Below are 72,089 nucleotides of genomic sequence, written 5' to 3'. Positions count from 1 at the left end.
TGCTTTAATTTCTTGCTTTCCATTTTTTTTTCTTCACAAACTGAATAGGCCAAATATCTTCTCATGTGGTTCTTAGACCAAGTTTCCAAGGAAGGCAAGTCCCTGCCAAAATGCCACAGCTCACATCACACACACACACACACACACACACACACACACTCACACACACACTCACACACACACACACACACACTCACACACTACACACACACTCACACACACACACTCACACACACACACCACACACTCACACACACACTCACACACACACACACACTCACACACACACACACACTCACACACACACACACACACTCACACACACACTCACACACACACACACACACTCACACACACACACACACACTCACACACACACACACTCACACACACACTCACACACACACACACTCACACACACACTCACACACACACACACTCACACACACACTCACACACACACACACACACTCACACACACACACACTCACACACACACACACACTCACACACACACACACACTCACACACACACACTCACACACACACTCACACACACACTCACACACACACACACTCACACACACACACACACACACTCACACACACACACTCACACACACACACACACACACTCACACACACACACACACTCACACACACACACTCACACACACACTCACACACACACACATCACACCACACACACACACACACACACACCACACACACTCACACACACACTCACACACACACTCACACACACACTCACACACACACACACACACACACACACACACTCACACACACACACTCACACACACACTCACACACACACTCACACACACACACACACACTCACACACACACACACACTCACACACACACACTCACACACACACACTCACACACACACACTCACACACACACACACACACACACACTCACACACACACACACACTCACACACACACTCACACACACACACACACACTCACACACACACACTCACACACACACACACACACTCACACACACACACACACTCACACACACACACACACACTCACACACACACACTCACACACACACACACACACACTCACACACACACACACACTCACACACACACTCACACACACACTCACACACACACACACACACACACACTCACACACACACACACACACTCACACACACCACTCACACACACACTCACACTCACACTCACACACACACACACACACTCACACTTTTCTCCAAAGACAAAAAATGCCTTTCTGTCCACTTGCTCTGAGAGCCACTCCCACCTGCCTCTGTGTCTGTATCTGCACCCCACTCATCTTGCTCCTCTTGCTGCTTTATTTTTGGAGATTTACTCTTGTAGTGCATTCCAGGAGGTCTTGGGGTCTTTCCAAGGCCAGATTCTTTCCAAGGTCTTCCAAAGTCCAGATTCTAGGAGTCAACAGAAGTTTCCCTTTTGAGCCTCCCCAAGTGACCAGCAGCCCAGTGACACTGACGAGATTTCCTGTCCTTCTGGTGCATTTATCAGAATCCCTGTCAGTTTCATTCTGGAGCTCGGCAGGAGGTAGAAAAATTCTGGTGTGATGACCAGCTGTTAATCAGATCTCTCTGAACTCTTCTGGGCCTAACTGACCCCAGAACAGAGTCTGTATAGATTCGTGGTGAGAAATGCATACACATTTGTCATTCTCCCAGAGAATTTTTTCAGACCCTTTGAACAAGGAAACAATCATCTGTATCAAGATACACGGATCATGGGTACCTTTTTTTTTTTTTTTTTCATTTGTGGTCATTTTAGCCTTAATCAGAACTATAATAATATACAATTTTACAGCACCCTTCACCCAGGAATCTCATTGCACTTTATAAACAGAAACTAATTGGAGAGGGACTGCTGTGTATTTATTTAATAATACAGTTGTATCTTCTGTTTTAGCAAAATGTTCAGTTCTCTAATGTTTATTGTCAATGTAATTTCCTTCACGTAATACAAATTAATGAGGAGAGAAAAAGCAAATTTGTTTTTCATTAGTTACTAACCTAAGTATTTCCAAACTGATTAATCAGAGTTCTTCCAGCCCACCCTCCTGGCTCCGAACCACTCAACTGATCAAGCATTTTTCTTCCTAAGAATATCATTTTCAATTAAATGTTTGTTTTTATTTCTTAACCTATAGTAATTTTCCACTTGTTTATACATCTACATGTTTCACAGTTCTCTTTTTCTCTTCCTCCCTCTCCCACAAAAACCGTGTGCCCATGATACAAACACATATGTACCCTTTCTTTCTCATTTCCCCAGCAACTCCCTCTACCTTTTCCTCTAGTGTCTCAAAATTATTCCTTTCTTCCTTCCTTCCTTCCTTCCTTCCTTCCTTCCTTCCTTCCTTCCTTTCTTTCTTTCCTTCTTTCTGCTACTTTTGAATTTAACTTAGTGGCCTCAAGGGTGATATCTTTCAATTTGGAGTTATCTCCAAATACACACACAGGTAGATGATTGCTATCTGCTGCTGGGGATATTATTAACTGCTCATATGACTTTATCACAGATTTTTTTTTTGTCTGACAATTGCTTATAAAATTTATATTTTTCCTCCAGTTCTCCAACAGCTTTTATACCATCATTACACGTCTTCTCCTTTAGTGGGCCCATGGGCAAAACCCAATGATTAATTGTGAAATAGGCAGCTCTCCTGCAGAGAGACCTCTCCTTTCATAGCAACTTCCTGGAAGCGCTGTCTTCATGGGCACGTGACCTGTTAAGTTGTACAGGGTCTTGTGTTTAGAAGGGCCCCATTCTTGGTTTAAAGCTTTGTTGTCATGACCTTAAAAATTGTTAATAAATTTTTAGCAAGGGGAATTGTATTTTCATACACCACACCACAATTATGTACCAGGCACCACAATTATGCAATTAGTCCTGCTTCCTCAGCAGTATCTGCTTCTTTCTTCTATTCAGAGGTCCTGGGACCCCAATAAAAGTCAAAGGGGTCAGACTGGCCCCTTAGTGTGTATTATTATCACAGAAGAGGATGCAATAGGCTTCTTTCACCAGCAGGAACTTTCCACCATCCCTTTTACCTCTTCTGAGTCTCATAGAATAATCAGTGGCCGGCAAACTCATTAGTCAACAGAGCCAAATATCAACAGTACAACGATTGAAATATCTTTTGAGAGCCAAATTTTTTAAACTTAAACTATATAGGTAGGTACATTGTTATTAACTTAATTAGGGCACTCCTAAGGCTTAGGAAGAGCCACATTCAAGGGGCCAAAGAGCCGCATGTGGCTCGCGAGCCGCAGTTTGCTGACCACTGATCATCTGGTGATTTTTACTCCAATGCATTCTTTTCTCCAGTCTTAGATCTCAGTCTTTCTCCTCTTAGGACTCTTAATCTGAACTTTGTCTCATCCTCTCCATCTTCAGGCCACCCATCTTAGCCAGGTGATTGGGGGTGCTGGCACAACTCGGTGATCCAGTGGCAGAGGGACAGATCTTGGTATCAAAGAACTCCTGGATCTGAAATCTGAGTTCAGATATTTAGCACAGCCTGGAAAAGGCTTTCCTGAGAGTGGCTAAAATGCTGTCTAGAGGGGGAAAAAGAAACAAAACACTTTGAAGGAAAGGGATTAAAGGATGATAAAAGAATCCACAGGAATAAAAAAATAACTGGATCTAAGGAAGAGGTACATGTTGATCATGTATGAAGATATATGCAAACAAGTATGCAATGTTATGTGAAAGGAGACAGGGAAAGTCTCCCCATGAGTGTAAAACTGATTGAAATGTCAACTATCATCTGTTACTTAAGGTCCTACTGTCAAGTAAAAGCTGAGACTCTACTGGAAGATAAAGCTTCTCTCGGCCGATTTTTTGCTTTGAGTTGCGAGCTAAAATTCAGGTTACGAGCCAGCTTCAGATACCCCACCGCTAGTTGGGGCAGCGAACGTCACAGTGAACGCCACAACATCAGCCCAGCATCACGTGTCTCACTCGTTCACTTTAATGATTTGACATACGAGTAATTTGAGTTACGAGCTCCATCACGGAACAAATTAAACTCGTAAATCAAGGCCCCACTGTATTCTATTCCACCCAACTTATTCCATTAGCTGCTCATAGGATCAGGGTCTTTGTCTTTTTTTAGGCACTCCTATTGATCACTATATCCACGACTTGCTGTGTGTTTTCAAAATACTAGATCCTTCTTTTTAGCACTTGTGGGGTCTGCATGACGATGACATTCAATGCAGATTCAAGAAGATTTGAAGAGTAACAAGCATGGCACATACTGCTTGGCCTCAAATTCCCGTTTTGCTATTGCCAGCTCTGTAGCCTTGGACACATGTCAAAATGTCTCTCAGCCTCAGTTGCATCATCTGTAGACAGGTTGTTGTGAGGATCAGATGCGTTAATATACTTAAAGCACTTAGCATGCCTGGTGCTAAGCACTCAATGAATGTCAACTATTATTATTCTTGTTGACTTTCTTCTATATCTTGTGAGAAAACAGAACTGGACTCTGCAAACTGGGTGAAGAAGCCCTGTTTTATTTTGTTGTAGTTTTGTTGTTGTTGTTGTTGTTGTTGTTTTTGTCTTCAGAGCCACATTTCCTGCTTTAGGTGAGGGCTGTAGTTTTTCTGTGGTTCCATAGCATCCTCAATTCTTAAGGAAGGAACAAGGCTTGATACAAATGTACAGCTCGATGCTGCCTGCCCTTTCTTTCACCTTTCAGACAAACGTGGTATATTCTATGCTTATTTCCTAAGGAGATTTGCCAGGAAAAAATATTTCTGACCATTCACATCCAGAGCAGACTACAGAAATATGGCTGTGCTGTGTGGGTAATGTTATTTCCAGATATTGATAAAGCTGATGCAGTGGTGAGTAAGACAGCTAGATGAGGATGATATATCCAATGCATAAATAAAAACAAAACATATTACACTTGGGGAAAACCTCTCTGGGAAATCAGTGGGACAAGTGGTGAAAGTACTAACATAACTGATAGGACTACAGCACCTGTAGAAAGTTAGGTACCTTTCTCCCCACATCTCTGCAGCCCCTTAAAAAGAAATAACATAAAACCAATTATACAATTAAGTATTTAGAACATATTATTTAGTTTAACCTGCTAACACAACGATAGGCCTTGGCATTTTCCATTGCTTATAGTTTCTTTGTGGAAATAATTTACCCCATTAGGTGACAATTGTCCTTGATACTAAAATAACATTCAATCTCTCTTCTTTTTTCCAGATGCAAACCAGGGACATTTGTGACTTGCTTTCATAGTGTCTAATGCACTTAGGTTTTTAATTGATTATTTTTTTTTTAGAACAGACAGGCTTGCCATTGGAGAATTCTTTGAATTTTCAAACAAAGCCCAATGCCACAGAAACCCTGCAGAGTCCCAGAATAAAGCAACATTATATTCCAAAGAAAGCATTTGATTTCAGGAACAGCCGTGTTAACATTCATCAACAACATCCTTCACTGCCCCCAGTAGATGCACTTAAGTGGACTCCTGCTGGATGTTGCTGTCACGTTCTGCAAGCTTCCAGATTGTCATGTTCTGTGACCTTCTCTCTCCATACAAGTATCAGGTTCTCAGGCTGCACTTACTGACCAGGGTCAGAGAGTCCCTAAAGAAGTCACATCATAGAAGGCAAGAGCTCTATATGGAAGCCAAGAAGAAGAAAAAAAAATCTGTGTTCCAAACTGGTTTCCTTAACCCCTTCTATCTGAAGGTGATACATAAAAATATTTGTGAGATTTTGATAGCAGGATCATCTGAGTCATATTTTCCCCCAAACACTGCATTGTCAACAATTGAATTGCCAATTGCTTAATCTAAGCATTTTTAATGCTTTTTAATGGTAAAATAATAATAGTGATGATAATGATAATAATAATGGGTTAAAAGAATAGCTTCCTATCCTAACATTTCTTCAGATCACAGCTGGGTGACTCTCGTTTTTATGTTTTACAGCTGCCTGTGAGCAGGAATGGACAACAGAGATATAACATGCTAGAAATAGTTAACCCAATGCACTGTGACACTGATGTAACCTCAGATATGATACTATGAAACTATTTGCATTAACTCTTCTGGGTTGCTGGCAATCATGCTGTGACAAGTGTCATCTTCAGCAAGAAGATAACCTTAAGCATTCAATTTTGGCACAAACATCACAGAAATTCCAGAAAGCAACTGCTTCTACATAGATTTCCCTTGCATACAATGACCAAAGGTAAGGAGACTACAAAGGTGAACAAATTAACAAGATGTTTTGAAGCTAATACTCAGGAGTGCCTGTTCTGATTTCCATTTGTAAATATTTTCTTTTTTTTTTCTGCTTGTAATGAAATTTGAAGCTAGTAAGACTTTTGATTGGCTTTAGGAGTTGTTTTTGGGGGGGTAGGCACAGAATTTCCCTCAATCTAGTGTGACGATATGCCATTTACTCTTAGTTTATTCAGAATGTGTAATAAAATGTTTGGTGTAGGATTTTGCCGGGAGCCGGTTCATGCTTGCTGTTTCAAGGGACCTGGCATATATGGCATACTGTTCTTAATATGTTTGCTCACCTTCTTGGCACTATGTGTTTTAACCAAGGTCTCTGAGAAAGGTTGTTTCCCCAGGTAGGGATTTTCCCCTGAAGTTAGGGAGGGAATAAAACCTCTTAACTAAGTGCCAGGCGGGTAATTAATCACTTTAACTACGAACAATCGTGCTTAAGCTACATAATCTTTACTCCCTGGAATGAAGATAAGAAACGCCCTAACCTTTGTAATAGAGATTGATAGGATTGAATCAACTGGTATAAATACAGATGCAACAAGACAGCAAGACACAGAACTTAGAACACAGAGCTTAGAACACAGAACTTAGAAGACAAGACTGAGAAGACGGAACCTGCACAGAGCTGGAGACAGAAGAACTTCGCTGGAGAGAACATGGCAAAAGATCCTGGACTGAACCTGACTACAGAAATGGGCAAGAGAACCTGACTAGAACCTGGTGACTGAACCTGGCTAGAGAACCTGGACAGAACCTGGCTGGAGAACCTAGCGAGGGAACATGGCTACAGAACCTGGCTGGAGAACCTGGAGAACCTAGCAAGAGAACATGGACACAGAACCTGGCTGGAGATCCAGACCAGAACTTGGCTGGAGATCCTGGCTAGAGGTCCTGGCTAGGCTGCTGATCAACTGAATGCTGTCTCCGTGTCATTCCTTCTTCGCCGACTCCGTCTACGCCTTTGGGGACCCCTGGACCCGCTGGGACTGGACCCCAGCAGGATTTATGTCTACATTTGTACTATCCTATCAGTATTTCATTGGTGCTCAAAAATTAAAAGGGTTTGATCTCCCTCCCTGTGCAGAAGATGGGAATGGGGCCCTTTGAGTTTCAGTTAACAGAGTGTTGCTTATTTTCTACGGAGGTTTTCAAGGTCACAACAAATTTTCAGAATGTTTCCAAGGGGATTGTAGTCAGGGCCAAGGAGAACAGTTGGAGGCAACTCACTAAATCCAAACAAGTCTAAAAAAAAAAAAGCCAAGGTACAAAGTCAAATATTTCAGGATCCAAGAAGATTCAATGAGAGAAAAGATTTGAAGTAGAGGAAAGTAGGTGAGCCAAGTGAATTCTCTGATTTAGGATTCTGTTCTTCCATCTGGCTTTCTTTGGGTACTGAGGCCCTGGTCTGGATGTGTTGAAAGGGGCCAATTGCAAATGAATAACATGACATGTCTTCCATGTATGGCCTTGTTATTTTTACATGGAACCCCGACAGCTCAGAACACATTTCATTCGAAGATAGTTTTCACCCCATGAAAAGTCTAGAGTATAATAATATGGGCCAACAAAGACAGAAAAGGCACACAATTTCTATGACGAGCATATAATTCTTCAGTAGACCCCCAAGTCTTTACTTTATTCTCTTGCAGTTTAAATTTGACCTGTATTGCTGATTCCCTCCATTCACTGGGTGAGTGAACGATGTGTGAGTACAAAAGGATGCAGTTAAAACAGAAAGTTTTAGGGTAGAGATGAACATCTTCACTATGATTAGGCATGGGAGAGTTGATGCCTATGGACAAAGATAGATTTGGGTAAATTCATGAGGTTTGAGAGGACAGTTTACAAGATAACTGGGTGAAAAGATTGTTTAGTGTATTTGAGAGTGGTAGAAATTCACAAAAGGGAGCAAGGTAAGATCCAAGGGGATAAATTAGGTCTAGAGCCCGCAAAAGAGCAAGTTTGTGGTATCTTTCAGGACTACCTGCCAAAAGTCCACCTTTGCCTTCCCTAGGTATCGATTGAATCCACGAGCCTCAGTTTACACAGCGTTCAGCTAAAACGAGAAGACCTGGATTTTTCAAACTGGTAAGGTAACTTAATCCATGAGCATTGAGGTAAGTTTCTTAAACTATTTTAATCTCCAGAGTTACCTAGTATAAGAGGACCTACTACCTGGCTAACCTTTCTTGAGCGTTATTAGGTGGATCACTTGAGAAAGTCTGTGAAGGGATTCTGAAAATATGAAGTGGAACTTTCAACAACATGGAAGACTAAGAAGACAAGGATGCAAATTCAAGTGCCGGAAAAAATATTTCTCCACCAATTATTTAGTACATAGCTTAACTCAAATAATGAAAAGGAAATCCTAAGTAACAGGATTAAGAGGGAAACTAAAACCAGAGCAGTTAAGTAAGAGCTAATATCACTTGCCCAAGTGAGTTTCAGATAAAAAAATGTACCCAGAATCGGAGGTTGAGAACCAGAGATATGGCCTTGGATCTATATGAGGTTGGAGAACTGAAAAAGAACTCTGTGCACAAAGCCTGAAGTCTTAAAAAGCTGCGCTATTTGTCTAAAGAGATCTACAAAAAACTTTTTCTACCAGCTCAGAGAAGCAGAAATAATGCTCACTATTTGTCCAAGGCCTTGGGGAAAGAAGGATGAGTTGCTTAAGAGAAATTTAAAGCCACATCTGGGCTGTGCCAAATGTAGGTGTTCAGTCTGAATTTATCCTGCCAGGGTGCTATGGAAAACTTAAACCATGAAATTAGCATTAGAAGCTGATTTGGGGCTATTGAATGACTTCAAATCCCTAGTGAAAACACATCTGAAAGGACTTGAAGTCTTTTATTTTTTCTCCATATTTAGAGCAATCAGGATCTCCAGGGGGAAAATAGGCTTTGCAGAAGATGAGTTCACAAATTAAAAAATTACAAGCCACACGAGGAAATGAATCACCATGAAGGAGAGTCAAGACATAAAAACAAATGAAAACTAGCTACCCAAGTCTTGAACATAATAAATTTGAGACCACATAGGTTTTGAAAGAATTAAATAGAACTTCTGGAAATGAAAACAATAGAGATAAACATTTTTAAATGCTAAAAAAGGTATATGTATGATGAGAGGTCATATATCAGAAATAGATGTTTTTATTTTATACAATAATGGGAAATATGAGAATGAGAGAATTTTATGTAATATTTATTAATGCCTACTATGAAGATCTATATTAAGTTCTGAAGATGCCAAAACCAGGTCAAATGTAGTCACTGACTTTACAGAGCTCATATTCTAGGGCAGACCACAATAGTGCAATAAAAGCATAAAATGGTATAGATGAATAGAGTATAATTAAAGTATAATAGAGGGAAAGGTCAAGTTCATTTACTGGAGTTGGGTGGAGGGCAGTCAGAAAAAGCTTTGCAGAGCTGAAGATGCCTGAGTTGAGTATTGAAAGATGGTTGAGTGTTTTCCAGACCCATAAAGAGGGAAAGCCAGTATAAGTAAAAGGTGTGTGGTAAAACCACATGGACAGTTCTATGCCACAGCTTGTTGAGAAACAAACAGGTGATGTATCTTGGTCTACATCTAGGACTGCCCACCTCAAAGGAAAGTCATGCTCTGACCTCACTGGAATTTTAAGCAATAAAGACAGAATCTTTGAGGTTGCATCTAGTCTAAAGGTAATTTTCACTCCCTAAAGTTTGTTTGTAAAGTAGATAATACTTGGAGAAAGTTTTCCTATAGATATCTAGTTTTCTATGTCCATTAGGTAACCATATTGTGCCTGTATAATAGCATGAATAGTGCTGCTTTTAACGAGATATAATCACTATTTACAAAGGACAAGGAGAAATGTATTTGGATGCCAAGAATACATTTCTCTCCTTTAATGTTAGGGTTACTAAAAGTAACATTTGCTGACTCAGCGTTGGGCTGAGGGATAGCTGGAGAAGATCCATTGCATCAATAAGGGTGTAGTGATATTTTCACACTTCTACATCTCTATAGTGGAATAAATAGTTGTTATCAAATATAAGAAGGCCTCTTTTAGTATTCTTCCCTGGGGACTGTAAGCCTTTTGATGCATGGGCAAAAGTGGTGGGTGCATTGGGCCCCTGGCTATTTTAAAGCCAAGAAGTAGGTGTAGGGCTAGCTGTTTGGCAGCATTTGAATGTGGTCCTAGAGTAAATTCTCAATTGGAGATATTGAACTTTTCTGTAGATAAAGAACAAGAAAGTGATTGGCAGAGGGAAACCCTTTTGTGTGTGTGTGGCCAGAATATTGGAACCAATATGAATCCTTAATATTCTAATGTAAGTTCAATAGCATGCCTGCAGTTTGTTTTAGAATCAAACCACAATAAAAGTGCTCCTGGTGACTTTTTGCCATGAGCCATGGAAGATTCCATAGGTCCAAGGTCTTCTTTGCTATTTGCTCAGGGTTAGACTGTGTTGGGGGCAATAGGGTCGGGGTTGATTGTCACAAAGCCAAGAAACAACCTATGGCACAGGTGGCAGTCATCAAGGTAGAAGGCAACTATTCCAATAGATTTTTCAGTTATTTTGGGAATAGATGTTGAAGATAATTGTGCTGGGCTGCATATCTGACACTTTGGCCAGACGGGTCATGCTGTGCTATCTGTTCCTAAAACACATAGATAGGAAGGTACTGACATCAGGCCAGACCTTGAGATATGGTCTCATGGCCCCTTCCCAGCACGCAGGCCTTCTTTCTCAGAAGGCCCGGAAGTCTCATTCCAAATTTGGGAGACAAAGGACTGGAAAAAATATAAATAAAGAGAGTTTCCTCCATATGGGGGGCCCAGAATTTGAAAGACACATTTTTCTCTGGGCCTCCACAGAATTTAATAATAAAATGTAACTCCTGTAGTCTGGGCTGCAGTTCGGCCTCTGCTCCGGCAGGGTGCTGTAACTGTAGTCAGCTGGCCAGCTTAATAAAGGCTCTTAAATTTAAATTCTGAGTCGGTGGTCTATCTCCCTGAGTGAACCCATAACAATAATAATGAAAGATGAGAATGATCCATTTTTAAACTTTAAATAGTTGACCCACTGCCCTTTATGCACAGTTTTTTATGAACTCTCAAAATGGTACAAATGGAGAAAACTGGGGGTAAAGAGAAGCTAAGTAACTTGCCCAGGTCACAAAGTGGTAAGTGGGGTTTGAACCCAGGCACTCTGACTCCAGAACCTCTACTCCTTTTAAAAGTTAATTAAAAGATTTTTCAATTACAGTTGGCATACAATATTATATCAGTTTCAGGAGGACAGCGTAGTGATTAGACATTTAAGTAACGTATGAAGTAATCACCTTGATAAGTCTAGTCCTATCTGACACCATACACGGTTATCACAATATTATTAACTATATTCCCTATGCTGTACTTTTACAACCTTGTTTTTTATAACTGGCAATTTGTACATCTTAATCCCTTCTCCTTTCTTACCCATCCCCTGACTCCTTCCCACTGGGCAACCATGTATGCTCTCTGTATCAATGAGTTTGTTTCTGTTTTATTTGTTCATTTATTTTGTATTTTAGATTCCACATACAAGTGAAATCATATGGTATTTTATTTTTTGTGACTTATTTCATTCAGCATAGTACCCTCTAAGTCCCTCCATGTTGTTGTAAATGGCAAGATTTCATTCTTTTTTTCATGGCTGAGTAATATTACGTTGTATATATGTACCACAACTTCTTCAACCATTTTGCTATTGATGAGCACTTACAGAACCTCTACTCTCAATCAGCTAAGTGTCCAGTTTCTGGATGTGTGGAAAAAAGGATGTGCCAGCCTTTTGCAGTGTAACCTGCCAAAAGTGGAGGAGCCTCTATATTCTAAATTTTGCACTTAAACTCAGTTATTCTGCAGGTTCAAATATGTACTTAGTGAGACTGAGGGCATTTTCAATGCATTGGTTTAATTTGGAAGAATTCCATTGGGCTATTTCTCTTCCCTTACTTTCCCCACCTCACTATCTCTTTATCATTTAAGAAAGATATTTACAGTGACTAGATACTTTAATTCCCACATCTACTATGTATTTGAACATGACCTGAAAGAGGAAGCACTCTCAGGTGACTCTAGTATTTACATTTGTAAATGGAATATCTACATCTGTAAATGGTAGGTAATGGCTATTGCCTGATGGATTTCTAAAAAGTAATTTGTTTGTAAATGACTTCTGGCTTCTTGGGTCAAAGAATTAAGTCAATTAAAACAGAAATGAAAGATTTTAACATAACAACAATTACTACTGGGAAATAGAAGAATGTACCTATAATAAGAACCATGGAGATCAAAGGGCAAAAGCATTCAATGGAGTGAAACTAATAAATTATTAGAAAACACTTTTCAAGTAGAAGAAAATGTCATATATATGAACAAAATCATTACTAACTTTAAAAGAATGCAGAGCGTCTCACATTGCAGCCCATCAAAATCATTTTTCAACCATTTTTATTCAGAAACAAAGACTTACTACAGTGTTTATTTAGAAACTGAAATTCCCAGGGCAGAACAAGCACTTATTTCTTTGATGGAACTCTGGAAGGTGAACTGATGAAAGCAGACTACTGGCCTCCTCTCAAATGAGATCAAGACATGCCCAGGAGAATTGCCAGAAGAGTCCATGGTTGATTTGAAGGGGACACTGACAATAGGTCCAAACTACATAGTAGACATGTTGTATTTAAACATAAGCTTTATATAGTTTCATAAATTATAGGCTCTCCTCCCTAAGTACCAGAACCAAGTGGCTTTTTCAAATTTGACTAGTAACACCCTAACCATCAATGAAGAAAAATCCTCTCACTTCATATTCAGGCAGATTAAAAGAATCTAAGACTTCTTACTACCCCCTGGTTGTTCAGTCTTCCAACTTCCTCTAAATACGTCATGCTCCAAAATTCCCTGTCTTATACAATTGCCAAATTAAATCTCAGCTTCTCAAGTCAGCCATTCCCAGCCAATGTGCCAGAAAAAGTGTGTGTTGAATTATTTCTTTCTTTCCTTTTTTTTTAAAAAAAATATACTTTATTGATATTTTACAGAGAGGAAGGAAGAGGAATGAGAGTTAGAAACATCAGTTAGAGAGAAACATTGATCAACTGCCTCCTGCATACCCCCCTCTGGGGATGTGCCTACAACCAAAGTACATGCCCTTGACCAGAATCAAACTGGGGACCTTTCAGTCCGCAGACCAACGCTCTATCCACTGAGCCAAACCAGCTAGGGCTGATTTCTTCCTTTAGTCCTTAGGGTGGCTGGTGGGTTCTGAAGACAGTGGTTTCCAGCCATGAGCAGCTGCACACGTTTACTCTAGTGTAATATTATGTTCTATGTGTGCTGTGACATTTTTAAAAGTCGGGGAAGAGCTCTCCTGCGTATTGCAGTTGGATACTCTTATTATGAGATCAGCTGTCTAGGAAACATTTATAATAGTGCCCACCATATAGTAAGTACTTATTTAAAAATACTTATAATTGAAGCTATTATTTTAAGACTTTTATATTAAGGTATAAATGACAGATAACTTCAATATGTCATTAATTTGAATTCATTTCTAATTGGAGAAATCACAGCTTCTCTTCCCTTGCCTTGCAAACTAGTCCCATGAGATGTAAAATGCACACTATCAATATTGTTTCTTAGCAGGAAGTCTCATGTCACCTGTACTTCTCTATCCTAACACCTTTATAAGTGACTTCATATCTCATGGGACTTGGTAAAAATAGTCATTTTTGGAGGGAGAAGTGAATGTTGATAAGAATATAGTGGATATTCAAAATCAAGGAATATCCTTGTTATTTGGGAGCCAATTATGCAGTCTGCTGAGTGTGATCCTTGACTGCGGAGGATCACATATACTATGAATCATCACAGAACCATATGCCCTCCAAAGGCTTTTGAGTTGTCTTCCCGGAACAGGCCATAAATTTGCACAAGTGTTTGTTGAGTGAATAACATATTAATCAACATAGAATCAAATTCTAATTGATTCAGCTCATTAAGGAAGGAACAGAGTAAAATAATTTTATATGTGTTCAGTGTTTTATCCTGGCTAATAATTCAAGGACAATGTAGCAATAAGCAATCATACCAAAACATAATGCAATATTTGAGAGCTGGGAATCACAGTACAACCCTACTTTTGAAAGTCAAATGTTCAAGTTAAGTTTTCAATCTATATTCCCAAAATTGATGCCCAAAAATTAGATCTCAAATCAGGACTGAAATAGTGGTAATCAGTTACATGGAGAAGTTTCAAGCATACTTCTAAACCCACTTTTTATTTTTTTTTACTTTCAGTGCCTTCAGTTTTTTGCATATATATGACCTTTGGAAAAAAGTATTATCTATTGAAAAGTTTGACTTTATATATGAATTCTGTGCACAGAGATTGACTGTTACAGAGTCACCCAGGAGGCTCTGGGAGGAGCTAGGTGGCACTGAATTTGATCATAGAAGACAGAATCATATTTTAAAAGGAATTCTCCCAGCAATTCAGCCATATAGCAGAAATCGGCCACACATCTTTTCAATGTTGGCTGCAAACAACATACTCCCCTTCAGGGCTGTCGTTGCTCTTGGAGGAAGGTAGGGAAGGTGAGATAGAATAAAGGGAGGGGGCCCTCTTGGAAGTTTGTTGGAAGAGACAGTCCAACTGACATTACTTGAATGGCTATCTCATTTTCTAAAGCCTCCCGAATAAACCTTATATTAATATAGCACTTTACAGGCTTATGGTGTGGCCCCAGAAGTGATCCCATTTAATTACAACTTTAGCCCATTGGCCCTGCTAACCATCCCAGAGAAGGATTGCTGGGGCCTCATATATGAGGCAGGGAAGAAGTACAGTCAAGGTCAAACTCAGCTACAAGTCCAGCCTTGACCAGGGCCTGGTATCCTTTCCATTGCAACGCAGCAGCATCAGGGAGCCTCTGCAGCTTTATGGAGCCTCTGAGACACAGCCTGATGTGATGGCTGTCATGGGGAGCCTTGGAGACAATCCAGGGGACCAGGCAGGCCCAGGTGTAGTCCTCTCGGCACGCTGCGGGCATGGTGAAATCATTGCTAAATGGAAGTAAAGTCCCTCTGGCTTGCTTCTGTCTTGTTTATGGTCTTCTCCTTGTTATTTAGGAGCTAATTATGCAGTCTGCTGAGTGTGTCTCTGCTCCCAGGCCTGTACTGCCTGCTCCCTCACCATTTGCCTGCCTGTTGTTTCTGTCAGCAGAGAGAGGCCAGTGAGAGAAGGCATCAGACGTTAATCAGCCTCCTCCTCCACTGGTTAGCATCAATGGAAATCTTTACAGAATGTTTCATATTTGGCTGTAAAGGATTTGGACATCTGGGGATTATTTATGGATTTCAATACTCTATTCCATTCACTATTCCTGTGAACAGCTGAGGTTTGCTTCTATCTCTAATGCAATTTCAAATTTGCAGGGGGGTCTGGTGCCCTGAAGAACTGAACATGTTAGTTCATCATATCTATCCCTGGCAAACAATCCCGGGTTTCAGAATACAGAAGTATGCACGAAGTGCTTGTATAGGGATCAAAGGGCAGGATGGGTAGAAAAGCTTTAAGCTATAGGAAATCTCACTTTGAACAATAGAGCAATTTCTGAAAAATTTTTATAAATTGGACTTACGAACGCTTAGTTACCCTTTAAATCCATCAGTGGAGCGGAAAACTCAAGGCACTCCCTGCTATAAGCTCTTTTGCAGGTGCAAAGTATTTTTGAGAGGAAATAATTCTCTCCTCATTTGTCTTTTTTTATGAGTTTGATTTGAATATATCAAGTTGTCTTACAACACCTGTAAGAGCTAAATCTGCCAAGATTCTTTTCATTGACTACCTGGTAGATGAACGAATTCGCTCTCTCATGGGAACATTAGAAGCTGACTGGCTGTTCCCACTTTCCAAGCTGAGTAGTGCTTATCGTAAATTGGACATAAGGTGTTTTATGAGCCACACCTGATTAGATTCCTACACATTTCGAAATTCATTCTCTGGATATAGGAGAAAAGCAAATGGGCCAGCTCATACAGTCAGGTCTAAAAGCTTCTGCTTTAGGTGATGCTAAATCTAATGCTTATTGTGTTTATGAATATTTGGGAAAGAAAGACCTGTTTGTTTTTATTTTAAGTTTCTAAATGGAGTATCCTTGCTAATACTTTATCCCCCTGCCTACAGAATTTTCATCGAGACCCCCAAATTGGAACAAATTCATTTTCACTTATACATTTCATACCCTTTTCTGTTGTTTATACCTCATATTTGCTTTTCTATCCGTAAATAAAAGCTAGTGTTTTTAGCCCTCCTTTTTTCAGATGATTGCTCTGTCTTTGCTGTCATTTGTGCAGCTGGCTTCAGGGTTCCGGCACAAACATATAGTGCCATGAAAAATAAGCCAAGGAAATTTTAAGTGTTTAAAGCAGAGTAATGCTGATTTTGCCTACAGTTTCAGTTTCTATGGCTCCACTGCCTGACATCCATTAGGTGTACTCCGAATAACCTACCCCTGGACACAAAGGAGAGAGCTTGCTTTCAGACTGATTTGTACTATTGACTGTCAGAGGTGATAGCAACGAAAGTAATAGCATTACGCCTCATTGCCAAGTCCCCTGATTTTGGTTCCCTGGATTGGGTGACTGGATTTAGTTTTCATTCTCATCTTTGCATCTAAGATGAGATGTCATATTTTGGTTACATGCCTGATTATTTTCAGAAGCAGACCTGGAAGAGCTTTCAGTTATTGTCCAACTTTAAGGGAGCTAGGTACATGCCACCTAAAAAGGAAAGCCATGCACGCTGGTTCCATTGGCCGGCATGGCATTTCAACCATGATAATGTTTGTTTCTAGCTTTAAACTGCCAAGGTGGTCTGTTACTATGCACACGAAGCCTCGAGAATCTTTCTGTTCTACTGCAGGCATCTCCTGTGAGGTCATCTTGTTAAAGAATTTACCTTCATAATAAGTTTCTAAGAATCAATATTTCTCTTCCTACTTCCCTTGACTTAGACATAACGTGATTAGAACAAAGAGCTCCCGGGCTTTGGGACCATCGGATTTGTTGCAGAAGAAAACACTGTCCAACAGTCCTCTCTCACATATCAACACTGCCGTTCTCCTTCCACTGGAACATCATAATGGCTATGAGAGCCGGGAGCTCAAACAAGCAGGCTTGGGACTGGGATGCTAGGGGAAGCGGTGTGCCCCACCTTTTAGGAAGAATCTCTAGATACGGCAACTTATGCCAAGATCTCTGATGATCATACTTGTAACAGCCATGGGCACCATCACATTCATCTCTCCCTGGAGGCCGTCCCCAGGAGAGAGTGGCATTTGCAATAAGTGCGACCTATTCTGGATAATTCAAAGGGCTATTTGGATTTATCGAATTTTGGTGAATAATGCTGAAAAAGTCTGGATTTTCCCTCTCTTAGGAAATGGAGGGCATTTTCTGAGGCTTCCCATCGCTAATTCCTCAATCAGTGGGAAGAGATTAATACTTGAAAATGTTTGCTTTGGATGACCAACTAAGACAAATTGCTGATAGCCACCCAGGTTAGAAAGATTGGGATTTAACAAGACAAGCAACCAGAGGCTGCATTAAATAGCTAAAGGGTTTCTGTCCCTTTTTTAGAATAATTAGAGATTTGAATGAGGCACAAAGCAGAAAAATTGTTGTTTGGTTTATAAATGCAAGTAATAAAATCTCTAAGAAAAATGTATGGTAGAGCTCTCCCTCCTTTAAAAAGACAGAAAATGTCTTTGTGTAGATTTTGTGAATATATGTATAGTGAAATCTTTACAAAAACTGTGAAATATGCAATTAATTTGGAAAAGGATTAATGCCAGAATGTCATTCGTTTGAAGTTTTACTTCCCTACCCGTGGCATAACTCAAAGGTGCTTTCAGTTTTTTCTTTCCCTTGAAAAACTCAAACTCCTAATTGAAAAGCAGCCTTTGCTATTCAATATGAATGAAATAATTACACTTGAGTCAGGTGTAGGGTTGGGTTTCTTTGGAGAGTTTTTAAGGAATCTCTTCCTTAGTCCTTATCTCTCTGTTCCCTAAAGAATTTCTGTATCTCTTCAGGCAAACCAGGCAGTAGCAGCAGCAGCAGCAATAATCTTGTTTACAAAGGGGGCAGGAGGGCAGAGGGTTGAAGCCCCAAGGACTGGCGTTCAATACTGTCCCTGTCATCCTGAGATCAGAGGGTTTGACCAGTCCCGGTGAATAATGACCAGGAACACTTTGTGACTGATGACTGCACCGTTTGGGTAGCTAATTGAAGTCCCTCAGTTCCTAGTGAATAATGCTCTTTCTAGCAGTGACAAGTAATGTCATCAGGAGGGAAAATACGTGGCCAGCTAATGAGAAAACAGAACATGGAGCCCCACCCCCACCCTTGGGTGTTCTACTGGGCCAAGCAGGAAGTGATATTTTTACATATGCATATGATGCTTTGTAAAAACCTCTTTGAATTAGTAGAACTAAAGAAAAGGCTATCTAAACTTTGAACTTTTTGGCTAATATTATGAATCTGTTCAAGCTTTTGCAAATCACAGTAAGGTGCACCAAGAACAACTAATTTCCTTAGGGTCTATAGCCCTTGATGATCTGGGTTCTTGCCTTCTTCCTCATTATTCTCCTAAAGGTACCACATCTCAGCCACAGGAGTCTTTGTGTCATTCTCTGGACACATCATGCTCTCTTCAATCTCTCACCTGTACCCCACTCCATCGGTATCTCTCTCCCTGTAACATTGTTTATCCTCATTTTCCCCTTTTTCTCTTTTCCTGGCTGGTTCGTACTCGGTCTTCAATATTCAGCTCAGTATCCCATCTTCTTCCTAAGTCAGTTACTTGTGCCCTTCCTGGTTTCCCATAGCCTCATCTATTTTAGCATTGATTTCCTTGCATTGAGATTACCAGCTTAAGTATTCACCTTCTTTCATTAGATCTTAAGTCAGTTGATGACTTATAGTGGATGCTCAGTAAATGTTACTTGAATTGAACGGAATAGATGCACAGTACAATTTGCTAAATGGAAATTGGCTTGTGGCTACCAACTCAGTACTGTACTAACTAAGAGCAAATCCAAACTCACCACTGACTAGTTGTGTGACCTTGGGCAGGTTACTGACTGTCAGGTGGCAATAATAATACTTCAGAGGATGGCTGAGAGGTTTAAGTAAGATGATGAATCTCATAATAAAAGAGATAAATGTTAACCATTATTATCAGTGCCAAGTACAAGAAAGGTTTTAAGTAAATACTTGCTAAATTGTATTTTACAATTTTAACAAGTTATATCTCATTGACTAGTAGAGTATTATTTCCTAGAAGCCTTGTTCTACATGCAAGTTAAAAATAAAAAGCAAGTTTCTTGTTTAATTAAAAGAGTTAAAATGAAAACTTTGCTATAGAAAGTGGCCGAAGAGCTGGAAAAACAGCTATTGTAGGTGGGACCAGGAATATATTTGTAGCATCTAGCTCTGGGGATAAAATAAATCAAACTTCTCCTCAGCCACTGTTTCAGCTACCCAAGTGAGTGATGAGTCATACTAGGCAAGTAATAAAGAACACAAATTTAATTTATTTTGACATCCAGAATGGATTTGATAAAGTTTTTGAATTGCTGCCCTCTGGAGAATGAAGGAAGGAAAATGCAAATATCTGGTGATAACTGTGTACCTCATCACACCCTACGTTCTTTTGCCATGCGGCGTGATAGAAAGATCCGGGGTTCAGAGCCCGAGGACTTGCACTTGAGCTCTGGAGACTCAGCTTACTACTAACTTTCCATGTGAGCTTCACAAGATACTTGACCTCTTGGGCCTACATATGTGGAAACGTACTGCAAAACACTAGAAATTTGGGCATTGTTTTTACTAGGCATTCTGGTAAGTCAAGTTCTTCATCATGGCATTTTCTAGCACATGGGAAGTTTTCAGTATATACCTATGGGATATCTGACTTTAAGTGAATAATGAATGGATAACTAGAGGCACTGTGGCAATAAAAAAACAAAACAAAAAAAAAACAAAACAAAAAAACACAGACCAATAAGGGCTTTGGAATCAAGAAGGCCTAAATTCTGACCTTAGCTATGTAGTCTTTACCTCACTTAGCTTTTCTCTCACCTATCATATGAAGTGTCTATAATAATAAAAGCATAATATGCTAATTATGAACAACCTTCCGACGTCCTTCCAGATGAAACCACGGTGACTGGAGCCAAGGCAGAGGTGGTTAGGGGCAATCAGGTAGACAGGCGAGTAGTTAGGGAAGATCAGGCAGGCAGGTGAGTGGTTAGGGGTGATGAGGCAGGCAGGCAGAGTGGTCAGGGGCAATCAGGCAGGCAGGCAGGTGAGCGGTTAGGAGCCAGAAGTCCCAGATTGTGAGAGGGTGCAGGCCGGGCTGAGGGACCCCCCTCTAGTCTATAATAATAAAAGTATAATATGCTAATTAGATCAGACGTCCTTCTGGTCTTATATATATATCAGAGGGTTGAGTACTGGTACAGTCAATGTCTGCCACTCAGTAGGCACAACAAAATGTATCTTCTTTGTGCCTGATTATCCTATATAATAAAGAGGTAATAGCAAATTAACCCTCATGCCCTCACGAGATGGCTGCCTACAACCAGGCCAGCAGGGAGGTTAGTGAGGGATGACCAAATGATTGAACAAGCAGGCTGTGTGGGGTGACCAGGCCAGCAGGGGGATTAGTGAGGGACAACCAAACGACTGAACAGCAGGCTGAGTGGGGTGACCAAGCTGGCGGGAGGGCCGTGAGGAGTGACAAGGCCTGCAGGGGGGGACAGTTGGGGGTGACCAGGCCAGTAGAGAGGGCAGTTGGGGGCAACCAGGCTGGCAGGGAGGGAGCAGTTGGTGGCGGCCTGTCCTGCATCAGGGGGCAGTTAGGGGCAACCAGGCCAGCAGGGGGGACAGTAAGGGGCGATCAGGCTGGCACAAAGAGGCAGTGAGGGGTGATCAGGCCAGCAGGGGTGGGCAGTAAGGGGCAACCAGGCAGGCAGGCAGGCAGGTGAGCAATTAGGAGCCAGCGGTCCAGGATTGTGGGAGAGATGTCCGACTGCCGGTTTAAGCTGTCAGTCGGGCATCCCTCAAGGGGTCCCAGATTGGAGAGGGTGCAGGTTGGACTGAGGGGACTCCCTGCCCCATGCATGAATTTCATGCACCAGGCCTCTAGTTAGCTAAAGGGTTGGTATAGACATTAACTGAATAACTAGAATGAAATGAATTATTTGAACATGAATTTATTCTAATTTACATTGGTATCGTCCTTCACAGTTTTCAGAGATCTTCCAAACACTTTATATCACCTAATGCTACTGACATTTTCAGAGTTGGCATTTTTACTGATGAGAAAACCAAACCAGAGGTTGTAGCTTGTCCAAGGCCAAACAACCAGAAAGTGACTGATCCAGAGCTATATTCTGAACCTAATAATTTCTTCTCCAGTGTTCTTTCCAGCACAATAGCTGCCTCTGTTAGCAAAGCTGGGTATCTTTGACATTCATCATGATTCTGATATTAGTAAAAAAGATTGTGTACTGGATAAAGAACATTGGAACATTTTCAAATGGATCACACTTATCCAAAGATGTTAGAAATTCAATTATAATTATTATTACCATTAACTGAAGTGCTGCATTAGTCACCTATTTCTTAGTATTAAGAGAAAAATTATTAATTTGCTCTACTAATATTTTAGCACTCATGTTCAAAGCAATAAACAATGTATTTAATTAGTACTAGAGTCCCAGAATCTCATTTTTCTCTTTATCCAAGACTGTAATTGTATTTTCATCTCATTTCTTATTCCTTCCTACCATTTTCTTTTCCTTTGGCTATGTCACAGGGAACTGTGCATCCAAAATCCTATATATTCATTATTTAACCTTACCTAGAAACTTCTGAAGTGGTTAAGACAGTAGTAGCTCAATGACTGGTACTTCTGAGATGTTTAGAGAATGCCCATTCCACATTTCATTACCCCTAACCTAATCAGATATGTACATTCCAAATTTTCCTAACCAGCATCCCAGGGACAGGAAAGCTAGGAACATTGCTGATGTGTATTGTTGACTTTCTACATTCCAGTGTGGAGCCCAAAACTTCACGTTATCGTTATCACCTCCAAGCCACAGAAACTCTGATCATAGGATAGCCTGAGCAGTGGTTCTCAACCTTCCTAATGCCGCGACCCTTTAATACAGTTCCTCATGTTGTGGTGACCCCAAATTTCATTGTTACAAATTGAACATAATTAAAGCACAGTGATTAATCACAAAAACAATATGTAATTATATATGTGTTTTCTGATGGTCTTAGGCGACCCCTGTGAAAGGGTCGTTCGACCCCCAAAGGGTCTCGACCCACAGGTTGAGAACCGCTGGCCTAGAGGTATGGGTGGGATTTTTCCAGTTGGAACTATCTGTGGGGAGACTGTGGAGCTTCTAGCATACTCTAATTGGTTTTCTGTTTCTACATCAATCTAGATATATATGTATTTCATTATAGATGGAGCACACATTATTGACTGGGGATTAGTTTTTGAGTTCCAAGATGCTATGTGAAGATATGAAATAAGAATCTTATTCCCATCTAGTCACAGTATAAAATTAAAGAACTAAGAACACATCATCTGCTTTTCATTAGATACATTTCATTTCATGTAGTTACCATAGTATTTATCTTAAAAAAGGGAAAATTATAAATTTTGATTATAGCCATTAAAAATAAAAATAATCGGTTTTCAATATTTACCAATTCCTTATTTGAAAATTTAAAGCCTTCTTTCAAAATTGACTACAAACATACTTTAGACAGTAATCATGTGTAAACTTAATTATAATGCTTTTTTACTTCGTTATAAAGTGTTTAAACTATTTTCTCTTACTGTTCAAATAAAAATTGTGTTTTCACAAGCTACATTGAAAAGTAATCTCTTTCACATGGTTCAGAATATATGATTTTATAAAATTCTTTAGACATATGTTTTAATAAATCTGCTAAATTTCAATTTACTTTGTTTACAGTAACATTGTGAACAGTACGTTTGTTTAATTTACTGAACTATCATTCAACTCTTTGATGAAATAATGCTTTAAAAAGGCATGGCAGGCTTTCTTCCTTTTTATGAATGATGGCTTTTGCATGTTTTTCCCATGTTAGAAATGAATATATTAATCCAATCTGTCTCCATTTCTCAAATAAAGTTTTGCTTTTTGGGAATTGATAATCAGTTGTTTAACAACCCTTTAGAACTTAAATCTTGAATGTTTTAACACCAGACTGTGAAAATAAGGCAGAATTCAAAGATATTTTATGTTCTTCATGATAATCTAGAATTTTTATTTAATTCCAGGTAACTTTGGACAATTGACATGATGGGATGTTTTCCTTAGTAAGTAACAATTTTATAAATGACAATGTAATTATATCATTGAAATAAAGTAGAGTGTGGGCTTAATACATTATAAATATTACAGAAGTACTACTTTGCTATAGTAATTTAATGACTGAAGCTACAGTGAATAACAATCTTACCGGTACTTGTGTACAAAATATTATACAGATTACTAACAACGAAACTGCAGCAGTTGCAAGGATGTTACCAGCTCAACAAACACCTAACAATACAATATTTTTCTAAGAGGAAAAGTAATAATGTTAGATTTACAGACAATAAAGAATTGTTTTCCACTTGAAACGTTGGAAGAACCCAGATGATCTAGTATCTTCATTTATATTATTACAAGAAAAGGTTTCCTTTCCTGGGGACTCCAATCCCCAGCAGGCCTAGTGCACTAAATTTAAGTGAAGACAGCTTTTAGGAGGCTACAGCAAAGGAAAGAAACTCTTCTATCTGAAAATTACTGATTCGTAGGCCACTGCTTCAACATCTGACTTTTTTTTTTTAAACCTATTTACATACATTCAGCCCAAATCAGTAGATAAAATGTTGTGTCTATATTACAATAGGCATTGTTAACATTTCATCAGAAGGCCAGTGCAAGACATTTGTTAATAGCCATTGCCCAGCATTTAGGAGATTTTAAAATATCATACAAATGTACAGCTAGGTTGTGAGAAATCTAATTTTGCGCATGATATTGGTGGTCTCTTTTACAGACATGGAATGGCAGAAATTAATCATTAGGGCACTAACTAGGATGCTACTCATCCAGGCTCTAATTCTCATTTGGTGTAGGGTGAGTGTACGCGGCTGAAATGCTTTGACACCTAATGCCAGATAGACTTGACTCAAAGTGATGGATGGGGAGGCTTGGGAACCATCTCAAGTGTAGGCATATGTCGCAGCTTTTCCCAGATTCGTGTTTCTTTTACATATATTTCACAGATAATGAAAAATTAGAAGTTCTTGGGAGCAGCCCTCCTTGTCTAAACAACTGCTCTTTCTCTTTTGCTAGCCACAAAGCTGCTTACTGTGGCGAGTCTGAGCTGGTTCAGAACACATGCATGTATACTCCTGATAAGTACCAGCCACTAAATTAGCAAGTCTGCCCACATCGCTAAGAGCCCCATGCAAAAAAAAAGACATTCCCAGTGTAGGACTGAAAGATTCATCATTACTCTGAAGAAAGTGAGCAGGTTGGAAGTTTGGCCCTTTCTGACGACATATGTGATGGTGGAATGCATGGTCAGGACAAATGTATTATTCTCAGAGGAAAGTAGATAACTCTGAAGTTGGACCTTTAAACACTTATTGAAATCTAAATTATGTTTAAATTAATAGATCTAATTAAGGAACTAATTAATGCATGATACTAATAAATGGTAACTCTGAGTATATTCATGAGAGGACATCTGAGTAACCTGGTTAGGAAACGATATTAAAAGTGTCAAAGGGAATCAAACTAATTTGTTTTAAAATGAAGGAGGTATAACACATACATGATGATATTTCACAGATATTTCTTAGAATATCAATAAGCACCAAGTTTAGTGCTGTCAGCCCCATGGTCCCTTCATTGATTATATATGATTTAGATCTTGAAAGCACAACACACTATAAAATCTACATTGCATACATACAAATACAGTTTCAAAAATGAATCCTGGAGATTTGTTGTGTTGTTTTTTTACCAATAAGTAGAATTTCACTCTTACTATGTCTTCATAGCTGTGAGAAGAAAGTTTGTATTGTCTAGTGAGCTCTGAGACATGTAGATTAATATTCAGGCTAATGCGGGACAAAAGAGTGACATTTCTTAAATGAAAACTAGACCCTGGTGAGTTTTTTCATAAAGAATCTTTTCTCCTTCTTCTAAAGAGATCTTATTAATGCTCTAGCAACCTGAGCCCTCATCTGCATATCACAGAGAGGTAAAGCAAGGGAACCAGTGGGTGGATTTGAGCTATGTACACAGATGATTAAAGTATCTCAGCTTGGTCCACAGGCCACGTTCAGCCTTAGGCCAGGCTGAAAGGTATCTAAATATCTAAAACGTCACCAAAAACACTAGCTCTCCATTTCACTTCATGCTATGCAGGCCTCTGGATCCTGCAGGAGACGTGCTTTGGTTGCATAAGGAGAAGATTATAAGTAAAGTTTGCCAGTCAAGTGGTTTCTTAAGCAGTATCCATTTCTTAAGCTTGCTGGGAAAGGGCCTGACTCTGAGCACCATTAAGGAGTAGCAGACCAGGGTGTGGGAGGAAAGGAAGCCATGCTCATCCTTATGCTGTAGAAGATCTTGGTTACCAGGACCAGACAAGAGGTCTATTCCTTAACCCAAACCAGCTGGGTGCTGGGTTGTCCCCAAGGGCATCTGGGTGAAGCACAGAGCAGCCATATGTCATCCAGGCCTCTATCACGGGTGTGTCAGCTCCTCACTGCCCTTTTCGGTCTCACCCACCCACTCACTGTCTGATAGGCCCCTTAGCCACACCGGCTGGACCTGGCCGTCTCACTACCAGGAAGCCGTGTATGTTACTTAAGCCGGGATCACACTACCTACAAGCGCAATCAAAAAATGTTACCATTGTAGGATTTTTAGAACCACTTTCCTTATAATGACTTACATCTCCATGGACTTCATATTATGTGCTCAGAAACCAAAACACTCTCATTTCCTGCTATTAACACTGTAAATACAGACCTTCACTTAAATGTTCATTACTGATTATTCCTTGCTAAACACTGGTCTTATAAAATACCTGAAGGTCAATTTAGTAATACTTGACCCAGCCTCTTAAAGGCAGTGGTAGAGGTGGGGGAGGGTTCTGAATGCTCGTGGTCAGTATTTTTATCAACAAGATTATCTCAATGAACTCGATTTTAGAAACTGAATTCATGTACAAGAGTACAGCAAGTGGTACAGTTTACACTTCGTCACAGTTTTCTCACTTTATGACATTACGGTAACAGTTGCAGGATAGAAACACACACGTACACACATTTATATTCACACTCACACACAGTACAATTTTACTGATCCAGACAATAAATACTTCTTTTCAATTAAGAAAAAAAAATGAAGACTGTTGTTTGGCCATCCAGGCATAAAATCTACTTAAACCTGGAACACAAGGATACAATACTCTTCAAGTAAACAGCAATTGCACAGTGATAACAATATACATTAAGATTGACACATGCTGTCTTAAGAGGTCCAGTAATAGCTAAAGACTAAAGAAAGTCAGAGACGTCAGCCAAAAAAGTCAATATACCTTTCCCCCCTGTTATAATTGTAATCCATCACCCAAGAGAATAGCTTTAGTCCAGAAGATCATAAATGTCCTTGTATGAAAATGCAGAGCTAATAAATTTTTAAGTGTCACTGAATTCTGCTCAATACTTTGGAGAGTCTTCCAATTCTTCTTGTTGTATTAACAGAAAACAACAACAACCTTTATCATTATTTCCAATGTCAAATTTAAATAGAGATATTTGAAAAATATTAAGGTTTCTAAAGTTATATCATGGGCAATACTCTTTAAAAAAAGTGGTCTCGTTGGCATATACCCACTGCTTATATTCCACTGTTTTCATAAAATTCTACTTTTCAGTTTTGCTGAACTAGACAAATATAAACAACACATAGTAAACACCGGTACACATTTCACAGGACACAATACATTTTACAAAATAGCTCTACTTTAGTACTATAACTTGTAAAAATGGACAGCTCTGATACTGATGGACAAATACATTTCACATTATAATGAAAGTGGTGGTTACAAAGGCATTACTCATTTCATGGCGTTGTTCCAGTGGTACTTAGACTGCAAATTGTGTAGCAAAAGGCTTCCCTCCTGTTTCACTGACACTTTGAAGGACCTTCCAGTCACTTAAGCAACAGGCTTTCTTCACTGTAAATCCCTGGAGAACTGAGTTTGAGAATCTACACTATCAAAACATCAGCGAACAGACAACTGATCATGGTAACAATCACCTTTTCAGTGAGCACGATAAACTTAAAAAATATAACTGATGAGACGACAGACTCTTCTAGATTTTTAGCTTAAAAAAAAATAATTTCTTTTCCTGTGTTGCCCATGAGGCATCAGGCTCACACAGCCTCGGCAGACGTGTCTGTAGACACAGACATGGTCACCTTGGCGATCTTGACAGTGCTCTTGATGCAGCTCTCCGTGGCCCTGTGAGCACTGGCTGTGTTGTTTGCGTGTTTGTGCAGGCAGTCCGAGTCACCCATGCTGTTATCAAGGGGCTGCGCGGTGCCTTCACACGAGGGGAACATACTCCGGAACGCGTGTCTCAGGTCCTTGCTCCTCAGAGCATAGATGATGGGGTTCACGGTGGAATTCAGCAGGCAGAGCATACTGCAGAAGGCGAACACCGTCTTCACCAGCTTGTTCATCTTCCCAAAGAGATCATACACCATGATGGCAAGCAGAGGGCCCCAGCAGATGATCAAAACCACAAGGATCAGGACCAGGGTCTTGGCCAGCCTGATGTCCATGCGGGTTTGGTCCGGCCGAGTCACCTGCACCTTGCCGTCCTCCGACGTGTGAATGATGATGCTCTTCTGGGTGCCGCGCTGAATCATGCGGACCGCGTGGCTGTGAGCCTTCCAGAGAATGTACATGTATGCGTACACGATAAATAGCAGCAGCACACTGGTCACCCCGATCCAGAACATCAGATAGGTTTCATCGATGAGTGGGAAAATGTCTGAGCAAACCGATTGCAGTTTCTTGCAGTTCCAGCCCAGGAGAGGCAGCACAGCGATCACAATCGCGATGGTCCACATCAGGCAGAAGGCCACCACAGCCTTGGGCCTGGTGACGATTCTCTTATAGGCCAGGGGCCTATGAATAGATATGTATCTGTCGATGGCTGTGAGGAACAGGCTGCCAACCGAGGCCGTGAAGGAGGCTGTGACGCCGCCCAGTTTGAACAGAAAGACGTTGGGGCTATCTTTGCGGTGGAACACGTGGAAATCAACGAAGCTGTAGACGAAGATGACACTCCCCAGAAGGTCTGCCACCGCCAGGCTGCCGATGAAGTGGTAGGAAGGCCTGCAGCGGAGGCTGCGGGAGTGCAGGATGACGCAGAGCACCAGCAGGTTTTCCAGAACCGTGAAGGTGCCCAGCGTGAGGGACAGCACGGCGATGGCCAGCTGCTGGCTGGGGTTCAGGATCATGAAGCACTCCATGTCCATGAAGTTCTCCCCGCACTGAATGTTGTCATTCTCCTTGTAGGACGAAAGAGACTTGTTGTAAAATTCGGTAATGTTCACCTGGTCCGCTGGGACCAACTGAGGGCTATCTCCCGCAGTCATCTTTTCTTGGAAGGGACTGCCCCTGAAGGAAGTTAAAGGGAATTTCTGCGGGAAGTACCCTAATTTGGATGCCATGTCGCCTTTGATATCTTCGTACTGAATGTCATTCGATCCCACGTAGAGGAGGTCCGTGGTGATGGTGCGGAAGGTGGTGTCTGCAAGGCCATCTAGGATCGACTTCATACCCTCTGTCTTCTATTAGGCCAAACTCCAAAGGACTGAGAAAGAGGCTGGCAGCAGGGAATCCTAACAGGGAAAACAGATAAGCCGGATGGTGAGAAAACCAGAATTCAAACAAACGTCAATGAGTACCATCATGTTATTTCATTCCTGTCTCTGAATACAGGTAAAATCCTTGCCAGATTTGTCAACCAAATGGGTTAGTCACTTAGTTAAAGAAAAGCCACCCAGGAGTTGCTGATGTGGCATGCGCCAGAAACATGTTTCTTTCATTAGTTGAATTCTCTGGATATGCCACTGTGTGAGTCCTCTATGGAGCGCCAGGGTCTGAGGGTCAAGGGAAGAACATGTGCTTGGGTGTGGTGTGCACTTCACAGTCGGGTCAGGAAGTGTTTACCACCTGGCTTCTACAGCCACACACACACACGCACACACACACAAGTGGTATCTGATGTTCCTGAAGACTTTAATCACCTTGTCACACAGGTAAGACTGGATGTGCAAGACACCCAAAGAACGAGACAGTGTGGAATCAGAGACTGAGCTGCGTGGTCTGTGTGTTGAATGTAAAGGGGGAGGAAGAAACTGCTGGACCAAAAGGAAGAAGTGGTCGTGCAGGAAAACCTGGGTCCCAGTCCTGGCTCTAGCAGGCAAGTCTCTTCGCTTAGTGGTGACATTTGGACTGAGCCATGGCTGAGAAAAACTTCTAAAATCTACACCAACCAAGGAAAATGTCACAGAGGGCTAACATTCACTGGGGCTCATGAGAAGAGCAAGACTTTTTTTAAATCCTCACTCAAGAATATATTTTTATTTATTTTAGAGAGAGGAAAGTAGGGAGAGAGAGAGAGAGAAAGAGAGAGAGAAAGAGAGAGAGAGAGAGAGAAAGAGAGATCGATCACCTGCCTGTCCTACACACCTGATTGGGTATCAAATCTGAAACCTAGATATGTGTCCTGACCTGGAATTGAACCCGAAACCTTTTGGTGAATGGGACAACACTCCAACCAACTGAGTCACCCAGCCAGAGCAAGACCAAGATATGTATTGCCAGAGAGGAGTGATAATGGACAGTGCTTCCTGGCTGTGTCCCCCACGAGTGGTGTGATGCCACAAGCACACTGAATACAAGAGTCAGGTCTCATCATTCTAGGCTTCTCGTGTGGATGGCCCTAGAAATAAGGATGACTGAGAGAACAGGCCAAATTGTAAGGGCTCTTCAATTCTAAGCTAAGCAACTGGGTTTTATCCTATCTAATAAAAGAGAAACATGGTAATTGGCGTACGACCGCTACCCTTCCCATTGGCTAATCAGGGCGAAATGCAAATTAACTGCCAGCCAAGATGGCGGCCGGCAGCCAGGCAGCTTGAAACTAACATGAGGCTTGCTTGCTTCAGTGACGGAGGAAACCAACGTTCCCCGCCTGCCTTGCCGGCCTCTGAGCCTGCAGTTTAAGAAACATAGTTACAAATATAGAAGCTAAAAAAAACCCCAGGAACCTGCTTTCAGCGAGTCCGGGATCTCAGAGCTGGAGTTGATACAGAGTTTCGATTATAGAACCTAAACAAACCAGATACCTACTTTCAGCAGCTGAGGCCTCAGAGCTGGAGCCAGAGCTAAAGCTGGCCCAGAATAAAAAAAAAGAAAGAAAAAAAGGAGCAGTTGGGAGCTTCAGTCCCAGCCTGAAAACAGCCCTCAGCCCCTCACCCAGACTGGCCAGGCACCCCAGTGGGGACCCCCACCCTGATCCAGGACACCCTTCAGGGCAAACCAGCCAGCCCCCACCCATGCACCAGGCCTCTATTCTATATAGTAAAAGGGTAATATGCCTCCCAGCACCTGCCGGGAGCCAGTCCATCTTTGCTGTTTCAAAGGACCTGGCATATATGGCATACTGTTCTTAATATGTTTGCTCACCTTCTTGGCACTATGTGTTTTAACCAAGGTCTCTGAGAAAGGTTGTTTCCCCAGGTAGGGATTTTCCCCTGAAGTTAGGGAGGGAATAAAACCCCTCAACTAAGTGCCAGGCGGGTAATTAATCACTTTAACTACGAACAATCATGCTTAAGCTACATAATCTTTACTCCCTGGGATGGAGATAAGAAACGCCCTAACCTTTGTAATAGAGATTGATAGGATTGAATCAACTGGTATAAATACAGATGTAACAAGACAGCAAGACACAGAACTTAGAATACAGAACTTAGAACACAGAACTTAGAACACAGAAGTTAGAACACAGAACTTAGAAGACAGAACTTAGAAGACAGAACCTACACAGAACCTAGAGACAGAAGAACTTCGCTGGAGAGAACATGGCAAAAGATCCTGGACAGAAACTGGCCACAGAACCTAGAGACGGAACCTAGCGAGAGAACCTGGCTGAAGAACCTAGAGACAGAACCTGGCTACAGAACCTGGATAGAATATGGCAAAAGAACCTGACTAGAAACTGGTGACTGAACCTGGCTGGAGAACCTGGACAGAACCTGGCTGGAGAACCTAGTAAGGGAACATGGCTACAGAACCTGGCTGGAGAACCTAGCAAGAGAACATGGACACAGAGCCTGGCTGGAGATCCTGAACCAGAACTTCGCTGGAGATCCAGACCAGAACTTGGCTGGAGATTCTGGCTAGAGATCCTGGCTAGGCTGCTGATCAACTGAACGCTGTCTCTGTGTCATTCCTTCTTTGCCGACTCCATCCACACCTTTGGGGACCCCTGGACCTGCTGGGGCTGGACCCCGGCAAGCACCGGGATCAGCGGAGCCGCGAGGCCTCCCGGCACCGGGATCAGCGTGACAGGGGGCAGCGCCCAAACCCCCTGATCGCCTGTGGCTCTGTGTGTGACAGGGGGCAGGGCCACAGCCTCTTTATCGGCCCTGCTCTGTTCATGACAGGGGAAGGCGCCCCAACCCCCTGATCGGCCCTGCTCTGTGCCTGATAGGGGGAGCTCCCAAACTCCCTGATCACCCTGTGACTCTGTGTGTGACAGGGTGCGGTGCCCCAACCCCCCATCCCACAGGCCCTGCTCTGTGTGTGACGGGGTAGAGGCATAACCTCCCCAAAGGCCCTGCCCTCAGTGTGACAGTGGCGGCGCCCCAACCCCCTGATCCGCCCTGCTCTGTGTGTGACAGGGGGTGGTGCCCCAACTCCCCTATCGGCCCTACTCTGTGAGTGACAGGGGGGAGCTCCCCAACCCCCTGATTGGCCCTGCTTTGTGCGTGACAGGGGGTGGCGCGCAACCTCCCCATCGACTCTGCCTTGAGTGTGACAGGGGGCGGTGCCCCAACCCCCTAATCGGCCCTACCCTGAGCGTGACTGAGGGTGGCATTGCAACCTCCCGATCCGCCCTGCTCTGTGCATGACAGGGGGCGGCGCCCCAACTCCCCAATCGGCCCTGCTCTGAGCCCAACCAGGGGCTGCACCTAGGGATTAGGCCTGCCCTCTGCCACCCGGGAGCAGGCCTAAGCCAGCAGGTCATTATCTCCCGAGGGGTCCCAGACTGCGAGAAGGCACAGGCCGGGTTGAGGGACCCCTCCTCCCCCCCGAGTGCACAAATTTTTGTGCACCAGGCCTCTAGTTTTAAAATAAACAGCCAGAGAATTGATTTTACTATTTATAAAGGCTTGTTTAAAATGTGGCTATTAGGCTCATTAGCTTATAAAAAAACTAGGGGCCTGGTGCACGAAATTTGTGCACTGGGTGGTGGGGGGGGGAGTGTCCCTCAGCCCAGCCTGCCCCCTCTCACATACTGGGAGCCCTCAGGCGTTGACCCCCATCACCCTCCAATCGCAGGATCGGCCCCCAGCCCAGGCCTGATGCCTCTGGCCCAGGCGTCAGGCCTGGTTAGGGGACCCCCAAACCCCTCCGATTGCTGGCTCTGCCCCTTGCCCAGGCCTGATGCCTCGGCCAGAGGCGTAGACCCCAATCACCCTCCGATTGCCTGATCGGCCCCTTGCCCAGGCCTGACGCCTCCACCAGAGGTGTCAGGCTTGGACAGGGGACCCCCATCTCCCCCTGATCACTGGCTCTGACCCCCGCCCAAGCTTGAGGCCTCTGGCCCAGGAATCATGCCTGGGCAGGGGACCCCCATCTCCCTCTGATCGCTTGCTCCACCCCCCGCCCAAGCCTGATGCCTCTGACCCAGGCTTCAGGCCTGGGCAAAAGGACCATCATATCCCCCCAATCCCCGGCTCCGCCCCCAACCCAGGCCTGATGCCTCTGGCCCAGGCATCAGGCCTGGGCAGGGGACCCCCAGCCCCCCGCCCAGGCCTGATGCCTCGGCCAGAGGAGTTGACCCTCATCACCCTCCGATCACCAATCATCGGATCGGCCCCTTGACCAGGCCTGAGGCCTCCGGCAGAGGTGTCAGGCCTGGGCAGGGGACCCCCAGCTCCCTGCGGTTGCAGGCTCCGCCCCTGCCCCTGCAGGACGCCTCTGGCTGAGGCATCCGGCCCGGGCAGTGGGGACCCGCAGCTGCAGCGGCCCCGCGATCGTGGGCTCCGCTTTAGGCCCAGGCAAGGGACCCCTAGCTCCCGGGACTGCCAGCTTCAACTGTGCCCAGCTCCCATCGCTGGCTCCACCCCTACTTCCTGCTATCACTGGCCAGGGCGGCAAAGGTGCCTGATTCTCCGATCATGGCTGGGGGGCAGGGCAAAGGCGGCCCCCCCCCCGGCTCTTAGCTCCCCCCTGGGTTTCCGATCACTGTCAGTGGCAGGGGGCTTCTTCCTGCTTTCCCTTTCGCCTCCCTGCATTGTGCCTACATATGCAAATTAACTGCCATCTTGTTGGCAGTTAATTTGCATATAGCCCTGATTAGCCAATGAAAAGGGTAGCGTCGTATGCCATTACCATTTTTCTCTTTTATTAGTGTAGATTAGAAGTAGTGAGTGATATCTATAATAATCAAAATAATCACAAAAACCAATATTTATTTACTGATTCCAACCAGTCAAGGCACTACTAATGGAGAGAACACTGAGTTAGGAGTTACACAGACCAAGTGTTAGTGTCAGACCCGTGTTAGTCTTTCAAAACTTCAGTATTTCTTCTGTAAAATAGGAAGGAGGAGGAGGTGGAAGCCTAAATCATAGAATTGTGTTGAAACTTAAATATATTTTTTATATATATTTTATTGATTTTTTAACAGCGAGGAAGGGAGAGGGATAGAGAGTTAGAAACATTGATGGGAGAGAAACATCGATCAGCTGCCTCTCGCACAACCTCCACTGGGGATGCGCTCGCAACCGAGGTACATGCCCTTGACTGGAATCGAACCCTGGACCCTTCAGTCCACAGGCCGACGCTCTATCCACTGAGCTAAACCGGTTAGGGCGAAACTTAAATATTTTAAAGAACATTTAACATAGTGCCTGGCACAAAATTTAACTCTTCAATATTAATTATTATCATTACTTAGTACTATGGCTCTCAGCCTTATTTATTAATTATATATCAAGATAATATCTAATTGCCCTATGATCTAATTGCCCTAATTGAATCATAGGCTGTTTATTCAATTTTTATTTCTGTCTCAGCACTTAAGGCACAAAGAAAATAGAAAATATACACAGGGGTAAAGGAAGAGGAGTATGTCTATTTGTATATTCCAGGCATTTGAGAGATTCTTCATTTATTCTACCATTAAATTGTCATTACAACTCTATCAGGTGCTTATTTATAACTCCCATTTCACAGACAAGGAAATGGAGGCCAATTGGATGATAAGCTGTCCAGAATATGAAAAGTTTGTAGCTGAACCCATGTCTTTCAGACACCAGAGTTGCTGGTTTTGGTAGTTTTAAGGATTAACGGTAACTAGGAGAAAGCCGTTTTTGCGTCTTATATTCAAGCCTTCCAGCTTCTTACCAACACAAAATTGAGGCATTTTGTCAGTCCATTGTAATTAACACTACCTCCTACTAAATCACTATTTTCTATCTTAGCATCTTGTAAAATCTGCCTACTGGCATGGCCTCAAGGACTACAGTCAGTATTTGGAAGAACTATAAAGTGAAGAAAAAGGATCACAGATCTTATTTCCATAATGCAAAACCCGTGTGCTGTGATTTACTCTAGGCTAAAATCACCATATTTGTCACCACAATTTCCCATTTTAATGCAACCAAGCACTTTCATCAAAACAAATTATCTAGATAAAATGAGTTAGATACAAAGTAATTTCTATCCAAAACAGTCCAACTTTAATTAAAGAATACAGTTAAAAAATACACATGAATATTGTGCAGTTCAAGGATCTTGGTAATATCCAAATACCACAGTGCCCCGGCTATTTTAAGTTAATGGGATCGTGGCAGGAAAACTGTTCTCTGCATTTCAGTAATTCTTGCTTTTATTTCTACATTTGGATTATTACAGTAATTTTCACCTGCTCATTTTTTTGCACTGTGAGTTTTCTTTGAGAGTTCATTAGTAATAGAGTTTATGCTTTGGGGGATGTGGCTGCCATTAATTTTGTTTTTGTTTGCTACTGGGAAAATCATAATTGGAAATTTCTAGCAAGATGCATAGTAGATGTACCTATTAAAAAAGCAGTTGTTTTTATTGCAGTTATAGTAAAAGATTGACTGAAAAATATATCGGGGATTTTCCTTGAATTCTACTTAAGTAAACCAACATGTTCTAATAATTCAAGCTATAAGTCATGCATTTATAATAATAAGAATATTTTAATGCAATATATCTATTATTTTTTAACTTCAATTTTTAAAAAATATATTTTATTGATTTTTTTTTTTACAGAGCGGAAGGGAGATGGATAGAGAGTTAGAAACATTGATGAGAGAGAAACATCGATCAGCTGCCTCCTGCACACCCCTTACTGAGGATGTGCCCGCAACCAAGGTACATGCCCTTGACTGGAATCGAACCTGGGAACTTTCAGTCTGCAGGCCGATGCTCTATCCACTGAGCCAAACCAGTTACAGCTTAACTTCAATTTTTTAGAATACCACCACCAGTTCTTTTAATCCATCTCTCTATATGCACACCTGCCTCTCCATTAATCCTCCCCCCAAAATTTATACAACTATCAAGCTATGGTATCATCCAAGAAATTTTATATTATGGCAGCAGCATGAGTTTTTTTTTAAGTCTACCAAAGTCTATATCTTTGTATATCTTTGTTTCTATCACCATTAAGGATAGAAGAAATCTGTATTCTGATTAGGGTGAGCATCAAGAAAGTCCTCAAAACAAGACTACAAATAGCATTTTTTCCATATCAGTATCACTTAATAGCAGGTTATTTTATTCTTCACTACCCAGCTGGAGACCTTATATGTTTCAGAGAGACATTTCAACATTTTAGATATTATCACTGTTGTATCCAGAGTCAAAATCCCTGCAGTTCTGGCCTGTACAGCATCTCTGGGGGTACAGACACTAAGCAGCATTTGCTTCCCGCAGGTTGTCCTGTCCAGGAAGGCAGAAAAGCCACTGGGAACATCAGAAGGGTTGTTGCTCCCAATATAGTTACAGACTGTACCAGCTCACCAGGCTCTTTCTCCAAATTTCTAAGTTTATAAATGCTTTAAGGAGACAATGCCAAGCTCATTGTATCTAAATTGACAGGAGCCCAGGATACCAAATGCAGAAGTGCCAGGCCCTGGCTTAATCCTGTTTTTTCCCTACCTTTTGCTGGTTGTGTTGTTCTGCTTGGCTAGCCTCAGAGAAGTCTTGTGAAGGGTTCAAGAGAACAAAGGTGCCAGTGGATATATTTGTTTATTTTCCATTCACTTCTGGGAACAAGTCTGGTTTCTACTAATTTGATCAAGAAAAATAACTTGCTAATGTATTTCTTTAAAGTTAATAGGGAAATTTTTAGTTGACTCATAATTGCATTATGTCTAAGCCAAGTCTTCAATATACATGGGTACTCTCACAGGCCAACATCATAACTCAATGAGTATTTCTGCTACAGCTGAGTGGGTAAGTAAGTCTGTTCTAACCATTAGAATTGGAATTATTAAAGTAGTTTGGTAAGTTATTGCATCATCTTCTATAGCAATGAGAAATAAAGGACTGACTTAATTATCCTGATAATTTAGGCAAAAATACGCAATCCCTCTTCTTTGTATTAATGTCAGCTCCTTCTCCCATATATAAAAGAAAATTCCATTATGCTTGTAATGCTCAGTTGGTTCTCAAAGCTTTAGCTTTTCTTTCTTTCTTTTTTTTTAACATAGACGTTATTAATCAGCACTATTTTCTCTGGTCTATTCTTGCTAATAAAACGAGTGTTAGACTTTTCATAAATATATATCAATTATATAAGCTAAACAGACATTAAGATCTTATAGGGCTATATTTATTTTCAAATTTGATCTGAAGTATGCTTAATCATTTAACATTTAAAGGCTTGCTAAAACAAAGAGTTTTATGGCTCAAGAAACTAAGCCACACCAGATAAGTACTCACTAGTAGGTGATGATGCCACAAGAAGAGCCTATCACACAGGCAAATAATTGATATAAAGAGAATAATTTGCTGACTTTTATAACTAATTCCACTTACCATTTAATTTTGCTCTGCTATTTTGATGTTTCCCACTGATATGTGCCTTTGCTTTTTCCCCTCCAGAGAGAAACCTTTTCTACATAAACTATAAAGAAAATAATTAAGCATAATTGAAGCAGCCTTTCCTTGAAATAGAACATATAAAGTTTTTAATTCCGTAGAAGCCTGGTTCACATATAAAACACTCCATAGGATTGTCTTTAACTTGCATATGAGGTCTAGTCATTAAAAGTCAGAAGCAATATATTATTCTGATCTGTAATGTGTATAGAACCCAGCAGATAATCTTTACAGTCCATTACCAAGGACAGCAATAATTTTGAATGTGCTGCATGTTGTCCAAATGGTGCAGCATACTTTTCAAGTTTCCTCATTCATTCTTCAATAAGGGCTATTTTCTCTTTGAATCCATGAGCATACATATTAAATCCAACTAAAAACAAAGTCTTGATTTTCCATGTTCCCATCTCAAAAAATTTGAGTGCTTTAAATGCACAGCAGAGAAAATTCGAATTCCCAAATATTTCAACGAGAAACATTTGAATGTTTACGTGCCAGGCATTGTGCTAGACATAAATATTACTTTTGTTTAATATTTACATAAAATAGGTGCTATTACAATCCCCATTGTACATATGAGAAAACTAAGAGGTGAAGTGCTTTGTCCAAGGTCTCCAACTAGAGGAGCAGAGCTAAAACTTCAGCCAGCTGTGCAAAATTCAAAGTGCCTGTTCTTAACTCTGAGGCCCAAGAATCATTTAATAAGACACGCTTCTTTCCATTTCTTAGGAAGCGGGAAGAATTGATTTGGGGAAAAGGAAGTGATAAATAGTACATGATAATTTTACATAGTGAACAACTAAAATCTGGAGGCATGATCTGCCAACTGCAAAAAGGATGCCTATGGCACTTGCAAATCTTCCTTGCTCTGTGGTCTTTAGGAACAAAGTATGCCAATTAACCATCTATAATAATAAAAGCATAATATGCTAATTAGACCAGATGTCCTTCCAGACATCCTTCCACACAACCTTCTGGATGAAGCCACGGCTGCGAGGGAAGCCAGGGTCCCAGATGCCAGAGGGAAGCTGGTGCCAGCAGCAGTGGGAAAGAAGGCCTACTCTTGCATGAATTTCGTGCATCGGGCCTCTAGTAAGCTATAAATACCAACCCTGGATTAGCATCTTATCTGCAGTGACTATTGGCAAGTAAATAAAATCTAATTTGTTATTGCCACTATTATTTTTTAATTAGGTAGGTTTATGTTTTCTTCATTAATCAATTATAAGGACTGTGGATGGTAATGACAGTTTTCACAACACCAAGTGAGGAATGAAGAGGGCACCTTCTTTAGGTCTGAATGAGCCATGACTGTTGTTAGTAAACAAGCTTTAAACATTCATTATTTTTATAGAGAAATTCAAACTCATTGGAAATTGCTTAACTTCCCACCTTGAGCAGTATAATTTCCTTAGACCCAGAGTGAAGGTGGCTCTCCATGGCTAGTTCATAAGATCTTGGCTAGAATCAGGCAGAAGAAATTCTGTAAACCATAGCAGGGCTCCAACAAGAGAGTGTCTGTGACAACTCTTGGTGCCCAAAGGGCAGAGAGCTGTTACCACAGCAATGTGGTTGATGGATATAAAGTTAAAGGCCCTAAGATGCTTCATTGAACACATATTTATTGTGTGTGTTCTCTGTGCCTAGTATTGTATACATTGTACATCTGGTATCATACCTGTGTAATGAATATGGGTCAAGGAAGCAATGGGAATGATTGTCCATCCTACCTCATCCCATCAAATAAAGCCCACCCATCGGTCCTTCTACAATGACAGAGTAGAGTTGTATATGAATATATGTAATAGGCATATGATACTTCATCTTCAAAGAGTACTGGGTTGTATAAATCCCCTTCCTATAAATGCTTTGAGGGTTTTTCCCAAAGAGAGATGATGGGCACTGCTGAGTCATCCTATAGCATTCTTTCTTGTTTCTAAACCCTTCAGATGACGACCCTTGATGGTAGAGCCCTGTCTTATATGGCCTTATATGTCCTCTGCCTGGCACAAGGTAAGTACTCAATACATATTCACTAAATGAATATTGGTGTGCACTGGCAACATGGCAGATATATCTTAGTAGAATGGCTTTTAACTGTGGATACTTTTCCTTGGCATAAAGTCAGTTGGTCATTAGAGAATTAAACCTAAGTCTTGGTCTCAAATTTCCATCTGAAAGAAAATGCCCAAATATAAAAGTTACATAAAAGGCATGAACAATGATTTATTCCAGGATCTTTTAGCTCAGTATCAAATAGTTATATTGGCAGTAAGTGGAGGTTATGCTCAAAGATCTGATAATTACTTTTTGTTCTTACTCTTGTTTAGCCCAGGTATATATTATGAACTACAATGTTTATCCACATAACAATGATATATAAAGAAATATTTGTGACATGCACAACTCTAAACAAATCCTACTTATACACTGTTGACCTTTAAAAACAATATATGGAATTATTATTATAATGAACTTTTTCCTTTCCTCAAAAGCTTGCTGTTATGCATCGCTCTTTCCCACATGGGTTTCTCCATGTGCAAGTGTTCTTTAAAGATTTGTCGAGAGAAGTTATGTGAAAATTCAACCACTAGATGGAGTGGCTTTTATAAGCCCTCAGCAATAAATTTGTTATTCTGTTCAGGACATACTTCTTGCTTTGGTTGAGCAATTCCTCCTCCTGCTACATCATTTTATGCATTTTACTATTAAATTAATTAAAACATAAACAAGAAAATCTGTTATTGAGGGTTAAAATGTGTTATTACTACTGCCTAGAAAAATGAAATTTCAAATTGCTTTTGTGAGGCAAAAGGACATTGAGAAAACTTAATACATTAATAAAAATTAATTGTGAATATTTGGAATTCTGCACCAAGAAAGTAATTAAGAATGAGTAAAGGAAAGTAGTTCTACTGAAAATAAATGGTATGTTTATGCCGAGATATGGTTAAAAGAAGCGAATGTCTCACAAGCCCAAAATCAATTCTAATAACAAACTCAACTCATTTCTACTTTATGAAACATTTAGCTTTCCAATTTTCAAATATGAAATCACCAACAAAGGTTATAACTCTGTGATGAAAAAGAATGGAAAATTATCTTCTATTATTACAGGGTCTAAATTGGAATCTTTCACAAGAGAAGAGAATATTTGTTCAAATACTCATACAAATTGAGGATATAGTAGCTTTCTAAACAATTCCATTTCCTTCCCATCTTTTCTCACTAGAATAATTTTAAATAAGTGTTTATTGATGTGTAAATTCAGAGTTCCATTCAGACATGATTTTTAAATGTAGGTATTAATGTATCACCTTCTTAAGTTGAAATGTTAAATAAAAAGTTTTCAGTGTGTGCTAACAATGAAAGGTATAAACAGAGAAATATGCTTTCAAGATGCAAATAATTATGTAAAATAGAACTTGAAGAAATAAGCTTCAGTAAAGATGCAAAATATGCTTTGCAAATACAGTTATGATTAAGAAGGAAGTATTCTAACTGGATGCAAGTGCAGAATTTTTATGCTACTGAAACCATGAGGTAGTTCTATTGTACTTATTCAAGGTCAAATCCTTCCTAGGTTTGCATGATGCGATTATGCAATTTTGTATGGGGCTGAGTAACTGAAAGGATTCAGAAAAAATAACATGAAGATAAAGAATTAGGAAACAAGACAGGCGAGAACAGGCTGGGAAATTCCAGTGTACAAAAACAATCTGAGAAGTTCCACAGTGGTTGTTAGTGCATAGGGAGTTATTTTATAGTCAGTGACTCTCTAAGGGTCATCTGTCTCCAGAAGCTTGAGCATCACTTAGGGACTTAAGAGAAATGCAAATTCCCAGGGTATACCTCAGACCTACAGAAACAGAAACTACAGGGCTGGGATGCATCTGTGTTTTAGCAAGGCCGCCAGGAGATTCTAACACACTCTATAGTTTAAGAGCCATTGTGAAAGATTATGGCTATGAAAAAGACTGAGGGGGGAGGGGGAAAGAAGAATGGAGGTTAGATAGCAAGAAAGGCTAATCTATGAGTGGTTTTAGATCATTGAAATGGATTGCTAAGGGAGCCTTCTTTCATGATAAAGTAGACTTTCACAGGTATTTTAATTGAATTTATTGGGGTGACATTGGTAAATAAAATTATGTAGGTTTCAGGTGTAGCGTTCTATAGTACATCATCCTGTACCTTGTATTGTGTGTTCACCTCCTGAAGTTAAGCCTCCTCCCATCACCATTTATCCCCTCTTACCCTCTACTATTTCCTCCAACCCCTTTCCCTCTAGTAATCACCATGCTGTTGTCTGTGTGTCTGAGTTTATTTATTGTGTTCTTTTTTGCTTAATCCCTTCACCTTTTTTCACCCAGTCCCCAGCCCCGCTTCCCCCTGACAGCTGTCAGTCTGTTCTCAGTATCTATGAGTCTGATTCTATTTTGTTTGTTAGTTTGTTTTGTTTATTAGATTCCATAGATAAGTGAAATCATATGGTAGTTGTCTTTCTCTGTCTGACTTAATTCATTTAGCATAATACTCTCCAAATCCATCCAGACTATCGTGAAAGGTAAGATTTCCTGCCTTTTTTTTTTTTTATAGCTGAGTAGTATTCCATTGAGTAAATGTACCACAGTTTATTTATCCACTCATCTACTGATGGGCACTTAGGCTATTTCTAAATCTTGGCTATTGTAAATAGCACTGCAATGAAACACAGGTGTGCATATATTCTTTCGGGATTGTTAGGATATAGTATTTCCAGAAGTGGGATTGCAGGGTCATAAAGCAGTTCTATTTTTTTAAATTTTAAGGAAGCTCCATACTATTTTCTACAGCGGCTGCGCCAATCTGCATTCCACCAATGCTGCACAAGGGTTCCTCTTTCTCCACATTCTCACCAACACTTGTTTGTTGATTTACTGATGAAAGCCATTCTGACAGATATGAGGTGGTATCTCACGGTGGTTTTAACGTGCATTTCTGTGGTGATGAGTGATGCTGAGCATTTTTTCAAGTTTACTGACTCTCTATATGTCCTCTCTGGAGAAGTGTATTCAGATCCTTTGCCCATTTTTTAATTGAATTGTGTGGGGGTTTTTGGTGCTGAGTTTTTATAAGTTTTTTATTAATTTCAGAAATTAATCCCTTATCAGATTTATCATTAGCAAATATGTTCTTCCATTCAGTGGGCTGTCTTTTCATTTTGTTGATGGTTTCCTTTGCTGTGCAAATCTTTGTAGTTTGTTCTAGTCCCATTTGTTTCCCTTGCCCAAGGAAATATATCAGAAAAAAATACTGCTACAAGAAATGTATGAGATTTTACTGCCTATGTTTTCTTTTAGGATTTCTATGGTTTCAAGTCTAACATTTAAGTCTTTAATCCATTTTGAGTTTATTCTTATGTATGGTGTAAGGTGGAGGTCTACTTTCATTTTTTTTTTTTTTTTGCACGTACCTGTCCAGTTTTCCCAACAGTATTTATAGAATAGACTGCCTTTACCTCATTGTATGTTTTTGCCTCCTTCACCAAATATTAATTGACCATAAAGATGTGGGTTTATTTCTGGGTTCTCTATTCTGCTCTATTGATCGAATATGTCTGTTTTAATGCCAGCACCATGCTGTTTTAGGAACCACAAAAGACCCCAAATAGCCACAGCCATCTTGAAAAAGAAGAATCAAGTTGGAGAAATCAGGCTACCTGATATCAAACTATACTACAAGGCCACAGTAAACTCACTGATCTTTAAAACCAAGGCCTTTCTATTTGACTGGAATAGAATAATGTAGTCTATCCTGAACATAAGCACAAGTGGGGAGCCTCTCAGCCTGCAATTCAGGGCTTCTCTATGCTGTTTCAGGAAACTTACTGTTACATATCTTGTCCAGCAAAGAAAAGTGGCTTCAAGATATAATATTTAAGTACCCAGTATGCAGACATAAATTAAGAACTCAACACCATTTTCTCCTAATTCTATTGGCAAAGACTATGTAAAGTTTTATAACACTGCTGAACACCATTGGGAGGGAACCCATGGTTCCTGTGCATAAAAGAACAGGGAAAAAGCAAAAGTAGTTAGCATTCCAGCTGGGTTTTTTTTAAAGATGGAAATATCTCTGTTTCTGTTCTTCTTTTCCCAGAACCATAAAATAATGTATCACAGGAGATGAACCCAGAAAACGACAAACTGAAATGGAAATTTTGCAGGAGGCTCAAGTAATGCAAATTACCTTACAGAATTATCCTGGTAATTATGCAATTTACACTGCTTATAGATGGCAAGTATCTTACAAAAATATCTACCAGTTATAAATATATGGAAATGTATCCCAAAGCACTAAAATATATGACTCTGGGCAGACTGTTCTCTCTCTCTGATTATTTCATCAATAAAAAATGGACCATTGGTTACTCAAAGTTAGTTTCCATAGCTGAGGACTGAAACCATTCAAAGATTTCCTTTTTCTTTATTTGTAAGAATTTAGATATAATTTCCAAAAGCAGCTGTACATTTTCCAAAGTCAAATTCTCACACATGCAAAAGATACAGAATTCTTTGGATGATTTCTTGCTTACTTTGGTTATGTGTTGTTTAGTTTTGGTCTTTCTCGACATGCATATTGCTTGCTCACCACAACTTACATCAAAACTGGAGAAAACATTTAAAAATTCTGGTAGCAATGCACTAAAATGAGTTGAAAATCTTATCCATTTAACAACCTACACCGGAATAAACCAAAATACACAGATCGTAATGGCATTAAATTAAGTCTCTTTTGTAAAGAATACATAAAATTGATTTATTTTTAAATATAGCTGAGTTAAAAGCAAGCAAGACTGACAAAGGTATACTATCTATAATGGTGGCTCACTTGCTGTATTAAAAACATCGTTTTTAGCCTCCTGACCAACAGAAATCAATGTTATAAGTTTCTTGGTACAAATGTCCACATGTGAAAGTAGAATTTTGTTTTTTAAAAAACATAATGGAATTTATCACCAACTTAAATGTGAAACTCCTTGTAACTTAATTCATAGAAATCATATTGATTCCAATTTTATTCTCTAAATATATGGTCTAAAAGAACAAATGAAGAAATGATGAAGGAAAGAGGGGAACCCTCCCATTTAAACTTAAACTTTGACAAATGTTGTTTCCTAATTATATGTTATTTTAATTATATTTAAATATACTACTGACATACACAGTTTGTGAAAGCACTTGCCAGTATATTCAACTATCACAACAGATTGCCTGGCACATCTTTGAAAAATGCCTCTGCTTTTCTTTAAAAAGCAATAGCATGGAATTTGCTAGTAGGAATAAAAAATAGCTACTACACTATCAAATTCAGGTAACTATACTGCACTTTATCGCCTGAAATTAAGAAACAATTTAAAATGCTATTCAGAATTGATAATGGTGGTAAGGAATCAAGCCAAAGAGATCAAATTTCTATTCAACGAATCCAAACGCTAAACAATTATGAATGTAAATTATAGTAGAAAAATAAGACATTAGGTAATAAAAGATTGTACTCTGAGGGAAAAATGATTTGCCATCTGTGTTAGGCAAAAGGGGAACTTACATCCCTTGTTGCATTCAAAAAATACAAAATCGACTTTACGAATCTTACTAAAAAATACAGAATATAATGCAATCGCACAGTGGGTTAAAAAGAGTTAGCTAAAAAACATTGATTCCTACCTGACTCATCTCAACTCACATATTCAAAAACAAAAGAACACAAAACAAACAAAGAACAACTTTGAAAGCTTTCCTAAAGTGCAGGTGTGAGAATGTTACCAGCTGGGGCTAAAACAGAATTCATAGTATTCTGGAACAACTACTATGACTCTGCCAGGCCCATTTGCTCAGGTTTGGTGAATAAAATCCTTCCGTTAAAAGCCTATACAAACACAACTATGAACCTCAAGAAGTCCATGGTCACTAAGTTATGCAATTCACCTGTCCAAACGAAACTTTTAAATTGGAGGACATCCCAACATTACACATCAATAATCTATATGGAAAATCTCAATGAAAGCTAGATCAAAATGTTTGTAATTGCAATTGTCCTATAAAAACTATTATAATGAAATGTAATATTTCTTTTTTTTTTTTTAATGAGATACCCTGTTCATTGAAGAAATATGACCTAGGAAAACTTTTGGCAAATATTTTATGTTATGAACTAGAAGTTCACAGTGATTACTTTATATAATAGTTTTAACCTATTATTCCTGATATGTCCTAGCTTACCTATTACCCATGAAGGCCTGATTGAGAGAGAAGTTCATCTAACATCAAACCACTTGAATAGTACCAAGAGGTAGACACTGGAAAACCACTGGACATAATCCTCCCTTTCTCAGGTCTCACAAATTTCCTACAGCTGTAACTTACTTATGACAGCATTATCATTTTTATATTATCATGTTAATGTGCATTTTGTGATGTAGTAATAACTTTGTATATTTTCTTCCAGCTTTCCTTCAACTTTCTTCCCCAAAATAAAAAAAAAAGTCAGCAAGACTGGTAAAATGTGGTTATGCCCATCCTGGCATCTTTGCAAGATTCTTAGAACACATGGGACTGAAACACTATCCCACTATGGGGGAAAATAAGAACAGCCTTGTTTTGATTCAAGGTGGATAGTTCCCGTGGCCTTGAGTCTTCAATGCCCATCTGCACAGCTTCCCTAAATTTGGACACTTCCCCAAATCTATAATATTTTTTTAAAACCTAAATTATATGTTCAAATATAAAAAGAAAAGTGTCTGACTTTCTTTTGGTCTAGATATACATCTATGAAAAAGTTTGTTCATACCTACGCAAAAAAGTGTGTTGATATATCCAGTCACCTAAATTATGCAGTGTCCATATTCTGGATGAGATTTATCCTTTCTTTTAGTCTAGAGTATATCTGAGAGAAATCTGAGTTGATCTGTAATTGTTATAAAGTTAATCTGATCTAATTAATGGCTATCAAAACATTTAATAGCAATTCAGTGGCAAAGTGGTGAATCCCCCCTCCCCTCAAAAACAGCATTCAGGCAGTTATAATACAAATTTAACATTATTAAAGAACAGGATTAGGAAAGAGTTGGAGATTCAGGAGGGAAATATGAAGTTAAGTGCATCAATTGGTTTTGATTTCTTTAACTTCACTACCAATCTTCAGTCAAGAAAAGAAAAATTAGCAGAGCTTGCTGTCCCTCACAATGTAGATGTACATACACTATATAAGCCTGGTCCCAGCAGTTTTTCAAACACTACTGGGTCCAGGTTGTTTCAGAGTCAAAAACAGAATTATAAATTACTTAAACCCAATGTTGGTTTTATTCTACTTGGTTGGTTCAATTAGAAAATGATGACTACAAAAACAGAAGAGCCAGACTTACACTGGTGAAGACACCATCCTGTTTTACAGGGATGAAAGTTCTCCTCTGTGTTCATCACACAATTGAGACAACATAATTACCCCCTGGAACAACAGGCAGCAACCCAAAGACTAGGCTCCATCTTACTGACCAAATTCATGACGCTATAACCGAATCTCATTTTCTTCATCATGTGTTGTTAGGGATTTCCAAATTCAATATATTACTTTTTTTTTTTTTTTTTTTTTTTTTTTTTTTTTTGCAGCATTCCTGGAGAGCTAATTATGAGAAATAATCCCCTTCCTTATTAGGCCAACTATTTTCTGGAAAGAAACATTTGGTAAGCGTGGTGAACTATAACTGCTGTTTCATTTCATAATAGTTAATTCTTATACATCCAAGTATTTCAATTCTAAATCCAAGCACTCATATGCCAGACAACCAAGGAGCCTGTCTAAATTTCCTAGTGGTTCATGTTAATTCGGAGTCAACGCAGAGAAGAGGAGAATGTCACACCATTGTTTTGAAAGAGTTTTCCAGGCTTTGCCTTAGTAATTAATAAGCTGACACTGCATACTAAACACTTATCAACACTAATCAATGGGGCTGCTTCTTTCTTCAGAAAACAGGTAAACCAATCCAAGGGGTTTTCTTTTGGAATAGACTGAAATATGCCACACATATAGTGGCTCTTCCGGAGAATTTTATTCCCAGCAGTTTCATCTTGGTAACACTTAACAATTTCACTATTTTAACATTTTGAAATGCCAAAAAGAACACATTGATCCAGCAGCTAGGCTTATTAGAGAAGAACAATCTCACAGGCGAGACGGGGAGGCTCGCAGTCCACTGGGAAAAGGGTAACAGAAAAAGACAGAAAACAGCGGATAACAAACAAAGCCCAGCACTACTCCAATGTGAGATCGCATTTTCACCAGAATGGAAAACTTCATACACCAATGTACATACTATCACCTATGGTTTATTGAAGGGACTAGGCATAACATTCTTTTTGTATGCACATCTACTGCTGCTGTCTGTTACAAGGGGGGTGGGGGGCATGAGATCTAATTTGTCTTCCTAATAAGGAGTATGCAAGGATAGTCATTTCATCTTTGAAAGGTCAGAACTGAACTGAGCACCCCCCCTCACCCCCCCCCCCCCCCCCCTGCCCTAGCATCATTGTACCCCTATGGAGACTTAGGAACACAATGAGACTTCTCCCTATCAGACACTTGATACATACCTTTGCCAAGACTGCTCCTTGCCTGGAGTGAGGACATCTTTGGAATAAAAAGAGTCCTTTTACAGTAAGTTCTTTTGATAACCTAAAATGGATTAGTTTTTTTAAAACCATGTCCATCCTCAAGCCTCCTGCCCAACTATGGTAACTGCTGTTGTGCCTACGAATAACTGCCTACACTATGCAACGTTTGAAATTCTGGAGGTGCCTCGATACTGTTCACGTATGGATATAATCAGAAAATAATTTGTCTCACTTAAGAAACTATACGTGGCTTTTTATTTTGATAAAATTGCTATAACTGAGTTAGGAGAGTGGGGGATGGGGATCAAGAGAAATCAATCAGTCTATCTTCCTGGTAAACTGTCAGCAGGGTGGGATTAGAAAAGCAACACTTTAAATCAGATAAAGTCCTATGGGAACCTTAAAGGTTGGTTGCTCCGAGCTTCTCAATATTCTGCAAAATAGATTGATGGCAGTGGGCATCCCACTGATGTTCAATGTCCACTCCATTTCTGCTAAGAAATTACATTTCCCCCATTGTTCAAAATATATTATCTTGGTAATAAAAATGAGAAGTTATGAGACCCACAGAAATATCTTTTAACATCTTTAAGCCAGTATATCTAGTCTAATCTTTTATTGTTTTAAATGCCAGAGTATGCTTAATGTATCAAGAAAACAACAACAAAGGCAAGAATAACACTTTTTTTTTTTTTTAGAAAAAAGAGATGAGAGACAAAATGATTAATAGGTGACTAATTTTTTTCTCATCTGTTCAATTTAAAACTAAAATTAGATATATGCATGTTGCTTCTAAACTTTCAAATGACCAAATGACAGTTTCTCATGTCTATCACAGCAAACACATTTGCTTCAGGAGGTGATCCTTTTATGGTTCTGAGCCTTAGCAAGACATGTCTTTTAAAAGCACATCAACTTTTTTCAGCTAATGGCCACTTCTGAGTTAAATGGTTCCATCAGCATTCAAATTTAGATATTAGTTACATGCCCATTTATTTTCCCTCAAAGAAGAGTGGCTCCTGCAGCTACACATTTTCCTGTATAAAAAGTTCATTATTTGACATACATTTCTTTACATGACATCTAATAATTTACTTTAGACGGTTTCTGGGTTTGATGCTGAGATGGATGTATTTCTCTGGGAAGACTTAGTTGCTGATACGGTTTATAGCCATTAAGCACCAACTCAAGCGCCTGTTTTTCAAACATGCACAATTACACATTTTCCACAAACAGACATCAGTGCACACAGAGAGCCAGGTGCACACACATTCAGGAACTCGTAAATGGTAGAAACCTCCAGAAGTAGCACGGACCACAGGTAACAGGCGGGGGCTACACGGCGAAGTAAACACGAACGCACGATTCGCTCACGCGGAATAAGAACTCTAGGATGGACCTTGGGGACCACACAGGTCAGTCCCCAGGGGGAGGGAAGAGGGAAAAGTATTTCCAAATGAAAGTCTGCCAGGTCTTACCCTTCGCATCCCCTGGTCCTCGGATGGGCAGCTCCCTGGGCACCTCTCGCCCAGCGCAGGGACTGCTTCTCCGCTAGAACGGAACGTCCCCCCACGGAGGGCTCTGCAGGGAGCGGAGGCGCCCCGCCCGGGCCAGGGGGCGGCACTGGCGCCGCGGGAGCCTAGAGGAGGCGGAGGCGGAAAAGAAGTGCAGAAGGATGGGGTGGCCGCGGGAGTAGCGGGAGGGAGGCGGCGCCGGCGCTGGGATGCCAAGGGGTGGGGTGGAGCGGGACGTGCCTCAGTCCGTCGGTCAGTAAGTCAGTCGGTCCGCGCTACCCGCGCGCTGGTGTCCCCAGCCTGCAGCGCCCGCAAGTGACAAGGATCGGGACTGGAGCCCCCTCCGCCCGCGAGCCTTGCCCCTTCCCCGGGCGCTGCACGGGTCCTCCCGCTCGCCCAGCCTGGCGCGGCGTGGGGCCGCCCGTCTCCGCCGGTCCGGGTGCGCGGCGCCTCCCCAGCTCGCGCGGTCCCTGCCTCTCCCTCCGCTCGCGCGCTGTCTCTGGCTCCCTCGCGATCCAGTCCCATTTATGAGGCGCGGTCCCATCACGTGTTAATGAGCCTTTGTCCTGCCCCGGCAGCGACGGCGGCACGGACCCCGCCGAGGGAACTGCGCGGGGAGGGACCGGCGCGGCGCGGCGCCAGCGGCTCCAAACTTTGCTGCCGCGGGGGACTCTCCTGGGAGCCCGCCCCGGGGCCAGAGAGTACGAGCCCCTCTGACCCGAGTCACCTGCTTCTCTTCCTCCTCTTCCTCCTCCTCCGCCGCGGTCCCAGGGGCCCCCACTTCCATGACCTGGCTCTGCTCCCAGATACCCTCACATCCCGGCCGAGCTGGGGAGAGGCTGGTGCCCGCGCCGCCCCCCGACCTTGGGGCCATCCATCACGCAGCCCTGGCTGTGCGCAACACCAGCACCTTGCGCGGGGGTCACGTCTGGGGCGGCTGGATGAGCCGGAAGGGAAAGGGGAGCGAGAAGGGAGAGGCCGAGGGCGCCCCGGACCCGGGGGGGCTGCTTGGAGCCCCCGACCAACTGCGCCAGGTCGCCCCCGCCGCGGGCAGCGCCAGCCGGGCCCCGTGCAAGCGAAACCTGGGGACCGGGCCGCGCAGCTCCCGAGCCGCTCGCTACCTGGCGGCGGCCGCGGAACCACCTGTCCTCCGCCCTCGGGGCACCGCCAGGCTGAGCCCGGGCGCCCTACAGCCGCCGTCCCCGCCCGGCGGGTGACTCGGGCGCGCCCCATCCGCCCGGCCCGGGTGGCAAACAGTTGGGCTCCGTAGGCGGCTGGCTCCGAGCCTCCCTGCAGGGCACGGCCCTCCCCAGCCACCTCGGGGCCCCGCTCCTCGCACCTTCTCTCGGGAGGAGGACAGCCCTTTCCAGAGCCCGGAGGGAGCCGCCGCAGGCGCCGGGGCATCCACGGTGCGGCCGCGGCAGGAACTAGGGGACATGCTCGTTAATTGGTTCCACTATCAGCCACCGTCTGCCTCCCGTGTGCTCGGATCAGACCTTAATTGGTCTTTCCATTTATCACGGTGAATCGCGAACCCACAAACAAGCCCCGGCCGCCGTTTCAGCAGAGAAGGCTCCTCCCTCCCTCCCCCTCGGCCTGGGCATGGTTGTGGCGGCGATGGTCCTGGTCGTTTAGACATCTTTCTCTCTCACGAGTGGGGTCGGGGGAGAGCTGCAGGCTTTCCACCTGATGGAGCCACGTCACTCTGGCCCCTAGAGCCCTGCGGAAGGCACTTGGTTCGGTTCCCAAATCTCCGCTCCGTGGCCGCCTCGGCGTTCATTTTGTTCATTTTATGACACCTCGCCAGGGATCTAGCACATTCTGCCCCAGTCCTCATCGGACACATCCATCTCGTTCCCACCTCCACCCTCCTCTGGCCCAAGCGCAGAGCCCAACAGCCCTTGTAACAGACCTGATCCCCATCTTTGAACTACGTGCTGAGAATCCAAAAAAGCAAACCTCTTAAGGAAGAGAGGAAATTGGTGGGGAGGAAGCCCAAGGCGGGTGGGTACGGAGCGAGGTGGGAAGGTTGTAAGTGCTTTCGGAACATCTGGCCCAGTCTAGAAAGGCTTCCTGCAGAGTGCCTTTGACACCCTCCCCTCCCCCGCTAGACTGCTTTAGGTTAGAAAAAAGTAGTTCCTATTTTCCTCATCAGGGAAATGGTCACAACTGAGATGATCAATTTCTACTAGGTAGGCAGATGGAATAGGCTGCAAACTAAGAGCTGATGGACCCATTAATAGATGGAGGAATGATTGATAGGAGGGTAGAGGTGGGATGAGCACTGGCCATCAAACCTGGGGCCTCCGCCTGGGGCAGATTCAGCCGACCTCCACTCTGGAGATTTATAAGGGGGTAGGTGCGGGCGGGGGGGGGGGGGGAGGCTTCAGCATCTGTTGCCTTTTTTTCCTTTTAGGGTCATGGTTGTTAGATTTTACCTTCACCTCAGCCTTGGCAGGAGAAATATTCACAAAGTTTTGCCCTCCTCGTGACTTTCCAGTATTTTCCAATCTGGTGACTTGACAAATAACTTCAAAGTCTTGGGACTTGCTAGCAGGGCAATTTCAGATGGTTGCCGGTAACTGAAAGATAGGATCTGGGCAGCTCTTCTGGCTGTGATGGGGACGTCTTTCAGGCAGTAGGTTACGCTGGAAAGCTGAGCTCCGGGAAGGAAGGCTTTCAGGCAGCAGGGTTTCCCATGGGGGCTGTCCCTCTGCCCTGTCGCCGGGTGACCTGTGCTCTTGGGGTGGCCAAGGTGTTTAGCGCCCTTTAGAGGCACAGCACTGACACATTGTGGGGGTGCCCCTTATAGTGCATTCTCCCACTCATCCGCCTACCCCTAGGTGGTCAACATCAAATCTAGAGGTGGGAACCATTTACAACCTCTGGAAATACTTGGAAATCTCCCATCTCAACTCAGCCGCACCAACTTGTACTTTTTCATGAAGAGGAGCAATCTGATTACCTTAAGTGCCTCTAAGTCACCCCAAATCTCTTTTGATGGGCGGTGGATTTCTTCACTGAATCCTATGAAATTACAAGCAGAAGCCTAGGATCCAAATCGTTTGAAATCTATTTGTTCAGCGACTGGCCGAAGTGACCCGTGGACAGAGCCAGTCATTCAGAATCTAATCAAGTAGTGACTATAGCCGCTATCGTTGTTTAGCCTGTTATTCTGTTGTTGCTCCGGGTTGGGGTAAGGCTGGAGCCCGACAGCTCATGAATTGTTCTGCCTTTCCATTTAGAGCTCAAGGATAATGCTCAGTAATGGAGTCAAAATTTGGCATGTGACCTGGCATTTTATTACCCAAGTGAATGCTTTGTGGAAACAGAGAGAGTTATGATATTGTGTGGAAAATGCTCTTCTTGTGGACATGTTTGTAGGTCTTTAAAATTTAAAGTCTGTCCTGGGCTCATCAGCGTGTTAGACTCCCAGTCAAAGAGCTGCTACACTATTTTATCAGAGGTGGAAGAGGGGCAGTGAAAGCGGGCTGTCCTTTAGTGCCCCAGAGATTACATTTTGTAAGGATCCCCTTCACATGGCAGGGAGTGATTTAGTCTCCACCTGTGGTTGGCCTGCCACTGTACTCCCTGAGAGAGTCAGCAAGAATGACAAATGCAAGCTGTCAACATCCCTATTGGGAACATTATGCTGAAGGCACATGTACATTTAACACAAGACATTACATGGTCCTTAGACCACAAACCTAGGTTGAATTTGAACTCATGACCTTCTGAGGAAAGAGTGTGGCAGCCCCTTACTGGACTTGACTAGTTCCTGCACTGCTATATGTGAGGCTGTGTGGTTTTTGTTTGTTTGTTTGTTTGTTTTTGGTTCTTTATCCTTTTAGAGCAGGTCTGTCTATGTTGAGCCAGTTTGCTGCTGTTTCTGGGTAATTTAGGTTATTCACTCAGTGAAATGTACAATGAAGAGCACAAGGAAGGCTGCATATTTCAACTTCAAAGCAAGATCTCTGTTCCCCGCCTTCGCGTTGACGGTTACACTGGACTTAGACGTGGGGGAAGCAGGTCCTGCCTCCCTGAGAGAGCTGCTGATCCCAAAGGAGCTGTGCTTTAAGCTTCCTTTTTCTACTTGTTATAGCTGGTGAACCAAAACTTCACTCTGAGAGTTTGGGGAGTTCTTTCTGAGTTTGGCTCTCATGGTCTGTTTGTTTGTTTTTGGTATTTTAGGTGTGCTGCTCACACCACAGGGCTGGAACCCTCACTGATTAAAGACATTTTCAGAATGATATTATAACTGCACGATTTCATTCTGATTCGGAGCATTGCTTTAGCATGCTGACAGCTATTATCAACTCTCCATTGAAGCATTCAAGCATTTTGTTTTCCAGTGGCTCTGTATTGCTAGATGGGAACTTGCTTCTTCATTGCCAGCCTAAAGGGTAAGTGTCAGCAAGCCTACCAACCAGGCTGGGGCTCTGTCATCCTGAGCATTAGGTCAGAAATGCTTGCTCCTGAGATGCTCTACCAGTGATGCAAGCAGCCTAAAGAACCGTCTGCATATGTCTCAAGAGCTATAAGCTAGTGACGGGAAATGACATTGTTTTTCCCTCCACAGTCAGAAATAAAACTTCCCGAGATTTGTTCCAGGTGGAGAAGCTAGTTGCTAGGGTAGGGACAGAATGGGTGAGGGAGGAAGGACACGATGGGCTTCTTTGACCTAAGGGGACCCTGTGTTATGTTAGGCACAAAGAAAATCACAGCCGCTTCTCAGTCATCTTTCCATAACTAAACACATGCTCATTAGGACGCTTTTTTCACCTTCTCACCTTCTTTCATTAAACCCCACTCTTTAACGTCCCAGCTGAGCAGCAGCAAGGAAGGCTGAGAAATGACAGGAAGGCATTTTTCCTTTGTTCCTATGTTTTGTTTTGTTTCTCATCACCAAGCAGAGGATTGGTAATGAGGAGATGGATCATCCTTTCATTTCAAACCATATGAGGAGCATGTTCTCGCAGATAATAAACAAATACACAGTGCAAAGAAGGAGAGTGAGAAAACAGGTTAATAAAGCTTTTGTTCCCTCTTGACTGGACTCTTGCAAAATGGTCATCAAAAGCCTATAGTTTAAAGAGGCTGCGAAATTTTATGTCTAAATATTTCATTTTTAAAGAAAGTTGGGCAAGCCGCATTGGTATTACGATGTGAAAATATGGCAAATCATCGGAAAATAGCACTCACAGAGCATTTCGTAAATAGTCAGTTGGCTCTCTTCCTAGTGTACTTCATAGTTTTTTCAACTGCAGGTAGGAACTTAGAAAAGAAATAACAGCCTATCGTGGGTTATGAGGACGAAGTAAAATAATAAACACAAAACTCCCAGCCTGGTGCCTAGTACTTGGTCTCTCAGTAAATGATTGCTGTGTTTATTTCTGCCGCCACCACCGCTATACTGTGACTGCATTTGTATTACATGTCTCGAAAGGACCACAGTATGGCTCGAGGCTTTTTAATTCTCAAACCAGAGGGTGGGCAGCTGATTCATAAATAAAGTGCTCACATTTTGAGGGTTTCTTGGGGCTCAGCTGTGACTTCTTTGCTGTCGCTCCCATTCCAAACAGATGCCGTCGATTATCTGCTTTCGCAGTGGCCCGATGTCCTGATACCTTGAGAAGTCCCCATTATCTACTCCCTGCAATTCACTAGCTTTTCCCTGAAATGCAGCTGCCAGTTAAAAAAAAATGAAACTGGCAAAAGCCAATGTGGGTTTGTTGTTTTGTCTGTTTTATCCAAAACATGTGAAAGAAACCAGGTATAGTTCAGACTTTATTCTTTCGACAGCATTGAAGAATTGAAAGCATATTGTTCTCTAATTTTTCTTTAAAGAACTATTGATTTAGATAGGATGGATGCGGTGAGATTTGGAAGCAAAACATCTGGGGATATGGATATAACCCCCAGCCATGGCACTGATGAGCTAGGTGATCACTGAGCATTTCCAGACCTCACTTTTCCATTCTGTGAGATGGGAACAACACTAATCTGTCTGATTTCTTTTACATAGTCTTTGGAAATGTCTAATAAGGTAATAAAGGTAGAAAAAAGCTTCAAGAAAATTTCAATGGGAGATTTTATTACCACTTATCATTGAGCTGATGTAATGGTCCACTTATTTCTCAGTTGTATCAAATTACACAGGATATTTTAATCTCTCTGCTTGTTCCAAGGAAAAACAATAAACAAATTAAGAATCTGAGAGCTTCGGAGGCATTGACTTTGTACCTGAGGCCCAGAGAAGGATGTAACGTACTGATAACCGAATTGGAGACTCTTAAGTAAAGATCCGGGATGTATGTAATGGATGACTATATATATTGAAAGGAATTTCAGTTGGAGGAATGAGAAGTCTCTTTAAGCTGATAAATTGTCTGACCCACCTGTGGTTATTGCTACTATGCTACAAATTGTTGCCCAGTGGGGGTTACTCTTTCAACTCAAGGAAACATAGTTTCCCTATTCTTGAAAAATCAGGAAGATGTGTGATTTATTATTTCTTTAAAAATACCATTCTCCTTTAAACTAGTTGCTGAATGTTAAGGCTGAGTAAGGCATATTCTCCCTATAATAGGTGTTGAGTAAAATAAGGGTAACTTCCTCTCTGTGTAGTGTGTGATTCTCAGGTATTAGAAAAACACTTGTAAGGGAAGAAACCCCATGTAAGAAGTTAATATAGACCCTGTTAATAATTTGCCAGATATGATCTCATGTATCAACTCAGTACAACAGTCTAGGAAAAGAAGTCATCTGACAAATTTATAGCATCAAAGTTACTAAAGAATATATGAAGGGGCAATATATGGGGGGAAAAAACCATCAGTAAATGTCATTTTAAAAAAAAAACTTCAATTCTAAAGTTTCCTCTCATGATCTGTTATGAGGAGAATCCTAATCTCAAGGCCCGTGCATCGGTACTCTGAAATATTCTCTCCTCTGTCACTTTCTAGGGCAGCTGTTTTCAACCGGTGTGCCACAAGATTTTTCAAAACATGTAATACCTATATAGTCAGGGGCACTGGCCTATTTTCCCTTAGACTTTCAAATAAAAACGTCCAACAGCCTACACAACAATAGCCACCCAGTGTGAAAGAATCAAAATTATACCTACATTTTTGGTCAGGTCAGAAAATATATATACATTTTTAGTGTGCCGTGTGATTTTAATCATTAATTTATGTGTACCATGAGATGGAAATAGTTAAAAATCACTGTCCTAAGGGAAGGCTTTCTTTCCCCTTCCCTAGTTCTTTCTCCCTTCAATGGGCATTTTTGTTAATAAGGAGCCCATTGGGTGGGTGAGTGGTTAGATTGGGGGCAGATATAGAAAAGAAAAAGTTCACTGAAGGAAAAAGGAAATGGGGAAAGTAGGAAATATTTATATTTATAAAAATATCTTTACTAAAATTTAGAAACTTGAGATGGCATGTGACATTTGTGATCTGTATGAAATACTAGCAGTGCTCCAAGGGTCTGACTTTGGAGAATTCCTGGTCTTTTGCTAGGCAGCCCCTGACTAATTCACTTCTGCTCTGAAAAACCTCAGAGAAGCAAACAGATCTAGGAATAACCCTGAAAATTAAAGCACACTAAGAAAAATTGTGGATATTTAATTTTATTTGATTAAAAAATGATTCAAAGATAATACAATGTCAAGGCAACATTTTGTTGGTGCTAATGTGCTCAATTGATTAGGTCAGTGAAGCAAACCGTGGGTGCAATACTGAAGGTGATCATTGCATTCTCAGTCTTTATAATTATTTTGAGTAAAACTAGAATTTAAAAACTAATCCTATATAATAAAAGGCTAATATGCAAATTATCCCCTTGGGAATTAGACAGACTGGGAGTTTGACCACTTGCTATAATGTGTGCTGACCACCAGGGAGCAGCGCAGAATGAAGGAAGGCAGGCCCCGGCTGGCAGCTGGGGGAAGAACGGCCTAGGGACCCTACTGGTGCATGAATTTCATGCATGGGGCCTCTAGTATTTTAATAAGAGTTAAACTTGCTCATTATAGTGAAAAACTATGTGTTAGAAAGTAAAAAGTCAAACCCCATCTCATACCCTCACCTTCCAACTCTTTACCCAGAAGTATTTGCTGTTAAGTGTGATATTATCCTTTAATACATTGTTTGCATATATAATTACTTGAGTGAATTAAAGGAGAAATTCCTAGAAATGAAATTTTGGAGTACAAGTTTTGTGTATTTAAAATGTTGAAAGACAACACCAATTGCATGTTGAGCCCTTTAAGTGGACACGATCAGCCCATATAAACACCTGTCTGGAGCAAAGTGAAGGCCCAATCTGGTGCCATCGCTAAGACAGCACGGGGCTAGCTTAAAGGTGGTAGGCCAGCTCTGCCCAGGGCTCTGGAACTGTGTAGGAGAAGGGGTATTCTGTTGTCATAGTGATTGGGAGGGAGGGCTAAGGGACTGGGACACTAGACAAGCTGCAATGCAATGGGCAATCTCACACAATTAAAAATTGACCTGTGTCCCATACAATTTACAAATGTTTTGTGGGCATTCATGCTAGTGAAGAGCCTTAATTACTCTGAGCCTAAAGCCTAACTACATTTCATGTGTAAATCCAACCAAAGTTTTTTGTTGTTCTTCTTTGTCATGTTTTTAATATACATTGAATTTTTCAGGATACAACCACTATGCAAATTGAGAGTTAAATACTTTGAAAAATTGCATCACTGTGGCAATTTAAGTCCTAAAGCTACATGTCTTTATTGGTCTCTATTTATAACTAGTGTATTCACAGTGGTTCTATGTGTAATTTGATTATGCCATCACTATGCCCAAGCTTATACATAATGATATATATGGATATTATGTAAATTACTTTCTTTGGTTCTTTTTATATTTTACTTAGGACAAGATGCTAATTTTTTTTGAAAGCATGTGTGTAGTAACTTATCTATACATTTTATTTCACTTTATTAAGATTCTACAGTAGTCAGTCACCCCTTGTCCTGGTATTGTTTTCTATGGTTTCAGTTACCTACAGTCCCCACTTCAGTTTGAAAATAATAAGTGGAAAATTCCAGAAATGGTTCATTTGTTTTAATCTGCGTAGGATGATGAGGTCTCGAGAGGCCCGCCCCGCCCCTCCCAGGATGTGAATCATCCCGGGTCTCCACATTGAACAAACTCCCACACTGACCCATCAGTCACTGAGTAGCCACCCTGATTATCAGTCGCAGTATCCCAGTGCTTGTGTTCGAGTGATCCTTACAGTAGCCTAACGCTAGGTCACAATGCCTATCTCCTTCAACTCACTTCATCTCATCACACCAGCATCATCTCACCTCACCAGAAGAATGGTAAGTACCATAAAAAATATATTCTGTGAGGGAGAGAGACCACATTCACTTTTATCACAGAACAGGCTCACCTCATTTTATTGCACTTTGTGTTATTGTGCTTCACAGGTGTTATGTTTTTGACCAATGGAAGGCAAGACCCTCCAGCAGGAAAAAGATCACAGCTCATTTCATTGTGATACTTGCTTTATTGCAATGCAATATCTCCCAGATATGCCTCTATACTGTTATAATTGTTCTGTTTTATTATCAGTTATTATTGTAAACCTCTTACTTGCTTAATTTATAAATTAAACTTTATCATAGGTATGTGTGTATAGGACAAAAACATAATCTATATAGGTTCGATACTATCCGCAATTTCAGACATCCACTGGGCATCTTGGAATGTATCCCCTGCAGAAAAGGAGAGACTTCTGTACTACAAAATATGTTACAAAAAGAAGCCTTTTGCCTGATAGGGGTGAAACATTCATGTTCCCCTGTTCAGATGGGAAGTGCTGACTTGTGTGGCTTCTGGTTTTCAAGCTTCTCTCGGCTTGCTCAGGCTCTGGGACCCTTTCTTCACGCTCCAGGCCCAAGAACCCACAGGTAGAATGTGACTGCAGTCTTACGGAGCCGCTCCAGAAAGCCAGTCCAGTCAGGGCAAGTCTGCCCAGTGCTTTCCAAAGGCACAGGCAGTTTGTGAGCAGAGGAGCTGCTTCTGTTCCTAGGAGGAAGCAAATTAGTCAACCTAGTGACCATGAAGCACGGTGAAGAGGAGTAAAAACATGGAGATATTCACTCACTGCCCTGAGGCCTACCAAACACCTAGAGAATGCGTACCACTGATCAGCCATAGATAAGAGGCTGCATGAATCAGTGAAAATCTTCACCACCACTAGAAGTAGGTCAGTAGTAAAATCTTCATATATAAGCAGAGAACATTGTTGTTGCTAGTGTTATTATTTTCAATTGGAAATACTGTCATGGATGTTTTCTCATTATAAAAGTAATAAATGCTTATTGTACAAATTTAGAGAGTATAGAAAAGTGTGGATAATAAACTTAAAAGTAATTGATAATTCCATTACCCAGAAGTGATCATTAATAGTTGGTGTGTATTTGTCTAAACTGGTTACTCTACCTATATGCATAATTATATGTGTGTATTTTACAATATCATACAATCTGATTTCACTTTAAAGAGGATAGATCACCTAAAAATACACCCGAACATTTAAATAATTATATGTGGTAATGCCAGTAATCTACTATGCTATGTTACTTTTTCCTTTATGGCTGTTTAAAGTCTATCTCAGTCTTATCATACTACTTCTAAAAATATTAAACCATTTTTCTTCTAATTACTCTGAGAGCACATTTTTCATGCAGAGAACATTCCTTTTTATTTGTTACACTCTATTAGAACATAAGCCATCATATGAAGAGTAGGAACCTTGTAACCTCAAAGACTAGAATAAGAGCTTGCTAGTTAGGTGCTCAATAAAAGTAAATGAATTAAAATATGTATCCATGCCCAGTTTGGCTCAGTGGATAGAGCATCAGCCTGTGGACTGAAGGGTCCCAGGTTCAATTCTGGTCAAGGGCACTTACCTCGGTTGCAGGCTCCTGGCCCTGGTCGGGGGCATGCAGGACACAACCAATTGACGTGTCTCTCCCTCTTCCGTCCACTCTCTAAAAATCAATACAAATATATCATCGGGTGAGGATTAAAAAAAAAATTAAAAAAATATATATATATGCACGTGCGCACGCACACACACACACACACACGAGGCCTGATGCATGAAATTGTGCAAGAGTAGGCCTAGGCCAGTGGTTCTCAACCTTCCTAATGCCGTGACCCTTGAATACAGTTCCTCATGTTGTGGTGACCCCCAATTTCACTGTTACAAATTGAACATAATTAAAGCATAGTGATTAATCACAAAACCAGTATGTAATTATATATGTGTTTTCTGATGATCTTAGGTGACCCCTGTGAAAGGGTCTTTCGACCCCCAAAGGGGTCGCGACCCACAGGTTGAGAACTGCTGGCTTAGGCCTTCATTCCCCGCTGCCAGCACCAGCTTCCCTCTGGCACCCAGGACCCGGGCTTCCCTCTGGTTGCAAGCAGGTACCCGGGACCTGGGCTTCCTTCGCAGCCCCAGCTTCATCCGGAAGGCCATTTGAAAGGACGTCCGGAAGGACATCCAGTCTAATTAGCATTTTACACTTTTATTATTATAGATATACCCATCTATTCCCCCAAATATAAGATATTACATATCTTATATAGGAACATAAGAAAATATTTTTCTTTCATCTCACATAAGAAACAACATTTTTTTTGGTCACGAACAAGTTCACATTGTATGGAAATTTCAGGATTCCATCTAAGGAAGTTAAAAAAACCATGATGTATAAGGAGGACTGGATAGTGAGGATGGCAGCACCTTGATGAAGATTCCATGGGCCAGAGTTTTACCCTTAGCTCTGTGTGAGGAGAAACACTATCTTGTCATTGGTCCTTAATTGACCTAGATCCTCTAAGAGATGTTGTCTTATGGTAACAAATTCACAAGAGACTGATGTATATCAGCTGAAATGACAATGGTGAAAACTGCACTTGTGCTTCTTCTGACCAGCACAGTCTCTCAGTGCACAGTCTCTCAGTGCACAGTCTCTCAGTGCACAGGAAGTTAAACTACTATCACATGGTAGTTAGTAGGCATTAGAGGAAGGAAGCTGTCATGAAGCTAAGGAAGGCTAACACACCCATCTCTCATTATAAGAACTTACTGATGGAGTCGAGTAGCCCTGTCCAATGTTCAGGGCACCTTTCTCTTGGACCATAGTCAGAGAATCAGTTCTTGTTCAGGCCTCATGCAGCTTCCCCACTTTTTGGTAACAGAAAAAGAATATATGTTATATAAGTAAGTTATGAAAGATTAATAAATAAATACCCATGAGCATAACTACCCAACTTAAGAGTCAGTAAATTGACATTTAAAAAAAAAATGCATGGTATTTGTACTCCTCTCCTGTCCCATATGCTGTCTCCCCATCAGAGTGACGGATATTCTGAAATTGGTATTATCGTGCCTTGCTTTTTTCCTTTTAAAATAAATTTTATCATATATTTATCATAAAAAATACTGTCTTCAATTTTATAAAACTTACAGTGTACTGTTGATTGCTTATTTCACTCAGGATTAGGTAGATAAGATTTATCTAGCTTGTTTATTTAATAGCTACATTTTATTTTTATTTCTGAATGGTATATCTTTGTGTGAATATGCCATAGTTAATTCAACTGTTCTTTTGAAGGATGCTTGTTGCTATAAACGTTCTTATTCAGGTCTCCAGATAAGAGACAAGTTTCTCAAGGATAATTATATCTAAAAGTGGAAATGTGGGATTGTAGGTATATGAGCATATTCTATTCATGTTTGTAATGCCAAGTTATTTTCCTAAAATGCATGTATGCTTTAATCTCCTATCTTCAGTATAGAATAGTTCTGCTTGTTTCCTGTCACCATCAACACTTGGTCTTCTCTGACTCTATTTTTTCTAATTTAATAGGTATAAAGTTGTATCTCATTTTCACTTTTTTTTTTATTACCATTGAGGTTGAACATCTTTTGTATGTTTGTTCACATTTCTGTTCCCACTTCTGTGAAATTCTTGTCTATATCTTTTGCTTATTTCTATTGAATATATAGAATAAAGTTTTTTCTTATTGACTTATAGATGAGAGGTAATGAGAGAGAGAGAGAGAGAGAGAGAGAGAGAGAGAGAGAGAGAGAGAGAGAGGGAGAAGTTGATTCTGGATAATAATGTGTTATTGGTTACATGTGTTGCAAGTATCTTCTCTCATTTTGTGGCTTGGCTTTTTACTTTCTTTACAGTCTTCCAATAAACAGAAATTCTAATTTTGTCTTTTTTCTACAGGAATGTGTTGACTAGTTTTTTTTTTAAATATAAATTGTAGAATCAGCTAGTCAATTTTCTCTTTATACCCTTGAAGGAATTACATGCAATCCATAGTTTAGGGAGAATTAACATCTTTATTACACTGAGTCTTCCTCTTTAACATGTGTACAGTTCTATTCAAGTCGTCTTTAATATATTCCAGTATTTCATAAAGGCCTTGTACACTTTTGGTAGATTTCTTCATGGGTATTTTATGTATTTTATTACTATCTAAATGTCTCTTTTTTAAAAAAGTACTTTTTTCTGTGTACTTATAGAAATGCAATTAATTTTATATAGTCAGTCACTTTGCTAAACCTTATTTAGTCTAGTAATTTGTCTTTAACTTATTTTAGATTTTCTATGTAGATAATCATATCATCAGCAAGTAAGGGTTGATTTGTTTTTATTTTTTCATTTCCATCATTCTGCTTTTATTTCTTTTTTCTGATTGCCATACTGTCTAGGATTTCTAATTCAGTGTTGAATGGAATGTTGAAAATGTCCCTGATTTTATGGGGAATGTTTCTAACTTTTCACCATTAATAATGATATTTACTCTATTTTTGGTAGATACCCTTTATTATGTTAAATTTTATCAAATGCCTCTTCTCTATTAATTGAGAGGGTTATATGATTTTTATTTTTATCCATATAATTTGAACTCCATTCAAATGTTTTCTAGTGTTAAACTACCCTTGCATTTTTTACTCAGCTTGGTCATCATATATTTACTCACACACTGCCGGTCTTATTTGCTAATTTTTTTTTTTTTTTTAGAATTTTTCCAACTATGTTTATAAGTAACATTGTCCTATAATTTTCTTTCTTTCGCTGTCTTTGTCTTGCTCTAGTAATCAAGATTTACTACCTTTAGAGGATGAGTAGAGGAGAATTTCCTCTTCTCTCCTCTGAATGACTATATAAGATTGAAATAAACTAGTTTTTTGGTGGTTTTTTTTTAAAGTTCCTTAAATTGTCTGTAAAACCATCTGGGCTTGATGTAGGAAAGATTTTAAACTGCTGATTCAATTTCTTTCATGGTTACAGGTATTTCTGGCTTTCCATTTCTTCTTGATTTAGTTGGTTAAGTTATGTACTCACAAGAATTTAATATCATATACTTTTCTAACTGTATTGGCATAAAGTTTCTTTATGCTTTTTATCTTTTTAATATCTATATATTTGTATAATAAATCTGCTCAGTATTTCCTAGTGTTGTTTATCTATGTCCTATTTCTTTTTTCCTTGATCATTCCTGCAAGAGGTTTGATTTGAGAGATATTCAGAGGCCAGGAATTTTTAGAAATTCCACAAAAAGCATCAGTGTGCTGAATCATTGACATTTCCTTTGGTGCACTTATTTTTCAGCACAATTTTTTTAACAGGTCAACCAAATTATTATTGTACAACATGCCTATGCTATGAATATCATAACCTGTTATGCTTTTATTTGTTTGTTCTTTTTCTCCTATGTTTTCTTTCTTCTTCCTCCTATTCCTCTTTTTTCTTCATTTTTTGATGTAAATGTAATTTTTATTTACTGGATAAAATCATTTTTGGATTTTTTAATTATGAAAGAAATACTGGACATAGAAAAATTTCTGGAGTATAAGATAAAAAAATCAAGAGTCTTTCTCCTTGTCTTATACCCAGTACCATTCTCTAGAAAAAACCATGTCTATCTTTAAAGACATTTTATATATATGTATAGATGCATAATCTTATTTCTTACACAATTTTGATCATGTTATTTATGTGACTCATCACCATGCTTTTTTAAATTTAATAATAAGTCTTAGAGATTTTCCTTTATTAGCAATTATAACTTTATTTTTATGTCTACACATACAGTTTCTATTTTGATTATCATTTGCATGGATTATCTTTTTCCATCCTTCTACTTTCAATCTATGTGTGTCCTTATATCTAAAGTGAGCCTCTTTTAGACAAGATACACTTGGATCTTATTATTATTTTTCGTTATTTTTAATTGTTGACCCTGTTACAGATGTCCCCATTTTCCTACTCTTTGCTCACCTCCACCTAGTAGGCCCCATCCTCCTTCCCTATGGCCATCACCACCCTGTTGTCTTGTCTGTGTCTATGGGTTATGCATGTATGTTCTTTAGCTAATCCCTTCACCCTCTTTCATCCAGTCATAATTGTTATGCTTATACTTGTTTCTAACATCTTTGTGGTCTCTGTTTGTTTCTTCCCGTGATCCCTCTCCTTTTATTTTTATTATATTTTTATTTTATTTTCCCTACCTTTTTCCAAAAGGTATTTATTTTGTATCTCTTCTTTTAGTGGAAGGGATGCCTACAGAATGCCTTGAGCCATTTAGCATAATGCACTCCTTGCGAACAGGCAGATTAGAAAAGGGTTTTGTGTGTTTTTTTTTTATTGTGTGTGATACTCCATTAATTGATGAGTAAGGAGACCTTTGTGAATGAAAAGGCTCACCTTTCTCCTGATTGACACAGCATCAGATATCAGCTCTCGATTGCCAACTTGATGTCACTTGTGTGCAGAACTAAAATTCAGTCATAAGCAGCAGCTTTTTTTCCCCCAGAAATTACTCACATCACTTTAACAGCTACTCTTAAATCAACAAAGTTTAAAGTTAATGTCTTACTATCATCTTGACAAATACATAGACCTTAGAAACACTTTAACTCTAATCCCACTGAATTTATATGCAATTTTAAATCAATTGTTATGTGACTTTAACCCCCACAGATTAGAGAGCATAATTATTAGTATTATCATTTTATACAGACAATATTAATTTATATTTACCAATGTATTTCCTGATTTCTTTATCTATTATTTATTCTTACATCTCAGACCTTTCTAGTAATATTTTCTATAGTCCTAAAATACACCTTCATTTGGACTGTACTTAGCCCAAGTTCAAATCCTGGAGGTGTTATTTACTAGCTGTGTGACCATGGCCCTTAACCTCTCTATACAATGGGGATAGTGATAGTACCTAGGATTATTTTAAGGATCAATTAGCTAATAAAGATAAGGAATCTGGTATATAGTGAATGCTATAATGAGTGTTAGGCATAGTTTTGAAGTTCAAACATTACTTTACTGAAAGTCTGCTAGTGATAACTTTCTCAGTTTTTGTTTTTCTGGAAATATACTAATTTCACTTTTGTTTTTTAAAAGATAGCTTTCTTGGAAGATAATTTAGTTGAATACACAACTCACTTTAAAAGTCAATTATACTGTTACTGGCTTTTATTATTGTTGTTAAGAAAGTGCTTTGTCCAGTAGTCATTCTCTTTATAAATGATTTATCTGATTTATCTCTTCTCTCTATTTTTAAAACTTCCTATTTTTCCTTGCTATTTGTATAAGTCAGTGTTCTCCAGAGTAACAGTACCAATCGGATATACATGTTGCTCAGATAATCATTATGGAGGCCCAGCTTCTGACTATAATCTGGAGTCCTAAAGCCTGAGAGCCAGGGGGTTGGGAGTGGTGATGATATAAATCCTGGTCCAGATTTGAAGGCCCAAGAGCCAAGAACATCAGTGTCTGAGGCCAAAGAAGATAGATGGCTCAGCTCAGAAGAAAGGATTTGCCCTTCCTCCACCTTTCTGATCTATTCAGATCCTCAACAGATTGAATGATGTCCAACTACTTTGGGGAAGGCCATGCCTTAGTCACTTTAAGAACTCAAATGACAATCTCTTTAGGAAATATCTTCTCAAACATACTCAGACATAAAGTTTTATGAGGTATCTGGGCATCCCCTCACCCAGTCAAGCTGACACATAAAATTGACCATCATAATATTTTCACTGCAATTCTTCTAGGTATAGATTAATTAATTAATTAATTAACTAATTTACTAGAGGCCCGATGCACAAAATTCGTGCAAGGGGGCTCAGACCTCACAGCCTCGGCTGGCCCTCGCAGCCCTGGCTTCATCCAGAAGGTCGTCCAGAAGGATGTCCAGACTGTCATTCTGCTGTTTGGTCTAATTAGCATGTTAGCTCTTTATTATATAGGATTTCTTCTGTTGAATCATGTTTTCTATTTTTGTGGGTTCATGTCTTTCATCAAATCTGGAAGTTTCTCCAACATTATCACTTCAGATATTGCTTGTCTGTTATGACCTCTGTTCTCTCCCTCTCTGACACAAGTTAGACCTTATTCTATCTTCCAGATATCTTAACTTCCCTTTTGAATTTTCCAGCCCTGTTTTTCAGTGTTGCATTCTGGGTAATCTGCACAGATCTATACTTACATTAACTCATTTTCTCTTTAGCTGTGTCTAATTGAATGTTTGGCTCATTCACACTGTATTTGTAGTTATCATCTGTATTTATATAGATTGTATTTAATTCTTCAAGTGTACTTGGTTTTTTAGGGCAATCTCTTGGGTATTTTTCTCACTTTTTATTTCACTTTCATTACTTAAATTGCTGTAAAATGATTATTAATCATAATTAATTTGCATCCGTTATCTAAGTCTTTGATGGTTGATCATCTTTTATATGTTGGTCTTGTTCACTTTCTCTTATTGTACTTTGTTTCCCATGGTTTGGTAATTTTTATTTATTTATTTTTAAAATATATTTTTTATTGATTTCAGAGAGGAAGGGAGAGATGCAAACATCAATGATGAGAGAGCATTGATTGGCTGCCTCCTGCACACCTGCTCCTTACTGGGGATCCATCCCGCAACCCAGGCATGTGCCCTTGACTGGAATCAAACCCGAGACCCTTCAGTCCACAGACAGAAGCTCTATCCACTGAGCCAAACCAGCAAGGGCTGTTTGGTGATTTTTAATTGAGAGCTTATATTCTGTAGCATTGAATCTAAGGCAATCTTGAGGTGCTTTCCTTCACAGAGCATTTACTTTTCTTTTGCTTTTACTGGAAGCCAGGTGATGCTACTGGTTTATATCTACTTTAATCCTCTCCTAAGGTCCTGGCTTCATATAAAAATTTTGGGTCCTGCCTTCTCACTTTTATTCTCACTGCCTTCTCATTCTTAGCAGGATGTCTAAGGCTTAGTCTTCAGATCTTAAGGTTAATATCCTTATATATATGTATATGTGTGTGTATTTTCATTCAACCTATGATAGGTAACTGGTGATTTGTAGTTTCAGGCATGGAAGGAGAGAGCAAGGACAAGAGATATGATTTACTATACAATATGCTAACCATTGCCCAGACTCCCATATTTTCAGAATGAACTTAACTATTGTTTTGAATTACATAATTAAAATATTATTCAGTTGCACTTTTAAATATTTTTAGTCTCTTTCTTATTCTCCTAAGATGATCTATTACTGTTTACTGACTTTCATTTTGCATAATGTGAAAATCCTTTGTCCAAAATGATGACTATCTATAACAATTCCACAACATTCTGAAATAAAAAAAAAAAGAAATATGCAATCATCATTAAAATGTCAGCTTCATCCACCAGAATTCAAGTTCCATGAGTAGAGGGTTCTGTATGTTTTGCTCATCATTTTAATTCCAGCACTGAGAATAGTGCTTAACTGGTACTTAAGAACATGTATTGAATTAATAAATTAATGCATTCTATAAAGAATCACTTTCTTTTTTTGAGATTATAGAAAGACTAGAGGCCTGATGCACAGAATTTGTGCACGGGCAGGGTCCCTAGGCCTGGCTGGAGATCAGGGCCAATCTGTGGGGCGACCTGCAGGGTGATCAGGGGGCCCCCACTGGCACCCACCTTGGCTGGCCTAGGGCTTGCGGACTGGGGGCAGCTCCTGTGTTGAACATCTGCCCCCTGGTGGTCAGTGTGCATCATAGCAACCGGTCATTCCACTGGTCATTCTGCCATTTGGTCAATTTGCATATTAGGCTTTTATTATATAAAATGTGACAGATGTTACTCTACTTCACCATACAATTATGTCTAAGTTTCAAAGATCAGAAACCTTATTGTACAAACTTGTTTAACCCATGTCTACTTATCTACTCTAATGGTCATGGGAGAACCAGTATTGTACTGGATCACTCTTACACAGGAATATTTTACAGAATTATGCATGTTTTTCTAAGTAAGCATATTATAGGAATCATGAAATCTCTTATGACATTTAATTCTTGATTTTTTTCTCAGTCAGTCTTTGTATTGCAAATCGAATCTCTTACTTTTGTTTCTCTCCTAAAGCAATGTGAAAAACTGAGTGTCACTTGTGCTTTTGACAATGATAAGGTGGTCTTACAGTGTTTTGGGGGTTTGGTCCATCAGCTTTGTCACCTGAGTTTATGATTGGTGTGCCCTGCAGTGTGTCAGGCAATTTTCCTTCAGTCTATGTGCTATAACTAGTACTTTTTGCAATTTTATGTATGGAAGGAGAGGGCAAGTATCAGACAGATGAAGACAATGTTTCCATCCTACTGTCCTTTCTCAAAGGCACATGGTTGAAAGGCTGGCTCTGGATCCCTGTGGTAGGTAACATTTCCCACAGAATATCAGTTATTAATCAAAAAAATCTACATAAGAGTATTAATTGATCCTAAAAGAAATAGAAAAACAGGCACTCTTCCTGGATTTCTTCATTTATTTATCCATTCCTTGGGGAATGTTCACTGAAAATTATTCCCTAAACCTTTTACTCAGTGACAATCTTGAAATAGCTATCATTTTAAGAACTGAGGTAGGTAAATAATAAGTAAGATTAGGTCCCTGGACTCAGAGATTTTATTTAGAGTGTGGTAGGGAAGGTAGAGAGGGATGCAGAAAGTTACAGGTACTAGAAGTTCTTCTGTTGGATACAGAATGCTACGGAAACACAGGAGTAAAAGATAACTAATTGTTCCTGGTCTGAGAGTTGGAATAATGGGAGAAAATTAGGAAAAGTCCTCACAGGAACGAGATTTGGTGTTGGCTTAGAAGAATAAAAGGCAGGTCATCAGACATTTTCATCATAGAAAACCCCATGTGTATTCTCTTTTTTATGCTCATTTAGGAGAACCTCCCGGATCTTCTCAGGTAGACTGTGCTGGTGTTCAATCATTCTGAGAGTCTAGGACTTGAGTACTTTCTTAACTTCCACTTTTTATTTAAATTCACTTACTTTTGTTCCATCTTCAGCACAGCCAGAGATCATTTGGGTTTATTTTTCTCCCATTTTAAAGTCTTTTGTTTTCTTTACTTTCTGAAAAATATGCGCTATTTACTTCAAAAGAGGGAACAAAAAGTACATTTAACCATGAAGTGCTATGCAAATCTTAGTTGCTGTTATTATTATAACGTAATGTACTGTATTTATTTTTCAGGTAAGAAAATTGAGACTTTGCTTAAGTGACATACCTAAGTCATATTGCTAGAATGATGGAGATGGAACTTTGATATCGTCTTGTAAATCAGTTTCCTCCTTTCTTGACACCACCATGCTTCCCATGATCTATTTGCAAATCAAATAATTCATCTACATATTTGTTCTCTCCAAGTACAGAAAGAAAGGATATTGCTTAAGACTTAGTAAACAATAACATTTTAATAAAAATGACACTTTAGGGCTTAGAAACATTAATCTTTTCTTTAAACCCACAATTTTGTTGAATTGACAGTGCGTTAAGATAATGATATTTAAAAGTTTAATTTTTTAATATGGAAATTTATTTCAGTAAGAATTTTAAAAACTCTTGAACTTTGAAATCCGTAATTCATTTATCTATCCATCAAACCTTTTTTTACTAGGTACTGTGATAGGAATGCAAAGGGGAAGAAAACTTGGTTTCAGACAGCAACTGAGGCTCCAGGTCATTTCTGACTTTTTCCCTACTAAATTGGGTTGATATCTTCTGAAGTCTCTCTCTCTCTCTCTCTCTCTCTCTCTCTCTCTCTCTCTCTCTCTCTCTCTCTCTCTCTCTCTCTCGACCCTGTTGCCCTCTGAAAGAAGGATTTGGACAGAAACTCACACCAATCTCTGATAAAACCTAACTCAAGTTTTAGCAACAGTGAGAAGCTGTCCATACCATTTGAACTGAAGGAATGAGGGGAGAAGATTGAGTTAACAGAGTTTAATGAGCTGGAATTCTGGAGGAGGGACTTAGTGTGGGTTCTAAAATTGCAAAGGGATGTAGCTACTATTAGCACTGAGCAGGAGTAGGGAATGGGTAAGCGGTAACTTTGACCTCTCTCTGCCCTCCTGCCTTCTGCTCTCCTGCCGGTGCCTCCCATTGGCTGAAGGAACCCAGAGACAGCCAGCAAGCATGCCAACAGAGGCAAAAAACAGCTTGTCAGAGAAAGGTAGAGAAACATGGAATAGATTTAGAGGATGGGACGGGATGGGATAGGATGGGATAGGATGTGGATAAGGAGAATAATTGTTACATCCAGCAAGGATAAAAGAAAAAGTAGACCAATTGAGAAATATCCAGTAAGCTTGGGGAGGGGTGGGGGACACTATAGTACATGGATATGTATTCTGTATCCAATTACTTAGTTGTTCATGTGTGAATGAAGTGAAAAAATAGTCGAGCATAGGCACGGGTTTAAGGAACCTCCTGGGGGATTCAATGAGTACTAGAGAGACTCAATCTCTGCTTTCAGTGAGCTTGTAGTCATGTGAAAACTCAGTTTGTAATAAGTAGTGCCATGTGTAAGGAGGAAAAACTTTTCTACCAACTTAGGTCATACTGGTCAGGGAC

The 72,089-nt window shown here is 40.5% G+C and overlaps 1 protein-coding gene across 2 annotated transcripts; it reads right to left on the bottom strand.

The window, feature by feature from the left end:
• Positions 1-26,827: 26,827 nt before the first annotated feature.
• CNR1 (cannabinoid receptor 1) lies at positions 26,828-51,243 on the bottom strand. 2 transcript variants are annotated; one of them, XM_036318287.1, is made up of 2 exons: positions 50,841-51,243; positions 26,828-29,414 (listed from the first exon to the last, which is right to left on the bottom strand). In XM_036318287.1, the coding sequence occupies exon 2, from the start codon at positions 29,349-29,351 to the stop codon at positions 27,936-27,938; it is 1,416 nt and encodes a 471-aa protein (XP_036174180.1). In that variant the 5' UTR covers positions 29,352-29,414; positions 50,841-51,243; the 3' UTR covers positions 26,828-27,935. The 2 variants fall into 2 exon arrangements, with proteins under 2 accessions (XP_036174180.1, XP_036174178.1); XM_036318285.1 differs by lacking the exon at positions 50,841-51,243 and adding an exon at positions 50,078-50,829.
• Positions 51,244-72,089: the final 20,846 nt, after the last annotated feature.

Source organism: Myotis myotis, unplaced genomic scaffold, assembly GCF_014108235.1.
Source record: "Myotis myotis isolate mMyoMyo1 unplaced genomic scaffold, mMyoMyo1.p scaffold_m19_p_7, whole genome shotgun sequence".
NCBI classification, from domain to species: Eukaryota; Metazoa; Chordata; class Mammalia; order Chiroptera; family Vespertilionidae; genus Myotis; species Myotis myotis.
This window is presented reverse-complemented; position numbering and strand designations above follow the sequence as displayed.

Bases quoted from the DNA above. Each gene is read 5' to 3' on its own strand.
- CNR1 (XM_036318287.1), bottom strand. From the start codon at position 29,351: ATGAAGTCGATCCTAGATGGCCTTGCAGACACCACCTTCCGCACCATC.